Here is a 68,034-nt window from a genome sequence, read left to right as displayed (position 1 = left end):
ATTAGGTCCTGAAAGGCTGCCATTCACTCGCCCTTTTCTCCAGCCTTCTTTTCTCCAGCCTTCTTTTCTCCAGCCTTCTTTTCTCCAGCCTTCTTTTCTCCAGCCTTCTTTTCTCCAGCCTTCTTTTCTCCAGCCTTCTTTTCTCCAAGCTGAACAAGCCCAGCTCCCTTGGCCTGTCTGCTCAGGGGAGGTGCTGCAGCATTCTGATCATCTTTGTGGCACTCCTCTGCACCTTCTCAACATCTCTCTGCCTTCCTTGTATTGAGGGCCCTAGATCTGGATGCAGTACTCCACAGTACAATGCGCTGCCTCAGCTTCTACAGGTGGGTGTATGGGTAGGGAGGGGGACACCGAGATGGGGACTGGGGCTAAGGGAGCCAGGGGCCGCATGCTGCTCTGCTTTGGCCCCGTGGGGCTTCTTTGTCACTCAGGGCCTCAGCCTGCGGCAGGAGGTGCTCTGTGTCCCCTGCACTCAGCTCTGGTGAGTCCCCCCAGTGGTTGGCCTGCAACCCCCCAGTCCCTCTTTCTGACCTCCAGGGTCAAACTCTCCTCTGTGCTCCCCTTCGCACCTGAATACTGGAGCACCCTCCCAACTCCAGTTCCCCCATTCTGATTCCTGCAGTCCTCCTCCACCCCCCACCTCACTGCCCCCTTCTCAGTTCCCTCCCCATTCCCCATTCTGACCCCCAGGGTGCCTTTCCTCGTCCCCTTCCCCTGTCGCACCCCTCCTATTCCCCCATTCTGATGTTCCTCTTCCTTTCCCCCCCTCTCCGCCAGTGTACCCCCTGAATCCCCCATCCAGAATCACAGAATCACACCATCACCAGGGTTGAAATCACCAATAGCTCTCACTAATCCGCATCCCTCAACACAACGTCTCAGTGTTCCTTGACCACCTCCAGGGCTGGTGACTCCACCACTCCCAGTGCAGCCCATTCCAGCACCCGACCACTCTGTTGGAGCAGTAATATTTCCTAACGTCCAGCCTGAATCTCCCCTGGTGCAACTTGAGGCCATTCCCTCTCGTCCTATCGCTGTTACATGAGAGAAGAGACCAGCCCCCAGCTCACCCCGGCCTCCCTTCAGGAGTTACAGTGAGCAGTGAGGTCTTCCTGAGACCCTTCTTGCAGTGAGGGGCCCAGAACTGAACACAGCGCTCGAGCTGCAGCCTCACCAGAGCTGAGTGCAGCGGGACAATCACTTCCCTGCTCTGCTGCCATCACCATTTCTGATACAGGCCAGGATCACAGAATCGTAGGGGTTGGAAGGGACCTCCAGAGATCATCGAGTCCAACCCCCCTGCCAAAGCAGGATCCCTTCACCAGGTCACACAGGTAGGCGTCCAGGTGGGTCTTGAATATCTCCAGAGAAGGAGACTCCACAATCTCCCTGGGCAGCCTGTTCCAGTGCTCCGTCACCCTCACCGTAAAGAAGTTCTTGCGCACATTGGTGCGGAACTTCCTATGCTCCAGCTTCTGCCATTTCCCCTTGTCCTGTCTCCGCACACTGCTGAAAACAGTCTGGCCTCGCCACTTTGCCCCCACACCTCAGATATTTATAGACCTGGATCAGGTCCCCTCTCAGTCTTCTCTTCTCAACGCTAAACAGACCCAGATCACTTAGCATTTCTTCATAGGGGAGATGCTCCAGGCCCTTCACCATCTTTGTGGCTCTCCGCTGGACTCTTTCCAAGAGATCCCTGTCTTTATTGTACTGAGGAGCCCAGAACTGGACACAGTACTCCAGATGAGGCCTTACCAGGGCAGAGTAGAGGGGGAGGATCACCTCCCTCGACCTGCTGGCCACGCTCTTTTTAATGCACCCCAGAATGCACATTTGCCAGTTTGATGGGGGCTGATAGTTGTAGGTGTAGTCACAAATAACTGGTTCTGTAGTGAGAGCTGAGCTTGGCAGTTCATCTTGGTTGTGCCAAGACTTGTTTTGCAAGCAGGTTTTCCACTTTGGCTCTGTATGATACTTTGAGCGGGTATGGAGTGGAAGAAACCCTGCAGAGCCTGGTGAGAATCAAAGCAGGAGAGAGGAAAAGTGCCCTTTGCAGCAGGGACGCCGTGCTGGCTCTGCCCATCGCTTCCAGCGCCGCCGTGGTCCTTCTCTGTCCAAGCACGTGAGCCAAGCACGTGGCCTGGTGCGTGTCCCTCCCTCCTTCCTTGTTCTCCATCCCTCCCCTTATCCATCCTTTCACTTCTGCCCACCCCTCCTTCCACCTTCTCCATCCATCCTCTTCTCCGTCCATCTTTTCACCTCTGTTCTCCATCCCACTCTCCTCCCCCCATCCTCCCACCTCCAACCCCTATATCCCCCCCCTCCATCCCTTCCATCTCCCCATCGCCCATCTCCCCCATTCCCTCCCCACCATCTCCTCCTCCTCTGGCTTTAGCACAAACTGGGAAAAACAAGGCTGTACCCCCAGAAGTTACTGAGATCTTAAATCCTAAATTAGTTAGGAGTGTGGCTATCAGGGATGCCTGGCAGAGCCAAAATGCAGCCCCAAAGGAAGTGAAGTTAAAGGCAGGAGCCAGCCCAGTCAGCGTAAAGCAGTGCCCTTTGAGGATATGAGACTGGAGAAGGATGGAAATCATAAATAACTTCTGGAGTTTGGATTACTAATTGAATGTGAATCCAAATGCAGCACCCCAATCTTGATGAAAAACTGGATGGCAAGAGCTGTACTTTGGTATGTAAGACTTGAGGGCAAGTAATAGAATGGTTGAAGGTATGCTCCCAGCTGTGGCAAATCCATACACTTAATTAACCAACTTATGAATGAGTAGGTGGAGTTGACCTTCTGGATTTGAAAGGTGCCTTTTTTCAAATTGATTTTTGCCGGCTTTGACCAAATGAAACCTAAAATCATTTCTCTTTGAAGAGGAGAACCCAAATCCAGGGAGGAAAGACTCAGTTAACCTGGACAGTGTTAGCCAGGGCTGTGAGAACAGCCCAGTGAGCTGTGAGAGCTGGTCAACTCGTGAGCCTGAGACTTGGGAGCCTCCATCCAGGGTGGAACCTTACTGCATTTGTGGATGCCGCAGCAACAGAAGAGGACTGTGTGCAATGGACTGTGAGTTTGCTGAATGGCTTGGTTTAAACCATTATCAAGTTTCTCACCAGAAAGCCTGAGTGATCAGAAGGAAGGAAGCCATTTGCTGAATGCCCAGAACACTTTTCTCCCACGCATATGTGGAGGTGCATGAAAAAGGTAGCTTTTATGTCAGAGCTGACTGATTGAGTATGTGTGGTGACTGAGGACTTGATTCTTCTTTTTCTTTGCTCGGGGGTTGGGTAACTGGGCGGGCCTTCCAAAGACAAGGATTTGGACTCTTGTTGTTCAGACTGTTTTAGCTCCTGTGGTTCTGAAATGGTAGAAAGCACAACAAACATGCTAGCAGGACAGAAAAGCAGGAAACTGAATACAGAATCTGTTTCCTGTGTTTATGATTCAGTTTTGCTATCTCGTTTAGCATTTTCAAATGTAACTGCATATCTAGAGCTCATGAGAATTCTAGGAAAGTAAAAATGCATTAGTTACTAAATTGGAAAGCATTCTAAGCAGAAATCTGTTTTCACCATTCCTCCCTGTTCCACTGCAGTTATTAGCAATGTTCTGTAGATTCTGAAATGTTCTGCTGGAGAACAAATGCCTATTCAGCAATGCTGAAACCAGGCTGTAAATTGGCTGACAAAATCCATGAGCATTCCGTGGTTTCCAGGATTACAGCAGCACTTTGTCAGTGTACTGCTATTCCAATGAACCGATGGGCTGATCCCTAGAGGTGCTGACATGGTGATCAGTGAAATGTAGAAGGAGCATTTTCTGGCTGTGTGCAAAGATAGGATCTATTGCCCTTAAATAGAATCCTAATCAATGTCCTTCTGCAGCATTTAGGTTTATAATGTGTTTTCCAAATGCATTTTTGTTGAAAATCTCTAATGTGCTGTGAAGTACCTCACCTTCATTATAACTTGTATTTCTGAGTCAAAAGAATTGCACGCACAGAAAAATGCAATACAGAACTCAGTAAGAGGCAGAGGCAAATCTACTCTCAAAAGCCACATTCTGGGCTCTCCTGTTGCCTTCAACAATGAACTCAACAACAGGCAGTTTAGAAACTCCCTTTACACTCTGTTTTATGACTTCATTCATCGTGGATCAAAGCAGCTATATATAAGCAGAAATGCAACTTTCATTTCAGACTTTGCAAAAAATTGTTTAAATCAAGCTTCAGTTCTGAAATAAAATTGCACAGGAATCAAGGAAACTAACTATAGTGAAGTTTTCCAGCTGGGTCAGATTAAAACAGTAGACTGAAGGTCTTGGTGCCAGCGTCACAATGGGCAGCGGCCAGCACCGGCCACGCTGTCATCGCGTCGCCGTGGCGACGTTTGTGACACGGGCACCCGGGAGGGGTGTAAAGGCAGAGCACGCTGGTGGGTCCTGCATCCTGAAGGAGCATCTGGCAGAGAGCAGACGCATCTGAAGGATGAGCTCCGGCATGGCTGGCGCCAACAAGGAGCAAGCCGCCGGCACGAGGCGGAACGGGATGAGCGAGGTCGGCCCCGCAGCGAGGCGTGCCTCCAGACCGACATGCACCGACACCGAAGGTACACGGGTCCACAGCCAGCACGGGAGCGGTGCTGCAGCCAACCCTGGCACGAGATGACACTTTCCATCTGCCACCTCGCTCCCACCTGGCAGCGGTAGCGGTGCCGGGAAGCGGCAGATGCAGAGTGTGACCTGCTTTTCCTTTGCCCTCCAGAGCGAGTTGCCGTCTGGGATGCGGTGGCCGCCTATGTACGGGAGCAGCTGCTGCTGCAGAAGGTGTGTTGGCTGTCGGGTTCCTCCTCTCCCCATCCAGCTCAGCCTGGACTTCCTCTGAGTCTTCCCCTCCACAGAAAGCAGGAAACTGCCCCCACATTTCTCTCCTGGGCATCCCACGGGCTTCCTGCAACTCCTGCACGATCACTTGTGCTGGGCACTGTCTATCTCAGGGCTGATGCCGGTCTCTGGAAGCCTCTGGATCCCATGAGGCTGCTTCTGCCCTGCCTGCTGTGCTGCATTTGGGAGGGCGAGGGGAAGGAGAGGACTGTGCAGCCCCTTCCCAAAGCCATTCCCGATGCCCTGGCTTGTGCCTCTGAACAGCGGCAGAGGGCACCTGAGCTCTGTCCCTACCTTGGACCCCTCTGGCTCTTCCTCCAGCCGTCCCATAACCCTTCCGCCCTTCCTTTCTCTTCCACTTGCAGGGGGTCTGGATTCCCACCTTCGGCTCCTTTGACACCATCTCCAAAGACATCCGCACTGAGGATGGGACCCTGACTCTGCGGTGGCCCGTGTTTCACCTGGCTACAAATCTCATAGCCACGCACCACCTCAAGGCCCGCAGGGAGTCCCTGCCAGGTAGGAGGGGGGATCAACTTTTGCTGCTTTCATGGACAGGGCAAACGGCCAGCGCCTCCATTCTCAAAAGCAAACCTCCTCCTCTGAGGAGCCTGTCCAATCATGAGGCCGTTCTGGCTGATGTCCACCAGAAGCACCTCTAGGCAAGCACCTGTAGAAAACCACCCGTATCATCAACTCTGTCCCTTGCATTTTTCAGTCCATAGGAAGGTGGAGCCCCTGGAATACAGCAAGGCAGCCGCAGCTGCCTCTCTGAGCTGCGAGACACTCAGGACTTGCATCCAGAGCACCGTGTCCCTGCTCTCCGGCTGCCTGCAGAACGGGGAGAACGTTGCTGTTGTCCTAAAGGACATCGGCGTCCTCCACATCGATGGACTGACGTTCCAAATGAAATTCTTCTTTGACTTCCTCGAGAAGCTATCAGGGAAAGATACATTCAGAAGAGCTGTTTTCAAGGTGAGCTGTGTGGTTTCTCCGTGGCCCAGGCACTGCCGTGACCCTTGCTGTGCCCGCACACGGCCCACCAGGACCTGGCCAGCTGCTCGGGCCGTGCAAGTGCTGTGCTGCTGTCAGCTCTCCCCGCCTTGGGCTCCTCGTGTCCCCAATGCCTCAGCCTTCACGAGGACGTCCCACATCCTCCCCGTTTCTCCCCTGCAGGCCCCCTGGCTGCTGGACACGGTGGTGTCTCGGGTGGCACCGGTGGCCTCCATGGCGCTCTCTGGCTGCGCTGTCGTCTTTCCCATGTGAGTATGTTGGTGGCTGTAGCTGCTGCTTGATGCACCTGCTCAGCTCTCGTTCTGGAGCGCTTGTTCCTTGTGTCCATGAGTGTCCTGCCCATGAGCATATGTCACAGAATCATAGAATGGAAGGAACCCTGACAGGGCACCTAGTCCCACTCCCCTGCAGGGAACAGGGACACCTACAGCCAGATGAGGTAACTCTGAGCCTGGTCCAGCCCGACCTTGAATGCCCGTCCGGGCACCCACCACCTCTCTGGGCAAGATGTTCCGGTGCCTGCCACCCTTCTGTCAAAAGCTTATATCCAATCTAAATCTTCCCTCCTGCTGTTTGAAACTCTTTCCCCTTCACCTATCTCGACTGACCCTGCTAAAGACTTTAGAAAGTCGTGTGCTTCATGCAGCATGACAATGTGCCTGGGAGCAGGCAATCAGAGAGAGCAACAAGGATTGCTGGAGCGCTGCGTCACACCGGTCGCTGTCTTCTCCTCTCGTACAGGTTTCAAATGGAGTTTGTACCCAAACCACCACCCACAATAAGACGCAGGTCCTCAGGAAGCATCCCTGGTCAGGAGAAACCAAAGAAAGAAGGCACTTTGCCACCTCTTGTCCAGGGCAAGAAAGGTAAAGCAGCTGCCAGCTCCTTTCCGCGGCACGGGCAACATACTTGAGATGGGAAATCCCTTGCTGACCATCAGCCAAGGGCTCTGACTTGTGTCAAAGCTTCACGCCAGCTCAGCACGGCCTCTTCCCAAACTAAGGAATTGTTGGCCTCTCACAAACTAAGGTGCTGGTTGTGACGTGCCCTCATCCCTGGCTATGGCAGGAGGATGTGTGGATCTTAGGCCCCGCCCTTCCCTAGCAGAAGGATATGGTCCCCAAAAGCCACCCTGACACCTCATCGTCACCACCCAGCTCCTCTTTCCCAAAGCGAACGTCACTAATGCAGTCCCAAAACAGAGCTGAATTGCAGAGAGGAGGAGTGGGGCCAGGGATGGTGTCAGGAAGGGTCCGAGGGCGGTGCAGATGTCAGCAGTGGGGGGAGCAGAGCGTCCCTCTCAGATGTTCTGGGAACAGGCCTGAGAGCCCCTTGTGAGTGAGCCAAAGGGTTTACGGTGAATCTCCTCTGCCTTCTCCATTCCAGTGTCATTTGCTGACCGTCCAACCTTCATCAAACGCTTGAGCTCAGACAGCATGGATGGAGGACAGCTCAGAAGGATAAGGAGCTCACTGCTGAAGGAGAGCTCCAAGGCCAGGTGAGGCTGGAGGCTCTGGGCTGGGATGTGCATGGGGGTGACACAGCGAGAGCCCGTTCCCTAGCCCCAAAGGGTCACTGTTGGTGGCCGCCCAACAGTGCTGAACGCAGCAGCACCCACCGTGCTGGGATGGGGACGCCAGGAGCCCCCCGGCTCACAGGGCTGGCTCCTCTCCGCATCCCAGGAGAGTCACGGGGCAGCCGGCGAGCAGTCTGTGGGGAGGGCTGCGTTGCAGCCAAGGCTCCTGGCTCAGGCTTGCAGCATGCGGCCCCAAAGCCATCAGCCACTCACGCGGACCCCTCCCGCTCTGTCCTTTCAGTCCGCTGCCACCCATCCGGAGGGCGTCTGAAGCCCAAGAGCAGCCGGTGACCTGCGAGCTGCAGGGGGAGGCAGTACCATCAAGCAAACAAGACCAGCGCCGAAGACTGGGAACCAAACACGTGAGCTTCCTTGATGAAGTGCAGGAAGCAGGAAAAGCCCATCGTGAGGATGCGGTGCAAAAATTGCAGACAGCCAAGGCCGCACCCCCTCAGATCACCTTGAGGCCAGCAACACCTTTCAGAAGCGACTCAAGAAGATCTTCCACAAGGGCTGAGTCTACAGAGCCTCAAGGCCGACCATCCAGGCTCCCACTGACATGTGACTCAGTTAAACTTCTCAGGCAGAGGGCAAAGAAGATCAGGCCAGTGCAGGATGCACTGGGGCAGATGGCAGCATCACCACTTCGTGGGGAGTCCAGGCTGCCTGAGGAGTCTTCCATCACCCGACCTGGACTGCTGCCACCCATAAAAGAAGAAACAGGGTCTCCCGAGTGCCAGCCTCCAAAGACCAAACCCCCACTCCGCAGGAAGGCCACACCCTACCCACGCTGATGCGGGCATGGGGTGCCCACGACACACACAGCTCCACTGGAGGCTGCAAAACAGATGCGTCAATCCCATCTGCATCACATCTAATACTAACCAGGCTGCCCAGGACCCATCCGACCTGGCCTTGAACACCTCCAGGGACGGGGCATCCACAACCTCTCCGGGCAGCCTGTTCCAGTATCCCACCACTCTCTCTGGAAAGAACAATCCAATCTGGCATCCAATCTTCAACTCAAAACCACTTCCCCTTGGCCTGCCATTAGCTACACCATCAAAGAGTTGACTCCCCTCCTGCTTGTAGGCTCCCTTTATGTACTGGAAGGCTGCAAGGAGGTCACCCCGCTGCCTTCCCTTCTCCAGGCCAACAAGGAGATCTAGAGTGAAATGTAGAGGGGCAAAACCATCAATAAAGCCTTATCAGGGGCCTACCCTTTAAAAACCTCCAGAACGCCTGTGACAGTGTCATTGCGCCTTTTGACGCCAGCTCTTGTGCTGGTGGAGGGAGAAAGAATTGCGAGAGGGCATCAGAGCGTCTCACGGTGCTTTGATGCCCAGGGAAATCCAGCACAGTCTCTTCTGTCTTATCTGGATCACAACTTACGGGCTTTTGGCCTGGCAGGGCCCCTTTGGCCGGCTTGGAGAGGTCTGCAAATGCAGAGCTCCATGGGCCAGCCGGCCGGCCACCTCTCGCCTGGCAGTGCTCCCCTGAACGGCCAGCCGGCTTTCGGCCTGGCCCAACTGGCCGGCCAGGAGGCTTCAGGCCTCGGAAGGCTTCCCCAGCCAGTCAGCCAGCTTCACCAGAGATTCCGGATCTCCCTCAAGGCCTGAGTGCAGCCGCTCCACGCAGCCCCAAGGCAGACCATCCAGGCTGCCACAGCTGCCTCGTGGAGCACTCCAACTGCCCAGGCAGAGCACCAAGAAGAGCAGGCCTGGCAGGCTGCCCCCAGCCGACTGGCCTTTGATCTTCATTAGGCCTTGTTCTGCTGTGGAGGACAGGTGGAAGCAATTCACTTGTCTGGCAAAGGGTGGAGCCTGGTTCCAGCCCTCCCTACCCTCATGTAGGGGCTGGCTGCCAGCTGTGAGGGCTGTCAGCATGGAGGTGTGTTCTTTGTTGGTGTTCTGTGTGCCCTGATCTTCAGAGTGGGTTAAGCAGTTTTGTCTTTGTGTTCGGGTTGAGTTCTTTGCCTCTTGGGGGTAACTAGAAGCTGTGTCTGCTGTTGCCTGGGTATCCAGTTGTTGTTTTGGGTTCAGGTTGTTCTTTGGAGTTTGTGGGCTGGGTCTCAGGAGGCCCCTGAGGGTCTCTGGCTTTGAGCATTAGTCAGTGGCAGTTGTTAGTTGTAGAGTGATCTGAGTGTGTGTGTGAATGGTGGTGCTTAGAGCTGTGTGAATTCCTTGGCGAGGCCAAGCGGCGTGGAGGTCCTTCTGCTTCTAGTTGTGCAAGGCAGGAGTGAAGTATGTTTCTCCGTTTCTGCAGCTGAGAGCGTTTTGTTTGCTCGTGCAGCTTTGCTGTGAGCGATGTGGAGCTGTCAGGCAGACTTGGGTTCCTTTGCCACTCTCCCAGCAGCAGTGAGACTAGTACTGCCTTCTGAAAGCGCACTGCAGCTGAGAAGTTAGTCAGGCTTGGCAGTGGAAATGCTGTGTTGGAGGGACTGTTGGTGGCCGTGAGGTGACAGCCCAAGCCTTGTATTGGCAACTGGTTTCTGTGGCATGGATTAACTGTACCTCATTTTAGGGGAGGAGCCAGGGGTTTGATTGAATCGTACTGTGGAATGGCGGAAAGGGAAAGGCCCTTTGGGTAAGAACATGCTGTGAGTTGTAGTGCTGTAGCACTGTCTTTCTACCTAGGCATGGTAATAAATAAAAAAGTGTGCTGAGATAAGAATATTTGTAATCTGCATTTATGCAATTCATTTTAGCTAGGAACTCTAAACTGCACGTACAGAGATCCACTGGCTGTGTTTGACAGCGAGTCAATAAGAAAATAACCATCACAGAGGGACCGTTTAAGGCCACTGAAATCAAGTCGTTTCTGAGATGTGACTTGTCTGCCTCTTTACCTGATAATAACAATATGAAAATAAAACAAAAGATAATACAGTATTATTTGTTTCTCTGTATTTTAAAGGTGATTCAAAGCTTTTGCTCTACTAAAAGTAATCTTACTCAAGACAAGGCTCTGGGCAGGAAACTGGAAATAAGACGGTGGACCAGGTGACAGAACAGGCAGTTGGCAAAGGCTTTAATTCCAGATGGCAAACTTAACATCTCTGAACCGGAGGCGGAACCTGTAAAATATTCCAGAGAGGACAGGAATCTAATTAATGATTTAGGAGGGAAGAGAGCAAGCTGACAGAGGGGTGCGCGCCCAGATGGACACACTGTTATGCCCTTCAGTATCTTATGGGAGTGGGTTCCAAGGAAGATGATAAAACGTACTTGGGGAACAGACACTACAAAGGACAATCCTAGTACCAGGAACAGGGCACAGGTGGGGCTATTGGGAAAGGGAGCCTTCTGGGGCAACAATGGCAAATTGATTTCTCGGAACTCCCAAGAAAAGGGGGGTATTGCTGTGTGTTGGTACTGGTAGCTTCTTAGGGTGGCTGCAGGCATTCCCTTGTAGAACTAATAAGGCACAGGAGGTAACTGAAGTGTTGTTGCAGGAGGTTATTCCAGGATGCCAGGGAACTACTTGTGCTGTCAAGGAAAGTGCAGGGCTGAAAGTTAAACTCATAAAGAAAAGATGAGTTGGTTACTAATTTGCTTTATCTCAATGTACACGGGAGGTGTTTTAGCCTGGGAAGAGACCTCCTTTTACAGCGTAACTTCTCTTACAGGTTCCGGGTTCTTTAGCAGCCAAGGGAATGGCTCCAAACAATGGGACGTGGGTCCTGTACCCCCGGGGCCACCCCCACTGGTCCCCATGGAGGGAGTGGGGCCTGGGGGCACGCTGCTTGTTGAGGCAGAAATCATATTTTCCTGTTGATCCCTCCATCCACCTGTATTTGCATCCATCCTTTCATCCAACAATCGTTCCATCCATCCAGTGATCCTTCAATCTGTTTTTCCATCCCTCCCTCCCTCCCTCCAACAGTTCTCTCCTCCATTGGTCCCTCTGTCCATCTGTTCCTCTGTCCCAGCAGCCTTCCCCTGTTACCCACCAGAACCTCCTCTGGAGCTTTGGGGATCTCCCCAGAATGGTGCCTTCAGGCATTTTCTTGCTCTCCTGCAAGTGCTCATTTTCTGGTCCCTCTCCCTTGCATCACCCCATCCCTTTGCTCAGCAGCCCTCCCCATTCTTAGTTGAAAGCCTCCCTTGTGAAGCTGCCATCCTACTGACAAAAATATCCTCGCCTCCCTTAGGGAGGTGGGTCCCATCCCTTCCAAGCAGACACCAATCCGCAAATAGGTGCTGCAGACACAGAACCCAAGGCCCTGCCACCAGCACCAGTCCTGCAGCCAAGGACTGGCACGCACCACCTCCTTTCACCCCTGTCCCACAGCACCTCTGGGCCCCCACACCCTGGACTCCCAGCCCGAGAGCTCTGCAGTCCCTTTGGATGCAGTGTTACCCGTGCCCGCCTTTCTTCCTGCTGGCCTTGCACGGTGAACCACACGAGGTGGAAGGTTGGATGGACCGCATCCATCGCTTGGAGGCACCTCAGCCTCCTCTCCAGCACTGAGGGCGCTGGAGCTGCGCTGGAGCTGCCGGCCCTTCTGTGGGGCAGGAGCGTCCTCTGCTGCCAGGATTCTCCAGCTTCAGTCCGTCACCAGCTGTGAGGCTGTGCCGTGGGGCTGCAGTGCGGGGCCTGCAGCTCAGAAAAGCCCCTGAGCACTGCGGAGACAAGCAGGCGCTCTCTGATGCCTTCACAGTGTTATTCACTGTGGGAGAGACATGTTGTTTCTGCACTGGATATTGAGATGGACAGTTGAGTTAAAGAAGTGGAACATAACGCGTTTGTATTCTGTAGCTTGTCTTTAGGAGTAGCTGGTGTGAAAAGTAGAAATATCATGTACATATTAGTAACATCTTTTAGAAACATAATTACTGAGCTATGCCACAAATTCTTCCTTATAAAGTTGCAATAGATCTTAAATCTTTTAAACAATGTAGGTATAGTATTCTGAACTGGAAAACATTGTAAGACTGGTAAGCCAGCAAACGCGAAATACATTTAACAAGCTTTCCAGGAGCCAGGGCCTTTACACAAAGCAGAACTGTCCCACGCTGTGGCAATGTCAGGATGCCAGTACTCAGCCAGTGAGGAACCAGGGCAGAAAGAGATCAGCGTTGGGCAATAGGGGATAAGAGGTGGAGCACTGTTTTCTGTGCGCTCCTGCTTGCAGGAGGCCCAACATGGCAACTGCAACTAAAATCTGCTTTATCAGAGATACCGTCCTGGAAAATTATTTGGATACTTCCAACATCACCAACAGTTACAAACACCTGCAAAAGCAAACAGGAACCACGTCCTGTAGTGAAAAGAACACATAGCTTAGCAGACAGGAGCGTAGGGCTTGGGAGGAAGTTGTATCTCAGAGGTTGGTAGAGAATTTCACATCATGAAGGCAGCACCAGCAGAGTTTCTAACGGCAGCAGGAGGTGCTGGCACATTTGGTACGTGACCCCAGCACAAGGCAGCTCAGCATGAGGCATCAGGCAGAGCTGATGAGATGTGCGTTATGGACAAGTCATTCTTTCATAGGTACCATTCCATGACAGCAATTAACTGAGAGCAAAGGCTTGACACACACACCTGATGGTTTACACTCCCCCCAGTCAGGGCAAACAGACCAAGACTATGAGGCTGACCTGCAACCAGGCACAGTGCAGCTCAAGTTCCTTCTGCAGTCACTGGGGCAGCTTCCCCACCTCCAGCCCTACAGGCAACGTACACACAAAGCGCAGCACGGCTGGTCGTGCTCCACACTCAGACAGCAGGTTGACAAGTTGGAGCTTTACAAGGACGTGGAGATCACTTCATGATCTCTGCCTTCCATGCTGGAGCAACAGCCAGTTGTACTTAGGTTTCTGAAGCCCCTTTCAGTCGCAGGAGGGAATAACACAGCCCAAATGCAATGGATGCAATGGGGCTCTCTCTAGGACACCTGCTGCCTCAGAAGAGTTCCCATCTCCTGAACAGCTATGGAGCTCCTACAAAAGCATCTCACACAAACAAGGAAGGAAAGAAAAACCCAGGACACTGGGGAGGGGTCCTACCTCTCAGCAGGTGATCCCTGTTCCGTGTACAGAGGATGGACATAAACTGCACCTCATCTGTTCCCCATTTCTTCTCCCCCACTTCGTATAGGCACTTACAGATATGGATGACAAAGTAAGGCTCATGGAGAAGACTGGGTGTACAGGAGATCTTTAATTCCTTGGAGCTAGAGCACTGCTGGCCCGTACTTGTCTACATCATGGATATTTTCCAACAAGCACCAACCAGGCACGGCAACCCACAACCAAAATGTCATTGCCCTTGCCAAGTAACCAGCCTGTCTAGAGACCTCTCATTAGAGACTTGCAAACAAGACCAGAACCATTATTCCCATTTCACAGGTTGGCTTCTCTTCACCACGCATCACATGCACAAGAATAGATTGGGAAGCACATTACTTCATGTTACTTACACACCTGAGCATCCTGCTGAGCAAAGGCATCACTCCCTCATCTCTGTTTGCCTGCAAAAACACAAGGATAGAAGACTCAGTTCACCAGAGCATCTACTGGAAACAACTCCTGAGAACTCCCCATTCAGGAACAGCTGCTGGAGATGGATAATGGAGTGCACCAAAGGGAACACTAGCTTACAAACACAGTGAAACACAGCTCAGGTGTGCTTTGGTCTTCCTTCTGAAACAAGCAGCAACCCACTTTACTGGGATGTTTAAAAAAGGGCCCACAGCACTCATGCACACCCAGAGTCAGAGTCTCCTCCCTGCAGAAGCTGGGTTTGAGGACAGGCCATGGGACACACAGGGAGAGAAAAAGCCAGCCTGGAGCTCCTCACCACTGAGTGCAGAGCTGTGCCCACAGCTCTGAAGATTCACCCCCTCCTCCCCTCAGCGTGGCTCACCGCTGCGAGGGACACGAGGACCCTTCGAAACATGGAAGATGTGTCAGATACGATGTCATCCTCAAGGGAGCAGCCAGATTCTAGCAAGAACATACACACAGCACCCGTTAGGAGCAGGGCCACCACCTGGGTGCTGCCCACAACAAGATTTAAGGCAAGATTTAAGATACCAGCAAGTGCTCGTGACATGCAACCAGGTTTCTTTAATAATAATTTAGGTTAACGATAAATAAGAAGACATACATAACAAAGCAGTAAGTCCTTGGCCAGAACTTAAGCAATACGAAAGGAAGACTTCCAAACCTTCACAGCCCTCCTTAGTGTGTGCACGTCATACATGGTGGTGGCAGTCATCATCCCAGTGATCACTCTCTCAAAACTCCCACTCAGCTTCAAGTCACTTCAAGTCATCAATCAAATCCTAGAAGGCCAAGAGAGGAGAAAGGAGTTGGCAGAAGGTACGGCCTTCGAGGACAGAAGGAACTGAGCTGTTCACCACTCCTCTTCAGGCTCCAACCCTCCTTGCATCAACAACTGCTCTGAACTGAACAAGAACAAAACAACCTTGGTCAGGTAAAGTCTCTGCTGACCTTTCTCTTAGGGAGATTGGGTCGTTGTTCGCTTTTCACCCAAGTGACACAACCACGTTCACACATCTCTGCAGACCACCTACCCTGCCACTGGTGCTCTTAGAGGTGACCAGAACTCACTGACGTTGGGAAACATTTAGTTTGGTCAAGACGTCGATGATGGCATCTTCATCCGTGCCTGCAAGAAACAAATGGAAGCTAGTCAGGCTGCTTGCACAAGAATCACAAGTGCCCTCTGCTCTTGTGCCACCTCCAGTCCCCTACACAGCCAGCTCTCCACAGCCCCAGGACTACAGCTATGCACACAAAGCTGCCAGGACCCACACCTCCAGGGCAGCAGCATTTCGGGACATGAAGGGCAGTTCTGTTTCCACTTTCCAAACATCTTTAGGGCAGTTGTGCAGCAGAGCAATGCAAGCAGCTACGCTTCCCTCTAACAAACCACCAGAGCAGCCATTCCCAGTGCTGGGGAAAAAATAAAAGCTGACCCGAGGAGGGAGGGAGATCGACTTACCAAAGCCCTTCATGGCCTTCCTGAGAGCCTGCGCTTCTTGCTCAGCACTGAAACCTGAGACCCCCTTGATTGTTGCCTAAGGCCACAAGAAAAGGATTTAGCAAAGGAAGGCTTGCCCCGATGCACACATAGAGTTGAAATGAAAAAAAAACAAACATAAAAGATGAACACAGAGATGATAAAACTCCACCCACACAAGTGATATGTATCAGGCTTCTGTCTCACGCAGCAGCCTATTCTAGTGGGACTTTCCAAGCACATCAGAAAGAAGCCACAGGGACACAACTACATGGAGAACATTTCTCCACATTGCTGCCCATGGAGTTATCTGGTTTCCAGTGAAACAAAAGCTGGACCACCTGCCATCTGTGTTCAGGCCCACCAGGCCCTCTTCCTACCAGTTCTCCATGTCAGTCATAAAGCAGTGTGCTCCCATCATAGCCCTAGTCCTGACTTGTAGCAGGTAAGGACCGTTATTCTGCACCATTACTTTTGCTCTGCTCGACGCTGGTGAGGCTGCACCTGGAGAACAGCGTCCAGGTCTGGGCTCCCAGTACAAGAGACAGCTGGACATACTGGAAAGAGTCCAGCGGAGGGCTACCAAGATGGTGAAGGGACTGGAGCACCTCTTCTACCACAAGAGGCTGAGAGGGAGGGGCTGCTCAGCCTGGAGAAGGGCAGCTCAGGGGATCCCACCCACGGCCACCAATCCCTGCAGGGAGGGGCACAGAAGACGGAGCCAGGCTGCATCCAGCGAAGCCCAGCGCCAGGACCAGAGGTTGCCACCACACATCAGGAGCACTCCTGCACTGGAAGCGCTGCTGCACTGGCACAGGGACCAGAGAGGTTGCGGCGTCTCCTCCTGGAGATCTCCAAACCCAGCTGGATGTGTCCCGGGCACCAGTTCTGGTGGCCCTGTTGGAGCAGGGCTGGACCAGGTGGACCCAGAGGTCCCTTCCCACGTCAGCCATCCTGCGCTTCCACAGCGCACCGCGCCGCGCCGCGTTTGGCTCAAAACGGCCGCTCACAAACAGGTTTCTGCTGCCTCCTGCTCGGTGCATCTCTGTGGGATCGCACTGCCTCCTACGATCCATCTCTGCTCCAACGAAGATCAACGGCAAAACAGCGCTCAGCTCCACGGAGCCGGGGCTTTGGAAAACAGGCACGGGAACAACCACTGCACGGGCGGAACCCTGTGGGCTGAACCAGGAGGGAGCAGCGCGCCCAGAGAGTTGATCTGCAAAAATCCTTTTTCCAGAGAAGCCGCGCCGAGTTCCCGCAACACGACGACCGCAGGCATCGCCGCGGGCAGCCGGGCCGGGGCCGTCCGGGGCGCGCGCGCTGATGACGCAATGACGGCGCGACCGCGGGAGGAAACGACCCCGCGCCCAGCACCCGCCCCGCTCGGCACACCGACCAATGGCAGAGCGGAGGAGGCGGGGCCGAGCGCGGGCTCTCCGCCAATGGCGGCCGCGGCCGCGGGCACCGCCGCCGCCCCCGTCCGTCCCCCGTCGGAACGCAGCCGATCTCGGAGGGGGAACCGCGCCGTCCTCCGTCGTGGCGGCGAGGCGCTGCCGGGCTGCGAGAAGCGGCGGCTGACCGCGAGCGGCGGGACCCGCCCGGTGCCCGGGAGCGGCTCCCGGCTGAGCCGGGCGGCCCCGAAAGAGAGGGAGCGATCCCACGGATCGACTCGCGTTCGAGCCCGGCACGGAGTCCGGCGGGCGCCTTCGCTTCTCGCTCGGCTCCGATCGTCGGCGGCGCCGTGCTGAGCTGCTGCCCCGCAGCTGCCGTCTCCAAGCGCCGCTTTCCGTCTGTCCGTCTGTCCCCGCGCGGAGCTCCCGGAGCTGCGCGAAGCCGACGTGGAGCCGCTTCGTGTTGGCCCCGAGGAGGGAAGCTGTGAGGGGGGAACGATCGTTCGGACGGGAGCCGGCTGGGAATGCGGTCATTTCTCTGTGGGTTGCTCTGCGTGTTCAACGATTAAACGTTCAGCGTTCGTTTTGCTACGTCTCTGCCCGCGGTCGTTTCTGCAGCTCCACGAACCCACCGCGTCCAGTGCCCACCGCTGGGGAAGGACGGGGCGGCGCAAACGGCCGCGTCGTAGGACTGCGACCACCAGCCCCGTTCCTCCCCCCGCGTCCCCTGCCCTCCTCAGCACCGCGTGGGAAATGTTGGGGTGGGATTCTGGGAGAGCTGGGGCGGCTCAGCCTGCAGAAGAGGCTCGGGCAGATCCCGGGCACGGCCGTCGGTCCCTGCAGGGAGGTGCGGAGAGCAGGGAGCCAGGCTGCGCCCGGCGCTGCCCAGCAGCAGGACCGGAGGCTCGCGCTGCAGCACAGCAGGTTCCCGTGCAATGCTGCCACCGCCGCGCTGCTGCTCCCTGCTTGCACTAGGCATGCTGCAGAGCACGTGCAGACGGTGCACGCCACAATCCCCCAGTTTCCCTGTTCCACCCTTTCTCCAGCTCCAGACCCCGTTTCCACCTCACAGAAGCCCCGCTCACACCTTTCCCCCCTAGAAGCTTCACTAACCCCTTTCTCCCTCCCACGACCTCCCCTATCCACCCCTGGAGTCATGCAGAAGAATCTGGAGATGTGCTAGAGGGGTTTGGGGCGTGCGGGGGGGGGCCCAGGTAGGTCCAGGGAGTCCTTGGATTCATTCAGAAGGGTCTGCAGATGTCCAGGTAGGGTCTTGAGGGTGCCCAGGGGGTCTCCAGGATAGTCCCAGGGATCCCTTGAAGGACCTGGAAGCTCCGAGGATGGGCCCAGGAGTTCCCAGGAGCCACTGGGATGATCTGGAGATGTCCCACCAGTAGAGTCTGGTAGGGTCCAGAGAATCGTCATGTGAGGCTGAGTGGTCCTGGAGTCATCCAGAAGGGTCTGGGGATGTCCCAGAGAGAACTTGGAGGGTCCAGGGGATCCTCACGTTGATCCAGGGAGTCCTCGGATTCATCCAGAAGGGTCTGCAGATGTCCCGGAATGAGCCTGTGGGGTCCACGGAGTCCTCAAGTGGGTTCAGAGGGTCCTGTAGTCTTCTGCAAGGATCTGTAGTCTTCTGAAAGGCTCTGGAGATGTCCCAGAGATGTCTTGAGGTGTCTGGGGCTCCTGGACTCATCCAGAAGGGTCTGGAGATGTCCCAGAGGGGTGTCGGGGTGACCAGAGTGTCCCTAGTGGTTCCTGCTGTGCTCCAGTGTTCTCAAATGGGGATTTTCAGGACAACCTCACATAGTGACATGTTCTCAGTCTGCTCTGTCCCTGTGAGATCGCCCCAAAAAATGTCTGTTTCCATTAAAATAAATACGTCAATTTTTTTCTATTTTGTTGTATTCTGTTGTATTTTGATGTGGAACAGTGTCACGGCTGTTCCACATCGAGGTCACCCTGTGTCACGGTGTCACCTGAAGACAGTGACACTCAGTGACACTCAGTGCCATCCAGTGAAGGTGACACCACCAACCCCATGTCACAGCCCACGTGTCCCCCGACTGTCCCCAGCCCCCCTCCCTGAACCCCTCCTCGCCACCTCTTCAATGAGGATGTCACCGCACTGCAGTTGTGCCACCATGGCAGGGGAGACAGCTGGGGACAGTCTTGGACAGCCAGGGTGACAGCGTCACCCGGCTCCAGGAGCTGCAGGATGCTGATGGGGCTCTCGAGGTACGTTGGTACGGCCCCGGGTTCCACGGTCACAGTGAGAACTTTGGGGACAGGTGGTTGTCCCAGTGCTGGCACCGCCAGTGGTTGTCCTGGTGTCAGCTGGTGGCCTGGGGAGAGTTGTTTCCTTGGTGCCTAGCACAGGGGATTGGCGAGAACCATCCATTTCTGAAAGGAAGCGGGGAAAAAATACAACAAAATTGACACAGTATGACATTGACATAGAGTACCCCTCTGGGACATCTCTGGGATCTATGGGGGGAAAGGTGTGAGTGGGGCTTCTATGAGGTGGAAACAGGGTCTGGAGTTGGAGAACGGGTGGAACAGGGAAACTGGGGGATCTGGTGAGCCAGAAGCCCTGTGATGTGGAAAGGGGGCCTGAGGGTAGAGAGAGGGGATTTTGAGGGGGAAAAGGGGAGAAAGAGGCTTCTGTGAGTGGAAAGGGGATCTGGGGGTGGAGGGGTACATTGTGGTGGGGAATATTTTGGAGGGGAACTTGAGGGGTTGAAAGGGGAAAACGGGGCTTTTGTAGGGCAGAAAGGGGGGTCTGGGAGTGGACGGGGGATTGTGAGGGGGGAAAAAAAGGTGAGTGGGGTCTCTACTGGGAGGAAAGGGGGTATAGGAGTGGAGAGAGGGTGGCAGGGGAAATCTGGGGGGTTGTGGGGGGCTTCTACAGGTTGGAAGGGGAGTCTGGGGTAGACCTCAGGGGAGTACTGGGGGGAGAAGAGGAGAGTGGCTTGCCTATGGGGTTGAAAAAGCGTTGGAGGGGAATTTAGTGGGCTGTGGAAGGGAAAGGGGTGAACAGAGCCTCTACAAGGCAGAAAGTGCATCTGAGGCCGGAGGGAGGGGTGGAAGGAGAGAGCCAGGGGTTGCGGGGGGCTTCTACTGGGCAGAAAAGGAGTCCGGTTGGGGGGAATGGAGGTCCAAGTGGGGGAAACAGACTCCAGGGGTCAGGGAAGAGTACACGGGGGGGGTACAGGGGGCTCTAAGGTCAGAAAAAGGGGCCAGGAGGTGGGGGGAGAAGGGAGGACACAGGACCCTGGGGGTCAAAGAGAGGGGAATAGGGGAATAATTGGAGACTCTGTGGATCAGAATGGGGGAATTGGAGTGGGAGTACCTGGGGGAGGAGAGGGGATTCTGGGGGTCAGATAGAGGGGACTGGGAAAGTGGGGGAACTCTAGGGGACAGAATGGGGAGACTCGTGAGGGGGTGGGGGGACACGAGGGATTTAGAACGGGGGGCTGGGGAGGGATCGGGGGGGGAAGGTGCAGACAGGTGGACCCTGGGGGTCAGAATGGGGGAGGCACAGAGGGGAGGGGTGGAAGAGGACTACAGTGATCAGAACGGGGGAACTGGAAGGAGGGTAAACGGGGGGGCGGAGGAGCAACCCCGGGGGTCACACGGAGGGACGGGGGGGTTGTGGGCGACCAGCGGCAGGGGGAGGGGAGGAGGGCAGTGAAACACACGGGGTGGGGGAGGCGGGGAGACACAGGGCAGCCGCCCCCGCCGAGCGGAAGCCCCGAGCGGCACAGAGACCCCACGGGGCAACGCGGAGCGGCACGCGGCCCCCAACCCCCTTCACCCCGGCCCCCGCCCCGGTGCCCCCCCCGAACGCCCACCCGTCGAAGCCGAGGCGGCGCTCGGAGCCCCGCGGTGCCCCGCACCACTTCCGCACGGCCGCCTCCCGCTCGGGTCGCGGGGCTGATGACGTCACTCGGCGGGGAAGGCGCAGGCGCCGCGGCAACGGAGCGGCGCAGGCGCGCTGAGGCGCCGTCGCTCCGGCGACGCCGTCGCGCATGCGCCGTCGCCGCGGGGCCGGCTTCGCGCGCTGCGATGAGGGAGGGCGCGCCGTCGCCACGGCAACGCGGCCTGCACGCACGGCCTGAAGCCGGAGTGGGGCTGGAGGGACGGCGGGGGGCGAAGATGAGTGGGGGGGAACGGAGAGCCCTCAAGGGATCTCCTGCGGAGCTGGGGGAGGGGAAGGGGGAGGGCGGAGCTCCGGGGATGGCGGCCCGGAGGGAGTGGGGCTGTGGGGTGGGAGATCCGCAGGGAGACGCAGTGGAACGCTGGGATCCGGGCAGAACGTGGAGATATGGGAAAAGGAGCACCGGATCTGGACAACACGGTGAGAGCTAGGCTGAAAGGAAGCAGGGAAAGGAAGAAAGGAAACTGAAAAGGAGAAGAAAGAAGGGCAAAGAAAGGGAAGAAAGACAGGAAAGAAAGAGAGAGAGAGAGAGAGAAAGGAAGAAGGGAGGAAGGGGGGAAGGGAGGGAGGAAAAGGAAGGAAGGGAAGGGGAAGGGGAAGGGAAGAAGGGGAAGGGGAATCTCCATCCCCTGTTGGACACAGGGGGGAACGCAGCGAGCAAGGATCCGGATCAGGCTGAGGTACTCAGTGCCTTCTTTGCCTCAGTCTTTCCCAGTGAGGCGGGTTGTTCCCTGGGCACACAGCCCTTTGTGCTGGTAGATAGGGATGGGGAACAGAATAGGCATAACCCACGGCGAGATGGCTTTGGACCTGCTCCGAAAGCTGCACACCCACAAGTCCATGGGGCCGGATGGATTGCAGCCTGGGGTGCTGAGGGAGTTGGCAGATGTGGCTGCAAAGCCGCTCTCCATCATCCTTCAGCAGCCCTGGCTAAGCAGGGATGTGTCCCTGACCGTCCCTGAATGCGTCCAAAAGAGGTCTGGCTGTGGTGCTCAGGGACATGATTTAGTGGTGGGTTGTTAGAGTGAGGGGAGGATGGTCAGGTTGCGGTTGTACTCGGTGATCTTTAATGTCTTTTCCAACCTGAGCAATTCTATGGCTCTATGATTCTGTGCGATTTAACACCACCGCTCTTGTGGGAGCTGCGTTGAGACTTGCAGTGTCTCTGGCTTCCCCAGAATTACTTTCTCCAGGCTGATTCCTAGGTCCTGGCACTTCTTTAAAGCCAAGTACACGTCTGCGTCCAGTTTTCTCACCAGCTCCTGCAGTGACATCTCTGACAGCTTTCTCCTCCGAGGAAGAACCAAGCAGTAGCCCGGCTGGGCTTGGTGGATGGGATGATTTCAAACGAAAAGAAGGGAGATTTAGACTGGATATAAGGAAAACATTGTTTTCTGGTAAGAGTAGTGCAGTACTGGCACAAGTTGCCAAGAGAGGTGGTGGTTGTCCCATCCCTGCAGACACCCAAGGTCAGGCTGGATGAGTCTCTGAGCCCCTGATGGAGCTGTGGGGGTCCCTGCTCCCTGTAGGGGGGTTGGACCAGATGGCCTTTAAGGGTCCCTTCCCGCTCAATTGATTTTATGATCTATGATTTTTTATGAGAGAAGAGCGCAGCCTCAACCAGGTCTTGACTGACGAGCTCAGCTAAAGGCTGGCGCTTGTTCTGTAGTCCCCCAGGTCCTGCAGGGCGGCGCTGCATTCACTGAGCAGCAAGGCGTGGTGCAGGGGATGTACCGCCTGTCCGGCGTCCGGCAGTTACGCCTGCCAGCTCAATAAAAGCTGTCCCTAAGATGCTGTGCTGTGCAGCTGTGGAGCCACACTGCTCTGCAACAGGTATAATGTGTCCTGATTAAAAAAATAATAATAATAAAATAAAAATTTGGAAATTGGTACAAAACACAGCAGCGTCACTTTAAAATGCAATTTGTGTTTTCATTGCCAGGGGTGTTACAGCCCAAAGCTTATAAAGAAGTTAATATAAAGGAGGATAAAATACAGATGTTCCGTACAGAAAAGCAAAGAGGAAAGGTTGTGAGGGGTTTCCCAATGAGAGGTAAGATTCCAGAAAGGGACACGTACAGAGAACCCAGAGGGATACTGAGGCAAAGGTAACAGTGACTGCTACAAAACCAATGGTACAGAGAGAGAATTCCCTGCCAGGAGTAGCTCACAGTCCGGTGATAAAGATTCACAGCACTGGCTGCAAGCTGTGTTTTAATTAAAAACGCTAATTAAAAACAATCTGGATTTCTGAGTTAGCTGTACTTTTAGTAGGGGGGGATGGCTAAACGGTGCTGCAAAAGAGGGGTGCAAGAAGGGGCACAGGAATGGGGGGTTGTGCACAGAGGAAGCGATGCAAAGCCTCATGCAAACCGGAGGGCTAAGGGGGGTGGCAGGCTATTGGGGCCACAGCAACGAAGCGGGGGGGGCACAGGAAGGGAAGCAGGAATGGGAACTGGTGGGGGGAGGAGGAGGAAGGCAATATGGCCGAAGTGTGCAAGATGGGATGGTGTTTTTGCACAGCAGGTGGAAGGGTGGTGGGCTGTACACGTGTGTGTGGCACAGGGGGTGGAGCCGAGCGCAGTGGCCGAGTCCTCCCTGGGCAACGTCAGGTGTCAGCAACAGCAGGAGAACTTGGAGCACTGCCTCCAACGAGAGCAGTGCCAGGATGGCAGCTTGGTGGTCCAAAGCTGCACAGTTTCTACTCTGGACCAGTAGTAGTGCAGCAGCTCATGGAATGTTGCTGGACAAATCAGGCCGTGCGCTCTTTGTCAATCCCTAATTGTGACTGTTTTTTCTTGACTGCAACTAAACTTGGGTGGAGCGGCTGTGGGGGCGGGGCCTCGGGGTGCTCTGTATTGCCATAGGGGATGGGATTGGGATCGGAATTGGGATCGGGGATGTGGGATTGCGATTGGGGTGAGGGATTGAGATTGACAGGTGGGTGATGGGCTTGGGATGAGGGCCTGGGAATGAGATTTGGAAGTGGGATTGGGATGTGGGCTGTAGGATGTGGGGTTGGGATGTTGACTGTGGGCTTGGAATGTGAGATTTGGCACTGAGGGTGTCCTCAGTCCCCTCATCAAATCATTGATGAAGGCGTTCAACAGGAGCAGCCCCAGTACTGAGCCCTGGGGGGCAGCACTCGTGAGCGGCAGCCAGATGGCAAATCCTGCTGTGTGTGTACAGAGTTGGTTGGGTCCCTGTCTGAAGACAAAACTGGCAGGACCCAAACAACGTGGGGGCAGAAGAGCCGTGGCTTGGGAGCTATCTTCATGCCTTTCTGCACGTCAGGCCCTGCTGCTCCTGCTTCACCCCTGCATGGGAACTGCCCCTGTCGGAGTCTCTTCTGGCCAGGGCAATTCCCCTCCGTCTACCCGTGCCTGCTGCCCATCCCCACAGCAATTCATGGTACTGGGCAGCACAGGAAGCTGTGTGACACACCCTCTGCATCCCGCTGCACAAAGGACTGCAGGGAGAGAGGAAGGCTGGGGCTGGTGGTGGCAGCAGAGGGACACGGCCATCTGTGGTGCCCCATCCTGCCCCAGAGGCAGGTATGAGGAGCTGGGGGCTGTGACAGGGCCCAAATGACTGCAGGCAGAGGGACACAGCAAAGGGAACACAAAGCTTTTAATAACGTATCATAGAAAACAAGGAGTAACAGGAAGGACGATAATCCTAAAATTCCCATCCCACAAGAGTTCATTGCCAGATGACGTCCCATCCCACTGCCGCGATGACTCCGGAGGACAGCTTGGTTCTGGAAAGGAGGGATGGGGCCGCTGGCGGTGCCTCTGGAACGCTGCCGCTGCTGCCTGGTGCTGTGGGGCCGGCGAGGAGCGCAGGGTTAGGGGTAGCCATACTGGTCGGCTATGGCCATGTCTATCTCCCGCTGCACCAGGAACTGCACGGGGCCGATCTTCATCTGCTGGGCCGCCCGCTGCCGCTCCTCCTGGGCCAGCTTCTTCATGCGCTCCTGCTCGGGCCGCTGCTCGGCTGTGATGGGCAGCGACACCTCCATCACTATGGGTACCGCACCGCCGCCCGCCCGTGGCCCCACGCAGGACACAAAGTCCCCGGGGCGCTGCGGCCGAGGCTGCTGCTGGTGCAGCACTGGTGGTGGTGGTGGTGGTGGGTCCCTCCGCAGCGGTGAGCTCCTCTGCGGGGACGGGCGCAGGCAGCTCGGCGCCGTCTTCTCGGCAGTGCCCCCCTTTTGCCCCGTGCTGCCTGGAGATGCCGGCGCTGCCTTGTCTGTGCCGCTGTCTTGGGGCCGGAGGGCAGCAGGGCCGGTGCTGGCCGAGGGTTGGGGCTGCGCAGAGGGTGGCTGGCGCACCGGGCCCACCACAGTCACCCTCTGCCCCAGCGGGTGCACGACCTGGATGGATTTACACAAGTGCACGCGCAGCTCGCTGGCAGTGCCCGCTTGCCCGCTGCTGCTGGCTCCTGCGCTGGCCCCAGACAGCTTCGCTGGGCACAGGCGCTTGCGGCCTTTTCTCTCTGCTCTTTCCGTGCGCGGCGGCAGCTTCCTTTTCCTGGCTGGAGCGCTGGTGGTGGGCTGCTCCTGCTGGGAGCTCTCCCCTTTCTGGGGGGTGCCGGCAGGCGCAGGGCGCTTGGCCCGCTTGGTGCTGCCCCTCTTCTTCTTTTCTGCCACCCGGCTGGGGACAGAGCCCGGTGACGGGGGCGAGTGAGCCTGAACCTCCTGGGGCTCCATCTGCTGCACCTCCTCGGTGGGCTGTGCGCTTTGGGCTGAGGGAGGCGTGGTGACAGCCAAGGCGGTCGGCCGTGGACTGAGCCGGGCACTCGCAGGTGGCGTGATGGGGCGCAGCTGCGACAGCCCACACTGCAGCTCAGGCAGGAACCCGGGGGATGGTGGGAGCCCCCAGAAGGGGTCGGCGGGCGTCCCGGAGGCAGGCTGTGTGCTGAGCTCTCTGCTGTCCCTGGGGTTGTCAGGGAGCTCAGCGACGAAGCATCCTGGGGCAGGGCTGCCGGGGTTCTCATGGGGGACCTCTACAGCTCTTGCCACGTCTGAAAATGCAAGAACATCCCCCAGAATGGTGATGATAGCCTTCCCGCACCCACTCTGTGCAAACACGCACCTGCAGCTCTGCAGCCCCCAAACTCACCGTTGATCCAAGACAGCAAACCCTGGATGTCCGTGATGTCCTCCAGCACATCCGAGCTGGTCGCCACTGCAGGGAAAAGCAACAAAATCCCAAAGAGTCAATGCCAGCTCACCCGTACCATGTTCACAGTAAGGGATCTAGGCTAAACATTGGCTTCCCACTATCAATCAGGACAGGAAAGGTAACCGTAAATCCCCGCACCATTCCACAGATGCACTGCTTTTGTCCCTACAACAACAGATTGTATGTTGATTTCACAGACACCAGCAGGCAGAGAAGTAGTGTCCAGTAAGCCCATGTCCCCCCGGGAAGCAGAAAGGTGCTACTTTGATAGCCCAAACACAAACTGACACAAACACTTCTCACTGCCCCTTCCTGCACTCCAAACGGATGCTTACTTGACATCGCCTACAGCACTGCAACTGCAATCTTCAGCTGCCTTGACTCCTGAGTTCTCCTTCTGGACAGGAACCCTACAGAAAGTATCAACAAGTGAAAAATCAGGAGGAAGAAGCATTGTCCCAGCTTTCTTCTGCCATGCAATGTAGTCTCTGGAGGAGGGCAATGCTTGGACATCAGCTGGCTGCAACAGCTGCCCATCACTAGCTCCAGCTTGTGTCTGACTGCCATGGCTTCTGTCAGCAAGTGCCCCCCGGTCCCCTTTTCCCCCACAGCTGTGCTGATCGTCCATGTCCACAGCTGAGCAGCTGGCTCTCTGCCGTGACTGCAGCGCGGTGCGGTGAAACACCTGCTGGGTATGGCACACCAAGCAATCCATGGAGCAGTGAGCCACAAGTTGCACTCTGTGAAGTCTGCGCTCTGCTTCCTTGGAAAGGTCTGACATGAAGGGGGGGCTCGGCAGCAGTTTTCCAGGGGAGGAATGACATTTCATCATCCTCACCGAATCGTGGGATGGAATCTCAACAAGAACCCATTTCCTCTGGATACAGCCAGAAGGGCACTGCTGGAGCTGGGAACTCCTCCCCAGCCCAGCTTTTCTGCTGAGACACCTCCTGGCAACCAGCCAGCACCAAACCCAGCTCACCTGGTCACTGCTCAGCCCGAGCTGTGCCCAGCTCACACACACGCCGCAGCGCTGCTTCCAGTGGGCTCTCACAGGGTGATCTCTCTCAAGAAAAGCACAGAGCTCAGTCTCTGCGTGCAGCACGCTCACCAGAGCACCAGCTCTGCTCACCAGCTGTGGCACAAACGCTCCCACCCTGGCACCGACTGTGACCTCAGCGAGTGCCTGCATCGCTTCTGTGCTCTCATCACAGGCAAAGGGAGTGGTCACCTCCTAGACCCACGTTTTAGGAAACCAACGCCAGGGTCACCCAGTGGGGTGAATGGGGGTGATTGAATGGGGGTTAATTGAAGTAAAACAACAGAGAAGTGAAGATGACTCTTGTGCAGCCCAATGAAAACGCAGTATGGCCTCGTAGTGGTCAGAGGAGTCCCAGAGGAAGTAGTGGGAACTGGGAGGAGTGCACAGCAGTATGGACCAGAGAAGTCCAGTGTGGCAAAGTAAAACCCAGTGAGGACCAGTATGGGCTCAGAGTGGTCAGTGGAGTCCTATAGGAATGAGTAGAAACCAGTGGGAAGCACATCTGTGTGCCCCAGGGCCGGTGCTGGCCTCTGCCTCTGGCTTTGGGCCCCAGGGCTGGTGCTGGGCTCTCTGGCTGGAGCTTCAGACTTCAGGGCCGGCACCAGCCTCTCAGGCTGTGGCTTCAGGCCCGAAGCTGGTGCTGGCTTCTTGTGTTGTGGCTTCAGGTTTAGGCCCAGGACTCGTGCCAGCCTCTCTGGCTGGGCCTGGGCTTTAATCCCCAGGGTCGGTGCTGGCCACTCAGGCTGTGGCTTCAGGTCCCGTGGCCAGGGCCAGCCTCTCTGGCTCTGTTTGTAGGCCCCAGGGCCACTGCTGGCTTCTCTGGCAGCATCTTTATGTCCCAGGGCTGGTGCCAGCCTCTCTAACTGGGGCCGTGACTTTAAGCTCCTGGACTGGTTCCTGCCTTTTGGGCTCTGGCCCAGAGTCACCAGGGCTGGTACCAAATTTTAAGAAAACAACACGAGGGCCACCCAGTGGCGTTATCCCACCTGGTGGATGAGGGAAAGGCTGTTGATGTAGTCTACCTAGACTTCAGCAAGGCCTTTGACACTGTCTCCCACAGTATTCTCCTGCAGAAGCTGGCAGCCCGTGGCTTGGACAGGTACACTCTTGGCTGGGTAAGGAACTGGCTGGAGGGTCGAGCCCAGAGAGTGGTGGTCAATGGAGCTAAATCCAGCTGGTGACCGGTCACGAGTGGTGTTCCCCAGGGGTCGGTGCTGGGGCCTGTCCTTTTCAATATTTTTATTGATGACCTGGATGAGGGCATTGAGTGCACCCTCAGTAAGTTTGCAGATGACACCAAGTTGGCTGGAAGTGTCGATCTGCCTGGGGGTAGCGAGGCCCTACAGAGAGATCTGGACAGGCTGGAGGGCTGGGCTGAAGCCAATGGGATGAGGTTTAATAAGACCAAATGCCGGGTCCTACACTTTGGCCACAGCAACCCCAAGCAACGCTACAGGCTTGGGGTGGAATGGCTTGAAGACTGTGTAGAGGAAATGGACCTGGGGGTGTTGGTTGACGCTCGGCTAAACATGAGCCAGCAGTGTGCCCGGGTGGCCAAGAAGGCCAATGGCATTCTGGCTTGTATCAGAAGCAGTGTGACCAGCAGGAGTAGGGAAGTAATTGTTCCCCTGTACTCAGCTCTGGTGAGGCCGCACCTTGAGTATTGTGTCCAGTTCTGGGCCCCTCACTGCAAGAAAGACATTGAGGCCCTGGAGCGTGTTCAAAGAAGGGCAACAAAGCTGGTGAGGGGTCTGGAGCACAGGCCTTATGAGGAGCGGCTGAGGGAGCTGGGATTGTTCAGTCTGGAGAAGAGGAGGCTCAGGGGAGACCTTATTGCTCTCTATAACTACCTGAAGGGAGGTTGTAGCGAGCTGGGGGTCGGCCTCTTCTCTCGTGTAACTGGTGATAGGACTAGAGGGAATGGTTTCAAGCTTCGCCAGGGAAGATTCAGGCTGGATATTAGGAAATACTACTTCTCTGAAAGGGTGGTCAGGCACTGGAATGGGCTGCCCAGGGAGGTGGTGGAGTCACCGACCCTGGAGGTGTTCAAAGAACGTTTGGATGTTGTGTTGAGGGATATGGTTTAATGAGAACCATTGGTGACAGGTGGATGGTTGGACTGGATGATCCTATAGGTCTTTTCCAACCTTAGTGATTCTGTGATTCTGTGATTCTGTGAACAAAACAGAGAAATTAAGATGCCTCTTGTGTAAGCAGCCTGGCTCATCCTCTCGCTCAGGCACCGCATGATCACACGCAGGAGATGTTGCCCCCAGGCTGCCCCCAGCTTGGAGACTGAAGGATTTGGGCTTCCAAGCAACCAGCAAGCATTTGGATGAGTCAGCCCTCTGGTTTTTGTGAGAACAGACTAGTCCACCCTGAAAAGCCATCTCGGCAAAGGCAGAATAGCTTTGTTCTTGGGCTGCAGCACTCCGTGGCCAGCGCTGCTCAAACACCGGGCCTGCATTTCTTCCTGGGCATCCACACGTGCTGAGTCTCCTGCAGCTTGCTGCAGGGGTTGTGGCTTCCTGCTGAGGAGTTCCTCCCGTTCTTCTGCAACTGCCCCCCAGCATCACTACCGCCTCCTCTGCTACCGTACCGGGAGATGCTTCAGGTCCAGTAGCCTGCACTTCCTTCCTCCCATCAGCAGCTGCTCCTACTGACCTTCATTCACACTGGGATACCGTCCACTTCTAGCGCCAGCTGACCTGCAAGACAGAGGAAGGAAATGTGGCCTTAGCACAAATGCAGAAGCCCAAGGCTGTGCCACCACCATGTACTGCAGCCTTGGGAAGTCAGCTGCAACTGCAAGCTTTGTCAGAATTAAGGCAGGCACTGTAAATGAAGTGTGACTTGTGAACTGAATTGCCACAGTCAGAAATAAATAGTGAAATCGCTTACTTAACTGTAGGTGCTTACCTCTGACCTGGACTTGGAATTGAAGGGTACAAGACAAATGAGGAACACTTGGCAACTCAGGCAAGCTGAACAGTGCAGGGAAGATTGTCGCATTTCTTCTCCTCCCGGCCCAGAAATTAATTTTCCTACCTTAAAATGAAAAGGGAAAAGAGCCTGACTTAAAGTAGACACAATACAGCCTCACATCACAGGAAGAAGCTGGAGAGCTCTTGCGGCACAGAGCTCACGGCTGTGGAAATTAAAATGGCCTCTAAGCTTTTAAGCAAGATGAAAGACGAGGTGAAATGCAAAACGTCAGCACTTCCTGCAGAGCACATCACACAGCTGTAGGCACCAGCTGAGAGGTAACAGGTCAGAAAGGAAGACCTTACTATGTGAGCACAGGGACAAGCTACTCTTCTGCTGGGCCTGTGTTCACAGTGAGGCTTTCCCTCAAGAGCGCTGCTCAAGCTGCTGCTGTCTCCAGCTGTTGGTCACTTCCCCCTGCTGGACGCTGTGCCCACAGGTCATTCTGCTTTGGGCAAAGCCTGCTGGCTTAACTCCAAGCCAAGGTCACAGGCCACGCTCATCCAGCTGGTTTGCCTGAAGGGGCTCAGAGGCCACGCGTGGGATCCTTTCTGCTGGTGGTTCTCTCCGGGCAAGAACCTCCACTCTCAGAGCAACAGCCAAGAGCCGGAAGGCAGAAAAAGCTTCCAATCCCCGTGGATGTGGCTGTCTGCAAAGACAACGGCTGCTCTTCAGCAGGGCGATGCTCACCCAGCAAAGCACTCACCCAGCAGATGCCCTTCCTTACACTCAGAACTGTCCCACAGTTGTGCAGCCCTTGGCATTGCATTTCCAACCAAAGTTCACATCCTGTTCCACCTGGACTGCCACAAGTCCGCGGGGCCAGATGAGATTCATCCAAGCGTGCTGGGGAGCTGGGGGAGGTGAAAAGCCAAGCTGCTTTCCATCATCTGTCAGCCTTCCTGGTCAACTGGAGAGGCACTTTGGCCACCACAACCCCAGGCACCGCTATGGGCGTGGGGCAGAGCAGCTGGAAGTCAATGTAGAGGAAACAGACCTGGGGTAATGGGTTGGCACGCAGCTGAACATGAGCCAGCAATGTGCCCATGTGGCCAAGAAGACCAGTGGCATCCTGGCCTGTATCAGAAATGGTGATGGCAGCAGAGCAGGAAAGTGATTGTCCCGCTGCACTCAGCTCTGGTGAGGCTGCAGCTCGAGCGCTGTGTTCAGTTCTGGGCCCCTCATTGCAAGAAGGATCTCAGGGAGACCTCATTGCTCTCTGTAACTCCTGAAGGGAGGCCGTGGTGAGCTGGGGGCTGGTCTCTTCTCTCATGTAACAGCGATAGGACGAGAGGGAATGGCCTCAAGTTGCACCAGGGGAGATTCAGGCTGGACGTTAGGAAATATTACTGCTCCAACAGAGTGGTCGGGTGCTGGAATGGGCTGCACTGGGAGTGGTGGAGTCACCAGCCCTGGAGGTGGTCAAGGAACACTGAGACGTTGTGTTGAGGGACACGGATTAGTGAGAGCTATTGGTGATTTCAACCCTGGTGATGGTGTGATTCTGGATCGGGGATTCAGGGGGTACACTGGCGGAGAGGGGGGGAAAGGAAGAGGAACATCAGAATGGGGGAATAGGAGGGGTGCGACAGGGGAAGGGGACGAGGAAAGGCACCCTGGGGGTCAGAATGGGGAATGGGGAGGGAACTGAGAAGGGGGCAGTGAGGTGGGGGGTGGAGGAGGACTGCAGGAATCAGAATGGGGGAACTGGAGTTGGGAGGGTGCTCCAGTATTCAGGTGCGAAGGGGAGCACAGAGGAGGGTGTGACCCTGGAGGTCAGAAAGAGGGACTGGGGGGTTGCGGGCCAACCACTGGGGGGACTCACCAGAGCTGAGTGCAGGGGACACAGAGCACCTCCTGCCGCAGGCTGAGGCCCTGAGTGACAAAGAAGCCCCACGGGGCCAAAGCAGAGCAGCATGCGGCCCCTGGCTCCCTTAGCCCCAGTCCCCATCTCGGTGTCCCCCTCCCTACCCAAACACCCACCTGTAGAAGCTGAGGCAGCGCAGAGTACTGTGGAGTACTGCATCCAGATCTAGGGCCCGCAATACAAGGAAGGCAGAGAGATGTTGAGAAGGTGCAGAGGAGTGCCACAAAGATGATCAGAATGCTGCAGCACCTCCCCTGAGAAGACAGGCCAAGGGAGCTGGGCTTGTTCAGCTTGGAGAAAAGAAGGCTGGAGAAAAGAAGGCTGGAGAAAAGAAGGCTGGAGAAAAGGGCGAGCGAATGGCAGCCTTTCAGGACCTAATGGGAGCCTCTAAAGAGGAGGGAAGTCAACTCTCTGAAAGGGTAAAGAACAGAAGGACAAGGGGAAATGGTTTGAAGTTAAGGCAGGGAAGATTTAGGTTGGATGTCAGGGAGACATTCTTTACTCAGAGAGTGGTGAGGTGCTGGAACAGCTGCCCAGAGAGGCTGTGGATGCTCCATCCATCCCTGGAGGTGTTCAAGGCCAGGTTGGATGGGGCCCTGGGCAGCCTGGTCTGGTATGAAATGTGGAGGTTGGTGACCCTGCCTGTGGTGGGAAGGTGGTAGAGTCCATTCCAACCTGGGCCATTCTGTGTGATTCTGTGATTCTATCCTGCTTCTATCAGCGCTCCAGGCCATCCTGCAGGCTGTTGTGCAGAGCGCAGAGCTCTGCTTCCCGGCCCTGTGCTCTCCAGTACTCTCCTGTGAGTTCCACCTCCCCCAGGAATCTCCTGTTCCCAGGAACCTCAGCTGCTGCCCTGCACCCACATCTGTGTGCACATACGTGTGAAGAACCACAAACCCACGTGCAAGACTTCCCCGCACACAAACCTGTGCATTTACATGCACATGCAAGCACATCCTTGCACACCAACACGCACACTCCACCCATGTGCATGCAAATGTGTGAAAAATCACAAAACCGTGTGCAAATACCTTGATGCACACATCCCTGTTCATAGACACTCATGTGCAGACCCATCCCATTGCACACCCACATGCAGGAGTACAAGAGCGCAGCCCCAGCCTTGCACACAGCCATGTGCACACACACACGGAAAACTAAAAACCCAGGCCATTCTATGATTCTGTGATTCTATGATCTCTGCACACCCCTGTTTGCACACATACCTGCACTCACAGCTCTATGACCAAATGCCACTCCCACGGCTCAGCCAACACGCAGACGGTGGGAAATGTCAGGAGGAAAGATGCCCCGTTACGCTCCTTCATTCTCCTCTCTTTAATGAAGGCACTGGGGCACAGCTGTAGCCCCATCCTGAGATGAGGGTTGCTGCGGGATTCCTCGTTTGGACGCTGCAGGTTAACCTGGAGCGCAGTCTGAGGGACACTCCTCACGTGCTCTGCAGATGGAAGATGTGCCAGGAGCAAAGAAAAGACTTCCACAGGCAGCGCAGGGATGGCGTTCCTGGGCCGGGCGGAGACATACAGAGCAGTGCCCGCTGCCCTGGGATCTGCAGCACTGCAGAAGGGCTCAGGGTGCAGCACTGTGGCACAATACAGTGAGGACGCCAGGTTCAGCAGCCCCACGTGGGCTGTGGGGGTCCTGGGACGGAGATGGGGGTCCAGTCAGAAACTGTGGGGAGCTGTGAGATCCAAGGGGGTCCTGGAATGGGTAAGGGAGGTCCGAAGGAAGAAACAGGGAGGGGATAAGGAGGAAGCCCAGAGCAGGGATAAGGGTTGTTGATGGGAACTGTGGGTCGCTGTGAGGTCCTGGGCTGGATGTGAGGGAGGAGTACCAGGTCTGAGGAGGTCCTTAATGAGCTATGGAGATCTGTGGGGGGTTGTATGAATATACATGTGGGGGACATGGGATGGATGTAGAAACAGAGCCTGCAGGAGCAGAATGCTCTTCAGGAGAAGGCAAGACATGCGCTGCAGGTGGGACACAGACATATGGGGAGCTATGGGGACATAGAGGGAAGGGGGGGATGTGAGGAGTGGTTTGAGTCAAAAAGGTGGGGCAGTGTTGGAATGCCTTTATTTCTTCCTGAGATGGGACTGGGGGTCCCTGTAGCCCAAAGGTGGGGCCACGATCCATGACCCCACATGAGCCTAACCCCAAGATGACCACATAACCCTGTATGTGTGCGACCCCATGGCGGCACATGACCCACAGCCCTGCGTGAACCATACCCCCACACGACCCTGGCACTCCCTGACCCTGCCTGCCCCCATCACGCTGCAACCCACTGCCACGTGGCCCCAGAACTCTGGGATCCCTGCCCCCACCACATAACACACTGAGACCCGTAACTCCCTATCACCCAACCTGACCCTACAATCCCTTCTGACCCCATTACTGTGACCCAGAACCCCATCTGACCACATAACTCTGTGCAGTGCCATCTGACCCTACGTCACCCCATAACTCTGTGACCTGCAGGACCCCCATGTGACCCACGACCCCCTGTGCTAACCCCATGTGGCCATAGAACCATCTGTGTGTGGGGAAAAGGCATCTTCTCCTCAGGGTGGGACTGCCCCAGAGCTGCCCCAAAGGCGACATGGGGTGGGCTGCAGCCGTTTCTCTCAGTTTGGAGAGATGGGAACTGTCCAAAAGAGCCAGAAGAAGGACATGAATGCTTCTGCAGGGAAACACCTGTCACAAGGTTTGGTGGCAAAGCAATCCCACCGAGACTGAGGAAGGGGCTGGAGCTTGGGTGCTGCGGTGCTGCGTGGCAATGAAGGAGACTTGAACCAGGGATGGAGCTGGGACGGACTGCAGGAAATCAACTCCTTAATGGGGACAGTGGGAGAAGAAATCCAAGTCAGCTGCAGAAGGAACAGCAGACCTCCTTACAAAAAGGCGTCCCAGACTGGGGACGTTGGAGCAGTTGGGACAGCGGTAAAGAAATGGCTCCAACATCAGGTCTTGGAGCAGTTGCTGCAAAGACCCCGAGAAATGGACAAAGAGCTCTGATGGCAGCGCAGCACAAGGAGGAAGGAATGCATGGGGGTGCAGAAGGAGAAGGATGGAGAACAGCAGCGGTGGGATTCCCCTTTGGCACGGTCACCCACTGCTACGGGACTCTGCAACAAGAAGCTGCACCCTGCTGTGGTCAGCACGGCTGTGTGTGTCAGCTGGGTGCTGCTGGCAATCATCTGAGCTGTTACGGTCAGGAAACATTCTAACATCTGCACGGATAGCAGGATAAGTAGGATCAGAGTGAGAGCTGTGCTGTTGTTCAGCAGATAGATGCTGAGCAGAGCACAGCAGGGCCAGGATGTTCGGACCAAAGGAAGGTGGAGACTGCACACGAGGGAAGGCACAGGTGCAGGACAGAGCATGAGACACAGCAATGGCAACAGCTGTCAGAAATCCTGCCTGCCTGTCTGCATAGGAAAGCACACAATAACACCAAAAGGACCAGGTTGGCCACAGACCTCACCTAGAGAAACAGCAGAGCGGATGTGTGGCCTAGACTGCGAGCCTGCAGTCCCCAGCCAAGAGGGAACAGGAGAGCAGGGACTGCCAAGGGAGGAGAGCTACAGGAGCAGAAGGAGCTCAGTGAGCAGCTGCGCCTTTTGTCCCTCACCACAGGGAGGGAGAGTGCAGAGAAGCCATAGCAATAACAGATGAGCTTTGCTGCTGCAGGGAGAGCTGTGCCTGATGGAAGAGCAGTGATGAGAGCGTTTCTCACACAGCCCACGGGCACTTGGGGGGATCTGCTGGGATGGGGGAAGCCCTACAAAGCTGTGGGACAGACAAAGGACACGGATGGGAGGACCCCAAAGGGGCACTTTGGGGCAGCTATGGGGCACAGCCACACCTAGGAGCTGCCTTTACCCAACACACTGCTGGTGGTGGAACTGCTGCTGGCCACGGGCCGTGGGCAGTGATGGGGCTGTTCTGGGCTGCTCTAGGATGGCTCTGGGGCTGCTATGAAATGGGGCAGCTATGGGACACAGCCACAGCTCAGTGGGGTCGATGTTCCCACACACAGAGCTGGTGGTGAATCTGCTCTGATCATGGAACCTCTCCCATAGCCCCCTGCTGCCCCTGGACTCCCAGCTTGCCCAGCAAGATGGGGGCAAGCCAGGGGTCAGCAGATGTTATAGGCAGCTGATGTACAGCGACCCCAGAGCCACCCTGTAGCGTCCCCTGAACGACCCCAGAACAGACCCATTACTGTCCACAGCCTCATCCGGGGTTATGGTGCTCACAGGGATATGGGTCATGTGGAGCCTTGGGGTCACGCTGAGTTCTATGGGGTTTTGGGGTCATGAGAGGTTATGGATCAGGGCCCCACCTTTGGGCCACAGGGAACCCCAATCCCCTCTCAGGAAGAAATAAAAAAATGCATTCCAGCACCACCCCACATCCCCCATTCTCACCCCAAACCCCTCCCCACATGACCCCAGACCCTCTACATCCCCATGCCACCCCACGTTCCCACACCCACAAGTCCCACCTTTACCTCACACGTTGCCTTCTCCTGCGCAGCACTCTGCTCCTGCAGCCTGTGGCCCATATCCCCAGTGCTCCCACATCACTTTCACCCACATCTGTGTTGTGCAGGAAGTGCTGCAGCTCCACATTCCACTCCAGCAGCAGCTGCCCCTGCCCCAGTATTATTTGGTTGTATGGGTTCTGGAGGGAGAAGGGGGTGAGGAGGGGCCCAGGTTGGCTATTGGGGACCTGGAATAGTGGCAGGGGTCCTGTCAAGGACTGTGGAGGTCTCTGACGTTGCTAAGGAGCCCTGGAGGCGATAAGGGAGATCTGAAGGAGGAAATAATGGGGGTCTGCTGGAGTCTAGTGGGGAATATGGGGTGCTGCTAGGGGCTATGGAGGTATGTGAGGTTTTTGGCCAGCTGTAGTGGAGAAGTTCCTAGTCTGAGGAGGTCATTAAGAGGAAATGGGGTCTGTGCGGGGCTACTGGGATCTTGCAGGGAAAGTATTGAGGGAGGAGGGAGGTGTCGGGGCTCTGAGGGAATTATGGGTGGGCTGTAAAGGAAAGGTAATGGGTTATCTTGGGGAAAGCAAGGGGCAGCCATGGGGGATGGAAGGAACACCTACAGGAATGCAAGGGGAATCTGGGCTGGGGCAAGGGGACAGCTAGGGGAAGAACAGGGGAACGTCCCAGGAACTGAGTTCTTCTTTCAAATCCACATCTGCTACTTCCTGACGTAGCTGCAAGACTGCCAGAGAAGCTGCAGTACCGCTGCCCATTCTGCTGCCTGTGTCAGAAAGAGCTGCATGTTAGTGGGTGCAACTGCCACTACAAGGCCAACTCCATAATTGCAGACACAAAACCATCACCTTCAGTATCTGTTACAGGCTGACGACCGTGCCCTTGCACAGGAACCATTCCCACACAGCAAGGGAACTCCTTCACTGCCTTAGGATGCGGAAGAGGAAGAGCCCCAAAGCCTTCAAAACATGCTATCTTGCCACCAACTTTGGAAGCTAAACACACCTTCTCCTTTGAGAATTAGCAAGATGAATCAACGCACGTTGCTGCTGGAGAGGGCTGTGCTGCATCTCCTGCTGCCATCCTTGGGTTGTCATCGTGATGCCAATCCACAGAGCACTTTGAAGGGCAGTAACCTTGCAAGAAAGAACAGAGAGCAGAGAGCTCTGCCGTGCATTTCCTGTTAGAACACAGAGATGAGCTGTACAGCCCTTGCTCTCAGAACATACACCGTTTCTCTTACCAGCTTTCCATTCCTGCACAACGCTGTTCAAACCCCTCCTCCATCTCTCCCTTCATACACAATGCACAGCCTCTTCCCAGCGACGAGCTCTGTGCTGTTTAATGCCTGTGCCATCATCGGGACCTACAGAAGAAACCTTGCGGTTAAGAGGGTTGATTAGACAAGCGCTTGTCTGGCAGAATTCACCATCTTAAGCACTTTAAAGAAGCGTCTTCTTGAACGCCCTGAATCTCTGTGACACATCAGGAGATGCTGAACTAAACCGGCAGCCTTCTCAAAAATGGAAGGGCTCTTCAGAGCCAGCTGGAGGGGGAACAAGATCCTAGGGGGGCTGTGGAGCTGGTAAGGGAGGTCTGAGGGAGGAAATACAGATGCCTGGATGCCTGGTGCTCAGGCACAAGCAGAAGTGCTGATGGAAAATCACCACACAGCACAGACTGAGTCGCTGGTACCTTGCAGTGAGCAAAGGCTGAGATGCACAACGTCCTCACCTGCATGCTTCTTGGAAGTGGAGGTTCAGCAGCAGCTCCACTCATGATTAAGTCCTCCAAAAACCTTCTTCTTTCTTCCTGATCAGGAGACTGGATAGTGAAACCTTCTCCAAAGCCATTATGAAACTATATCTGTACCTGAAGCCCAAGGAGAAAACACGTGTGAGATTTAAGACCACAAAACAGTGCTATTCTATTCCAATCAAACTTCAGTTCTCATTTAAGTTTCACGACTGGCATTTCAGCCACCCTGCTATGGATAGGTTAAACCTATGGATAGGTTATAGGGTGGGAGAGGGGGGTGAGCCTTCTAGCCCAACGTCCCCTTATAGCCTACCATCACCCTATGGCCCCACACAGCCACTTATGGAACCACATCTGCCATACACCTCCTATAGGCCCATATCTCCCTATATTCCCCCACTGCCCCCCTCAGCCCCTCTACGTCCCCCCAAAACTTCCTATAGCATAACAACCCTCTCTGTAGACCCTCCCCAGCCCCCTATCATCCTATAGACGCTCCCACAGCCCACCACAAACCCCTATAGTCCCATTAACCCTTTAAAGGTCTATAACTTCCTGAGGGGAGGTTGTAGTGAGCTGGGGGTCGGCCTCTTCTCTCGTGTCATTAGTGATAGGACCAGAGGGAATGGTTTCAAGCTACGGCAGGGGAGATTCAAGCTGGACATTAGGAAGTATTACTTTTCAGAAGGGGTGATCAGGCACTGGAATGGACAGCCCATGGAGGTGTCACCGACCCTGGGGTGTTCAAGCAAAGACTGGATGTTGTGTTGAGGGACATGGTTTAGTAGGAGCTATTGGTAGTGGGTGAATGGTTGGACTGGATGATCTTTTAGGTCTTTTCCAACCTTGGTGATTCTATGAAAGGAAGGGGGGAGCCTTCTAGCCCCACAGCCCTTAGAGCCCACCCTAGAGCCCCCTATCACCCTATGGCCCCACACAGCCCCTTAGAGAACCATATCCCCCATACACCCCCTTGTAGTCCCATATCCCATAAGAACTCTCCTATAGCCATCCCACTACCCCTTATAGATTCCCCCAAGAGCCCCCCAGTCTTTTATACCCCTCCCATATCCCCTTATAACCCGCCTATAGTCCCCCCACATTTTCCTATAGCCCCATATCACCCCATAGCCACAATAAAGCCCCCTATACTCCCATATCCCCCGTAACACTTTGATAGCCCATGCATATCCCCTTATGATCTTCCCTTACAACTGTATAGCTCCCCAAATAGCCACCGACAGTCCCACGCCCCCCCAGCTCCCATAGCACCCTATATCCCTCTATAGCCCTAAACCACCCCCTAAAGCCCCCCCAGTGCCTTATAGCCCCATATCCCCCTCTATCCCCCTCATAGCCCCATTTTCTCCCATATCCCCCATACCACTTCTAGAGTCCCCACAGCTTGCTATTGCCCCAAATCTCCCTGTAGCCACAATAAAGCACCCTATAGCCCCACGAACCCCTATATCCACCCCTAAGGCCCCCGAAGCCCTAGAGCCCCATACCCTCCTATCACCCACGCAGCCCTATATCCCTCTACAGCCCCCCAAAGCGCCTCATAGCCCCACATCCCTCCTGATAGCCCCCCAACCCCATATTCCCCACACAATACCTATACCTTCACATCCCCCGACTCTCCCCCACATCCCCTGATATTCCCCCACATTACCCCATACCCCCCCAAACCCCATATTACCCCACAGCCCCCCTGTAGCCCCCACAGCCCCTAAACTCCCACATCCCCCCGGATCTCCCCCACCGCCCCCCGGACCCACAGCTCACCTCAGCCCCGGGGGGCACCGGGAGCAGCGCCGGAGGGCTCGGGGGGGCACGGCCCGGATGCGGGCAGCAGCGCTGCGGCGGTTGGGCCCCGAGTCCTTCAGCCGTCCCAAAGCCCCGCATCCCGCGCACGGTTCCTCTCCCCGGCCCCGGCCCAAGCCGTTCTCCCGCACACCTCCGGCTTGTGCCGCTTTCCTCAGCACCGCTCCCGTCGTGCCGCGGCTCCGTCTCGGTGCTGCCCGCACAGCTCCGGCGCGCAGCGCCTGCGCCTGCGGGACCGGCGGCGTCGGAGAGGAAAGACGGCGGGCTCCGAGCCGGAGGCAACGGCCGCTCCCGCGCTCGGCGCCTCAGCCAATCGGAGCCGGCGGCGCTGCCGCCGACCAATCGGAGACCGGAGGCGGGCCGGAACTGCCGCCGACCAATGAGAGGCGCGAACGGACCGGAATTGCCCCCAACCAATGAGAGGCCGGAGGCGGGGCGGAGCGGCTGTGGGGGCGGGGCCTCGGGGTGCTCTGTATTGCCATAGGTGATGGGATTGGGATCGGAATTGGGATCGGGGATGTGGGATTGCGATTGGGATGAGGGCTTGAGATTGACAGGTGGGTGATGGGCTTGGGATGAGGGCCTGGGAATGAGATTTGGAAGTGGGATTGGGATGTGGGCTGTAGGATGTGGGGTTGGGATGTTGACTGTGGGCTTGGAATGTGAGATTTGGGACTGGGCTGTGGGAATATGGATGTGGGATCTGAGGGCAGGGCTGTGATGCCTGAGGTCACCCGGAGTCACTCTGTGATCAGCCCACAGCTGTGTGTTCCAAAGAACAGCCACTGAGGTCAGGGGCAGCAGTCCAGGCAGGGAGATGCTGTGATGGGAAGCAGGCTTGGTGCCGACGTCCTGCAGGGAAACGGGTGCAGACTGCATGGGACAGTGTAGGACAGCACGTGGTGGAGATGGCTGAGGGGCTGGCAACGCTGGAAGGCCCTGACGGAGCCACGGTCTTTGTGCAGCAGGCTGTGGATGGTATCTGTGCTACAGAGAACCGTGAGGGGACACGCTGTCCTCGTGGCACTGGGCTCTCGTGGCCTCCTTGTGCCCCATGCAAAGGCTCCCACTGCCCCAGGAATAGTCTCAATCCTGCACAGGGGACAGGATCTCCCTTCCAAAGGCCCGGGCATCAGGGTTTGGCCTTTCTGCTCCATAAGGCAAAGGTTGCTGTTCTCAGCATCAGAGCCACCAGCACAGCGCCTTTGTCTCCCTGTAATCATGGCTTCCAATTATCTGCTCTAACAAGTCCCTGGGGGCCGTGTTGGCAATGGCTCTCAGCGGGGCCCATTCATACTCCCAGAAACTTCCTCCTGACTTTATCTTCCTGAGCACTTTTGTGCAATCTTCTCTCAGCACTGGAGGATGATGGACTCAGCACCAAACACCCCAAGGAGACCAGTACAACCCCGAGAGCCCTCAAGTGCTTTGTGCCTTCCTGACATCTTCCTCAAGTCTTCAGAACCTGTACAGCTAACTGGAGAGCTATCAGGAGAGCATGTAAAGTGGAAGAGCCCAAAGTACATTTAATGAGTCTATTTATTAATTTATATTTCCCCCGGCATTAATAGCACATTAAGGCAGCACTCTGCAGTCCATCTTCATCCAAGGCGTCTCCTAATGAGGTTTGCTCTTTCACTGTGTGGACAGACTTTCTCCTCAGCCTCCCAAGCCCATTACTGCTCACATTGGCCCCGTGGGATTTTCATCCCTTTTCCTCACATCAGTCTTCTCTGAAATTTGCAGCTCAGTGTTGCTTTTCCTTTGCATCAACTCCCACTTGCCTTCCTCAGAGACCAGCTGCACATGGGCACAGAGGGATTCCTCCTTGTTGCCAACAAAGGGGAATCAACACGATGCAATTGAATGAACAGTAAAACACTCTCCTCAGCTGGATGCCATGTTCAAGCTGTCTGCCTTCCAGGGGGAATTTCGGTGCCAGAAGAACTTTTGACAGAGAAAGTACATACAAACACAAATAAGAAGTTGAGTAAAGAATTCATTAGACTTCTGAGATGGCCCAAGTTTCCAACTTATGGGAGCTCCTAGAGTAACCAGATAGCTGGGAGGTATCTGAAAGAACAAAGAGCAAAGGGAGGGGGAAATCTGGAGAGCAGTGGGAAGGGCACATGCCCACACTGCCTGCAGAAAACACGACCTTAGCCATGGTCATTTATTCAGGAGAGCTGGAAACACCTGCAGGGTGAGGGAGATCAAATACAGAGGTGAGACCAAGCAGGAATAGCAGCTGCCTGTGTCCCAGCACCTGAATGCTTTTGTGTCCTCCAAACACAGTTCTGGAAAACAGTGACACAATAAATCTCCTCAAAGACTGGTATTTCCAATAAGGAGAGAAACCAGGCCCCAAAGCAGTTTAGAAACTGAGAGGTGTGTTGGCACATTTTCTGTGATTTGGATCTTTCTCTTCAGTTCTTTGTTCCAGTTTTACATTACATAACATCTTTCACACCTACAGCCTCAAAACAAACACACAAACAAACAAAACAACAGAAAAAAAACATCTTTGACAGTGATAGGCCCAAGGAAAATGGTTACACACTAAAAGAGAAAATAAGATTAGATGTTAGGAGGGAATTCCTAATGTCCTTAACATCAGGTTGTGAGGCAATGGAACAGATTGCCCAGAGAAGTTGTGGATGCCCCATGCTCAAGGCAAGGACAATGACACGGGGGTTGGAACTTGATGGGCTTTAAGGTCCCTGCCAATCCAAGCTATTCAATGATGTATGTTGGAAATATCCAAATACTTTATCAGGACGGTATCTCTGATAAAGCAGATTTTATTTGCAATTGCAATGGAGGGGCCTCCTGCAAGCAGGACAGCACTCAGAAAACAGCGTTACATCTTTTATTCCCTATTGCCCGATGCTTCTCTCTTTCTCCCCCAGTTCCTCATTGGCTGAATACTTTAGGTTCCCAATCTTCTCAACGCTTCACTAAACATACAAACACTGGACAAACATAGATCTCTGCTGGCTAAGTGTAAACTTCTAATTAATTAATTAACGTCTGACCCTCACTCCACACTTGGTTATTGTTTCTGGATATCTGCTTGACCTCCCTTGCATAGAGATAAGCTCGGAAGGAGGAAAGTTCTTCTTCAAACCAGTTGCCCTTTTTAGTATCTAATGCAGAAACAACATTCCATTCCCACAGACACCACAGAGTGACATCCGCTCAGAAATTGTACAAAGACAAGTGATAGCTGGCAACCTACTGCTGGGAACCTGTTTTGGCAGGGGTGGTGAACGTGGTGAACCCCCGCTGGTCCCTTCCAACCCCTACAATCCCGGGTTCTACTTTCTGTTCACAAATCTGATGTCATCCAATCCAACGTCCCGCTTTCTTAACTCAGCCGATATCCCCTCTTCGTTCCTCTTCCTTCCTTCAGGTGATCCTGCCCACAATGTGAAATGTCTCATCCCGCTTGGAAGGCTGTGAGGAAAGCAAATCTCTGGGATCCCCCAAACAAAGCACTCCCTGCCCGGCAGGGTCGCGGGAGCCATGGAGTCATGACTGTGACACAGAGGATCAATGCCGGCTAATTTATGGAGCGTTCTAACAAGGAATCAACGACTTCCAGGCAAAACTAAGCAACTTTCTGACCACAGGTCATCAGCGTTACGGGTAGAGTACTTTGGAACAGTACTTGTTTCCGTATCTCCTACTTGAACATCACTTCAGGCAACGGCCACTAAAGGAAAACGACTAATACCGCATGGAGAGCAAAGAAAAGAGAGAGAAAACAGAGAGGGGTGAGCGCTCCCACCCAGGGCGGGCAGCAGGCTGCTGGTGCCAGCGTCACAATGGGCAGCGGCCAGCACCGGCCATGCTGTCATCGCATCGCCGTGGCGACGTTTGTGACACGGGCACCCGGGAGGGGTGTAAAGGCAGAGCACGCTGGTGGGTCCTGCATCCTGAAGGAGCATCTGGCAGAGAGCAGACGCATCTGAAGGATGAGCTCCGGCATGGCTGGCGCCAACAAGGAGCAAGCCGCCGGCACGAGGCGGAACGGGATGAGCGAGGTCGGCCCCGCAGCGAGGCGTGCCTCCAGACCGACACGCGCCGACACCGAAGGTACACGGGTCCACAGCCAGCACAGGAGCGGTGCTGCAGCCAACCTTGGCACGAGATGACACTTTCCATCTGCCACCTCGCTCCTGCCTGGCAGCGGTAGCGGTGCTGGGAAGCGGCAGATGCAGAGTGTGACCTGCTTTTCCTTTGCCCTCCAGAGCGAGTTGCCGTCTGGGATGCGGTGGCCGCCTACGTACGGGAGCAGCTGCTGCTGCAGAAGGTGTGTTGGCTGTCGGGTTCCTCCTCTCCCCGTCCAGCTCAGCCTGGACTTCCTCTGAGTCTTCCCCTCCACAGAAAGCAGGAAACTGCCCCCACATTTCTCTCCTGGGCATCCCACGGGCTTTCTGCAAATCCTGCACAATCACTTGTGTCGGGCACTGTCTATCTCAGGGCTGATCCCGGTCTCTGGAAGCCTCTGGATCCCACGAGGCTGCTTCTGCCCTGCCTGCTGTGCTGCATTTGGGACGGCAAGGGGAAGGAGAAGACTGTGCAGCCCCTTCCCAAAGCCATTCCCGATGCCCTGGCTTGTGCCTCTGAACAGCGGCAGAGGGCTGTCCCTACCTTGGACCCCCTCCGGCTCTTCCTCCAGCCGTCCCATAACCCTTCCGCCCTTCCTTACTCTCCCACTTGCAGGGGGTCTGGATTCCCACCTTTGGCTTCTTTGACACCATCTCCAAAGACATCCGGACTGAGGATGGGACAGTGACTCTGCAGTGGCCCGTGTTTCACCTGGCTACAAACCTCATAGCCACGCACCACCTCAAGGCCCACAGGGAGTCCCTGCCAGGTAGGAGGGGGGATTAAACTTTTGCTGGCTTCATGGACAGGGCAAACGGCCAGCGCCTCCATTCTCAAAAGTAAACCTCTCCCTCTGATCAGCCCGTCCAAATATGGGGCTGTTCTGCCTGATGTCCACCTAAAGCACCTGTGGAAAACCAACCGTATCATCAACTCCGTCCCTCGCATTTTTCAGTCCATAGGAAGGTGGAGCCGCTGAAATACAGCAAGGTGGCCGCAGCTGCTTCTCTGAGCTGGCAGACACTCCGGACTTGCATTCAAAGCACCGTGTCCCTGCTCTCCGGCTGCCTGCAGAATGGGGAGAACGTTGCCGTTGTCCTCAAGGACATCGGCGTGCTCCTCATTGACGGACTGACCTTCCAAATGAAATTCTACTACAACTTCCTCGAGAAGCTGTCAGGGAAAGAGAAATTCAGAAGAGCTGCTTTCAAGGTGAGCTGTAGTTTCTCCATGACCCAGGCAGAGCTGTGACACCTGCTGTGCCCGCACACAGCCCACCAGGATCTGGCCAGCTGCTCAGGCCGTACAAGTGCTGTGCTGCTGTCAGCTCTCGCAGCCTTGGGCTCCTCGTGTCCCCAATGCCTCAGCCTTCACGAGGACGTCCCACATCCTCCCCCTTTCTCCCCTGCAGGCCCCCTGGCTGCTGGACACGGTGGTGTCCCGGATGGCACCGGTGGCCTCCCTGGCGCTCTCTGGCTGCGCTGTCGTCTTTCCCAAGTGAGTATGTTGGTGGCCGTAGCTGCTGCTTGATGCAGCTGCTCAGCTCTCATTCCATCACACTTGCTCCTTGTGTCCACGACTGTCCTGCCATGAGCATATGTCCTACAGTCATGGAAGGATTTCAGCTGGAAGGAACCCCGAAAGGGCACCTAGTCCCACTCCCCTGCAGGGAACAGGGACACCTACCGCCAGATGAGGTTGCTCCGAGCCCGGTCCAGCCCGACCTTGAATGCCCATCCGGGCACCCACCACCTCTCTGGGCAAGATGTTCCGGTGCCTGCCACCCTTCTGTCAAAACCTTCTTCCTTATATCCAATCTAAATCTTCCCTCCTGCCTTTTGAAACTATTTCCCCCTCACTTAACCCGACTGATGCTGCTGAAGACTTTAGAAAGTCGTGTGCTTCATGCAGCATGAAAATGTGCCTGGGAGCAGACAACCAGAGAGCAACAAGGATTGCTGGAGCGCTGCGTCACACCGGTTGCTGTCTTCTCGTCACGTACAGGTTTCAAATGGAGTTTGTTCCCAAGCCACCGCCCGGAACAAACCACAAGTCCTCACGAAGCCTCCCTGGTCCGGAGAAACCAAAGAAAGAAGAGACTTTGCCACCTCTCGTCCAGGGCAAGAAAGGTAAAGCAACTGCCAGCTCCTTTCCGCAGCACGGGCAGCATACTTGAGATGGGAAATCCCTTGCTGACCATCAGCCAAGGGCTCTGACTTGTGTCAAAGCTTCACGCCAGCTCAGCACGGCCTCTTCCCAAACTAAGGAATTGTTGGCCTCTCACAAACTAAGGCGCTGAGCGTGACGTGCCCCCATCCCTGGCTATGGCAGGAGGATGTGCGGATCTTAGGCCCTGCCCTCCCCCAGTGGAAGGATACGGTCCCCAAAAGTTACTCTGCCACCTCATCATCACCACCCAGCTCCTCTTTCCCAAAGCCAACGTCACTACTGCAGTCCCAAAACAGAGCTGAATTGCAGAGAGGAGGAGTGGGGCCAGGGATGGTGTCAGGGAGGGTCCGAGGGCGGTGCAGATGTCAGCAGTGGGGGGAGCAGAGCAGCCCTCTCGGCTGCTCTGGGAACAGGCCTGAGAGCCCCTTGTGAGTGAGCCAAAGGGTTTACGGTGAATCTCCTCTGCCTTCTCCATTCCAGTGAGATTTGCTAGCCGTCCAACCTTCATCAAACGCTTGAGCTCAGACAGCGTTGATGGAGAGCACTTCAGAAGGATAAGGAGCGTACTGCTGAAGGAGAGCTCCAAGGCCAGGTGAGGCTGGAGGCTCTGAGCTGGGATGCGCATGGGGGTGACCGAACGAGAGCCCATTCCCTGCCCCAGAGGGTCACTGTTGGTGGCCGCCCAACAGTGCTGAACGCAGCACCCACGTGCTGGGATGGGGACCCCCCAGCTCACAGGGCTGGCCCCTCTCCGCATCTCAGGAGAGCCACGGGGCAGCCGCTGAGCTGTCTGTGGGGAGGGCTGCGTTGCAGCCAAGGCTCCTGGCTTAGGCTTGCAGCATGCGGCCCCAAAGCCATCAGCCACTCACGCGGACCCCTCCCGCTCTGCCCTTTCAGTCTGCTGCCAGCGATCCGGAGAGTGCCTGAAGCCCAAGAGCAGCCGTTGACCTGCCAGCTGCAGGGGGAGGCAGGCACACCAAGCCAGGAAGAGCTGCGCCGAGCACCAGGAGCCAAACATGTTAGATTCCCTGATGAACTAGAGGGAGCAGAAAAAGTCCATCATGAGGGTGCGGTGCTGAAACTGCAGAAAGCCAAGGCCTCAGCCCATCAGATCGCCTTGAGGCCAATAATAGCTTTCACAAAAGATCCAAGATCATTTTCCTCAAGGGCTGAGTCTACAGTGTCTCAAGGCAGACCATCCAGGCTCCCACTGACATGTGACTCAGTTAAACTTCTCAGGCAGAGGGCAAGGAAGATCAGGCCAGTGCAGGATGCACTGGGGCAGATGGCAGCATCACCACTTCGTGGTGAGTCCAGCCTGCCTGAGAAGTCTCCCATCACCCGACCTGGACTGCTGCCACCCATAAAAGAAGAAACGGGGTCTCCCGAGTGCCAGCCTCCAAAGACCAAACCCCCACTCCGCAGGAAGGCCACACCCTACCCACGCTGATGCGGGCATGGGGTGCCCAGGACAGACAGCTCCACTGGAGGCAGCAAAACAGATGCGTGAATCCCATCTGCATCACATCTAATACTAACCAGGCTGCCCAGGGCCCCATCCGACCTGGCCTTGAACACCTCCAGGGACGGGGCATCCACAACCTCTCTGGGCAGCCTGTTCCAGTATCCCACCACTCTCTCTGGAAAGAACAATCCAATCTGGCATCCAATCTTCAACTCAAAACCACTTCCCCTTGGCCTGCCATTAGCTACACCATCAAAGAGTTGACTCCCCTCCTGCTTGTAGGCTCCCTTTATGTACTGGAAGGCTGCAAGGAGGTCACCCCGCTGCCTTCCCTTCTCCAGGCCAACAAGGAGATCTAGAGTGAAATGTAGAGGGGCAAAACCATCAATAAAGCCTTATCAGGGGCCTACCCTTTAAAAACCTCCAGAACGCCTGTGACAGTGTCATTGCGCCTTTTGACGCCAGCTCTTGTGCTGGTGGAGGGAGAAAGAATTGCAAGAGGGCATCAGAGCGTCTCACGGTGCTTTGATGCCCAGGGAAATCCAGCACAGTCTCTTCTGTCTTATCTGGATCACAACTTATGGGCTTTTGGCCTGGCAGGGCCCCCCACGCCGTCCGGGAGTCTTCTGGCCCAGCAAGGCTGCCCGGGTCAGTCGGCCAGCCAGCTCTTGGCCTGGCAGGGCCCCTTTGGCTGGCTTGGAGGTGTCTGGAAATGCAGAGCTCCATGGGCCAGCCGGCCGGCCACCTCTCGCCTGGCAGTGCTCCCCTGAACAGCCAACCAGCTTTCGGCCTGGGCCAACTGGCCGGCCAGGAGGCTTCAGGCCTCGGAAGGCTTCCCCAGCTCCTTCCAAGGCAGGAGTGAAGTATGTTTCTCCGTTTCTGCAGCTGAGAGCGTTTTGTTTGCTCGTGCAGCTTTGCTGTGAGCGATGTGGAGCTGTCAGGCAGACTTGGGTTCCTTTGCCACTCTCCCAGCAGCAGTGAGACTAGTAATGCCTTCTGAAAGTGCACTGCAGCTGAGAAGTTAGTTAGGCTTGGCAGTGGAAATGCTGTATTGGAGGTATTGTCGGAGGGCCCCCCAGCTGGCTGGCTCTTTGCTTGGTTGGGTCCCCCCGGCCAGCGAGCTTTTGGCTTGGCAGAACTCCCCAGGCCGCTTGGCTTTTGGCCTGGTTGGTTCCCTGGAGAAGACGGATTTTGGCCTGGCAGGGCACCCCCGTTCATCAGGAGGCTTCTGGCCTTGGCATGGCTATCTGGGGAAGCTGGCTGTAAGGCTTCTGATCTGGCAGGTGCCCCCCAACTGGCCAGCCAGCTTTTAACCGGGCAGGGCCATCTGGGCCAGCCAGCCCAGCTGGCGTTTGGTCTGGTAGGGCCCTTCCAACCACCTAGCCAGTTTATAACAAGGATTCCGGATCTTCCCCAGGGCCGAGTCCACCCTGTACACGGAATCCCAGGGCAGACCATGCAGGCTGAAACTTCTGGCTTCCGAATCACCGAAACTTTTCAGGCAGAGGGCTAAGATTTGGCCTGGCAGGGCCCACCCAGCCAGCTGGCTTTAGGCCTGGCAGGGCCCCACAGGCCAGCCTGGTGGGTTCTGGCATGGTAGGGCCAACCCGACCGGCCATGCGGCTTTTGGCCGAGGAGGGACCTTCTGACCGGCCAACCAGATCTTGGCCTGGCAGGGCACCCTGGCATAGCTGGGCTACCCGGGTCAGTTGGGTGGACGGCTTTTGGCCAGGAAGGGCTTCCTCCATTTAGCTAGTCATCTAGCTATTAGCCTGGCAGGGCCCCCCGGGCAGCCCGGATGCTTCTAACAGGCAAGATTACCCAGGCCAGCTGGCAACCCAGCTTTTAACCTGGCAGGGCCTCCCAGGCCGGCTGGGAGTCTTCTGGCCTGGCAGGGCTACCCGCGTCAGTTGGCTTGCCAGCCTTTGTCCTGGCAGGGCTTCGTGGGCAGGCTGGCCAGCCAGCTATTGGCCTGGCAGGGTCTCTGGCTGGCCAGTCAGCTTTTTTCCAGGTCGTGTCCTCACAGTAGGCTGGCTATTGTCCTGGCTGGGCCTCCCAGGCCAGCTGGGAGGCTTCTGGCTTGGCAGGGCTACCTGGGTCAGTCGGCCGGCCAGCTTTTCGCCTACAAGGGCCCCCCTAGCTGACCGCGAGTCTTCTGGTACGTCTCTTTTGTCTACTTTGGATCACAAGCTGGTTGACTTTTGACCTGCCATGGTCCCCATGTTCATGCCAGCCAGCTTTTGGCCTGGCAGAGCCCCCCCGGCTGGCCGGGAAACTTTTGGCCTGGCAGGGCCTCAAGGGCCAGCCTGTTTTAAACCTCACAGGGCCCCCCCGGCCAGCCGGTTGGCCGGCTTTGGGCCTGGCAGCATCTGCTGGGCTGGCTGGCCAGCCTTTGGCCCGGCACAGCCCTCCCGAGCTTCAGGCCAGCTTTTGGCCTGGCAGGGACCCTGGCTGCCTGGCTGGCTTATGGCCTAGTACTTTCCCCCAGCCGGCCAGGACAGCGTGGCAGGACTACCTGGGTCAGTCAGCCTGACATCTTTTGGCCAGGCGGGGCCAGAATTTTGCAAGCATGGCCCCACAGGCCGGCCTTCCAGCTGCCTTTTGGCTTGGCAGAGCCCCCTTGGTCAGCTGGAAGTCTTCTGGCCTGGCAGGGCTACCTGGGTCAGTTGGCTTGCCAGCTTTTGGCCTGGAACGGCTTCCTTGGCTGGCTGACCAGCTATTGGCCTGGCTGGGGCTCCCAGGCTGACTGCAAAACATGTGAGCTTCCCTGGTGAAGACCAGGGAGCAGAAAAATCCCACTGTGAGGGTGCAGTGCCCGAATTGCAGAAAGCCAAGGCCTCACGCCCTCAGGTCACCTTGAGGCCAGCAACACCTTTCAGAAGCGACTCAAGAAGATCTTCCTCAAGGGCTGAGTCTACAGAGCCTCAAGGCCGACCATCCAGGCTCCCACTGACATGTGACTCAGTTAAACTTCTCAGGCAGAGGGCAAAGAAGATCAGGCCAGTGCAGGATGCACTGGGGCAGATGGCAGCATCACCACTTCGTGGGGAGTCCAGGCTGCCTGAGGAGTCTTCCATCACCCGACCTGGACTGCTGCCACCCATAAAAGAAGAAACGGGGTCTCCCGAGTGCCAGCCTCCAAAGACCAAACCCCCAGTCCGCAGGAAGGCCACACCCTACCCACGCTGATGCGGGCATGGGGTGCCCACGACACACACAGCTCCACTGGAGGCTGCAAAACAGATGCGTGAATCCCATCTGCATCACATCTAATACTAACCAGGCTGCCCAGGGCCCCATCCGACCTGGCCTTGAACACCTCCAGGGACGGGGCATCCACAACCTCTCCGGGCAGCCTGTTCCAGTATCCCACCACTCTCTCTGGAAAGAACAATCCAATCTGGCATCCAATCTTCAACTCAAAACCACTTCCCCTTGGCCTGCCATTAGCTACACCATCAAAGAGTTGACTCCCCTCCTGTTTGTAGGCTCCCTTTATGTACTGGAAGGCTGCAAGGAGGTCACCCCGCTGCCTTCCCTTCTCCAGGCCAACAAGGAGATCTAGAGTGAAATGTAGAGGGGCAAAACCATCAATAAAGCCTTATCAGGGGCCTACCCTTTAAAAACCTCCAGAACGCCTGTGACAGTGTCATTGCGCCTTTTGACACCAGCTCTTGTGCTGGTGGAGGGAGAAAGAATTGCGAGAGGGCATCAGAGCGTCTCACGGTGCTTTGATGCCCAGGGAAATCCAGCACAGTCTCTTCTGTCTTATCTGGATCACAACTTACGGGCTTTTGGCCTGGCAGGGCCCCTTTGGCCGGCTTGGAGAGGTCTGCAAATGCAGAGCTCCATGGGCCAGCCGGCCAGCCACCTCTCACCTGGCAGTGCTCCCCTGAACGGCCAGCCGGCTTTCGGCCTGGCCCAACTGGCCGGCCAGGAGGCTTCAGGCCTCGGAAGGCTTCCCCAGCCAGTCAGCCAGCTTCACCAGAGATTCCGGATCTCCCTCAAGGCCTGAGTGCAGCCGCTCCACGCAGCCCCAAGGCAGACCATCCAGGCTGCCACAGCTGCCTCGTGGAGCACTCCAACTGCCCAGGCAGAGCACCAAGAAGAGCAGGCCTGGCAGGCTGCCCCCAGCCGACTGGCCTTTGATCTTCATTAGGCCTTGTTCTGCTGTGGAGGACAGGTGGAAGCAATTCACTTGTCTGGCAAAGGGTGGAGCCTGGTTCCAGCCCTCCCTACCCTCACGTAGGGGCTGGCTGCCAGCTGTGAGGGCTGTCAGCATGGAGGTGTGTTCTTTGTTGGTGTTCTGTGTGCCCTGATCTTCAGAGTGGGTTAAGCAGTTTTGTCTTTGTGTTCGGGTTGAGTTCTTTGCCTCTTGGGGGTAACGAGAAGCTGTGTCTGCTGTTGCCTGGGTATCCAGTTGTTGTTTTGGGTGAAGGTTCTTCTTTGGAGTTTGTGGGCTGGGTCTCAGGGGGACCCTGAGGGTCTCTGGCGTTGAGCATTAGTCAGTGGCAGTTGTTAGTTGTAGAGTGATCTGAGTGTGTGTGTGAATGGTGGTGCTTAGAGCTGTGTGAATTCCTTGGCGAGGCCAAACGGCGTGGAGGTCCTTCTGCTTCTAGTTGTGCAAGGCAGGAGTGAAGTATGTTTCTCCGTTTCTGCAGCTGAGAGCGTTTTGTTTGCTCGTGCAGCTTTGCTGTGAGCGATGTGGAGCTGTCAGGCAGACTTGGGTTCCTTTGCCACTCTCCCAGCAGCAGTGAGACTAGTACTGCCTTCTGAAAGCGCACTGCAGCTGAGAAGTTAGTCAGGCTTGGCAGTGGAAATGCTGTGTTGGAGGGACTGTTGGTGGCCATGAGGTGACAGCCCAAGCCTTGTATTGGCAACTGTTTTCTGTGGCATGGATTAACTGTAGCTCATTTTAGGGGAGGAGCCTGGGGTTTGATTGAATCGTACTGTGGAATGGGGGAAAGGGAAAGCCCCTTTGGGTAAGAACATGCTGTGAGTTGTAGTGCTGTAGCACTGTCTTTCTACCCAGGCTTTCTGTTTGTTCTTTCGTGGGACTTTTGTCTCTTGCCTTCTTCTACTCTTACCTGAAGATCATTATGCTGATGACTGCCTGTGTTGTTGTGTGGGCTAAGATTTGTTAAAGCAAACTGGGGCTGAAAGTGCAGCAGGCAGCTCAGTGCTGTGTAATGACTGTGTGAGTAAGTAAATGTATTTCTGATTCTGCCTAAAAATGCCATCAATAAAGAGTGTTCTTATTTATTATTGTTCTTGATTTTATGCTGTTGGAGTTGGTAATAACCTGAAAAGTCTGGGAACCTCTGGGTGGAATAGTTTGTTGTCTTGTTTTGCTTGGTGGCTGTTGTTGGAGAGTGAATTCACACAAGGAGCCAAGTGGAAAGGACTGTGTACTGTTGGACCCTGCACTGTCACGATCTCTCTTGCCTTGAGCTGTTGGGAACAAATGAGGGAGTCTGACTTCCCCCCTACTGTTCTCTGTAAAAGTTTCCGTGGTAATGGATGCTGAAAATGGAGTAAATGACAGTGTGGAATCAATTCCGATTTCAAACCGCTCAGTTTCTGCAGTCTGATAACTGTTCCTTGTTGCAAGAGCAGCAGGTAACAGAGGAGTTACGTTCCCCGTCGTCCAGCTCATGTTCAGCTGCTAAATAATAGCTAAACAGTCTCATTTTGCTAAGAGCACCCCCAGGCATGGGGACCTGACAAATGGGTAGTGGGTTTAAAATGCTGATGAAGGAAATGAAATCATGTATCTCTAAGAAAGTCTAGGAGGGGAATGTTTAAGAAGAAAAGGGTACTTAAGAGGATTTCAGTGATGCAAGTCTTGCTGGAGGCCAGGAATGATAGGAGTTCCTGAGAGGTCGGTAGTGGGTCCTGTTCTAATATCTTCACTAAGGATCTGGATAGCGGGGCAGAGCGAACCCTCAGGAGATTGCCAGCTGGCACAAAACTGGGGGCAGTGACTGAGTGACCAGAGGGCCATGCAGCCATCCAGAGTGCACTCACCAGGCTGTGAGGTGGCTGACACAGGATCATGGAATCGTAGAACTGTAGGGGCTGGAAAGAACCTCTGGAGATCGCCTAGTCCAACGCCCCTGCTAAAACAGGATCCCTCCCGGAGTAACTTCATTATAGAGAGTCTCATGGAGTTCCTTGAGAAGTGCAGAGTCCTGCATCTGGGGAGAAACGAGCCCGGGCACCAGTGTATGCTGGTGGCACTCGGCTGGAGAGCAGCTCTGCAGGAAAGAGCCTGGGGCTCCTGGTGGACACCAAGGGGAACATGAGCTAGCACTGTGTCCTTGCCGCTAAGAAGGCTGATGGCTTCCTGGCTGCATTAGGCAGAATATTGCCAGCGTGTGATGGGAGGTGATTCTTCCCCTATGCTCAGTGTTGGTGAGTCTGCACCTGAGTGCTTGGTCCAGTTCTGACTCCTCTGACACTCGAACGTACAAGAAAGGCTCCAAAAGGGCTACCATGGTGATGAAAGTCCTGGAGCATCCCTTGTAGGAGGTAAGGCTGAGAGAGCTGGGATGCCTAAGTGTGCAATGTCTATAGAGGCCTGAAGAGAGCACTCAGAGAGGTCAGAGACAGGCTCATTTGAGTGGTGCCCAGCGCCAGGGCAAGAGGCAGTAGGCACAGCCTGGAACACCGGTTCTGTCTGACCATCAGGAAGCACTTCCGTGCTGTGCAGATGTCAGAGCAGTGGCAAAGGTTGCCTGGAGAGGTTGTGGGGTGGATCTGTGAGGATCTCCAAAAGCAGTCTGGACGTGGTCCCAGCAACCCTGCCCTGAGTCTGCTGAGCACATGGATCCAGAGGTGTCTCCAACCTCAACCATTCTGTGATTTACTTATTTTTATTGAGTACTCAAAAATCCATATATTTGTTGGCAGAGTTGGTTTTCACAGCCGTGTTTAAAGCTTTGTGTCTCTGTGTGGTCAGCTCTTTAGAAACCAGTTGTACAATTTCAAATTCACTTATCCTCGAGCTACCAAAGATAAGCACCTGAAGCCCTTTTCTTTCTGGATTGCTGATATATCAGGAGGGGAGTCTGCAGGGAGAGGAAGGGAAGGAAGAAAAATACAACAGAGAAACAAAAAACCGTCCAAAGAAAAACACCTATGGAAGACATAGGTAAAGGAATCTGTCAAGTTACCTAGCTCCAATTTTCATGGAAAAGGAAATAAATACTGGGAATAATTTCAGTTTCTATTCTTAGCTTCCCTTTTTGCAAAAAGGGAATCCAAGCGTGCATTTGGTTTGCCTGTGCACTGGAAGCTCTGTTGCTGCTTTTTTGCTTCCAACATAACCTCTGTTCACGTTTCTGGTTGCCTTTCAGAACCTGCTCTGCATAAGTAAAACAGAGCCAGCACGTTGGATTCAGTCTCTAAACAAAGAGGCCTTAAGCTGGCCAGAAGCAGCAGTGGAGGCATTTCATGGTGAGTAGGCACAAAAGTACAGTTCTGTGCCCAGGTGTTAAGGGCACGTAACAACTTTTTAGAAGCTAACTGTGAATGAAGAGCTTTTCACTGCTTCTGAATTTTGCTGCGTGATTCAGGAACTTGTGTCTGATGGCAAACTCCTGCATGTTAGATTCCATGGTCATAGGGCACAGGTTGATTTGCCAGGTACTGTACTCTCATTTTAAAAACCCTCTCTAAAACCCACGTCTGACAGAAAGCTTTAGAAGTAATCTAATTTAAGTGTTACAGTGAAATAATTCTGTGCTCAAAACTGCTCCTGCTTAAACAGAGGCAGGAAATTCTTGTATCAGTACGATACTGCAGCATTTTCAGTCCAGCTGTCCATCATCTCAGCTTCGCTGAGTTCTTGAAGAGAGTTCAGAAATAGAGTGCACAAATCTTAGGTGCCTTTCAGGATACCTAGGGCAGTTGTGGTCCAGACGTGATCTCTAGTACCAACGAATGGAAATGTAGTTGAGTATTTCAGAAGTGAATGTCTCTTTATTAATACCAGTCAATATAATTTGTGGAACATTTAGCTTCATCATTTTTGTACTTATTTGATGTATAGAAGATGAATGCTTCTATTTAATTTCTCACAGTCTCTCAGACAGCTCTCAACCTGCTATTGTAAGTTATAATCCTTTGGGTTGTGGGCTTGAAGCAAAGCTGAGAAGCCATGCCCGGCAGGAGGTGTGGGTAGCTCCAGGCCACCTTGCTGTCTCCCCAAGAGATGAGGGCTGTGGGCTAGGCGGCGGGCAGGAGTGCTGGCCAAGCAAGCATCTCTGTGGAGGAAGGCAAAGGGCAGAGGAGGTCGAAGGGGAGCTACCGGGCATGGCCTTGCTCAGCAAGGGGAGGAAAAGCCTGAAGGGCACGAGAAGGGAATAGAGAAGGGAGGCAGTAGGCGTGAAGCTGTGAGCAGAGCTGAGAGCCACTTGGCAGAGCAGCGAGCAGAGCAGGCAAGTGTTGAGATTGGGCATCAAGGTAGCAGCAAAAGCCAAGAGCATCAAGGAGGAGGAAGTGAGGAGAAGGTAAGTGAAGGGCAGGCATGGTAATGGTAGGCTAAGGCAGGGGGAAGGGGAGGGTAGGGGATGGGAGAAGAGGAAAAGGGGAGGTTTGAAGAAAAAGCTATGATTTAAAAAAAGAAAAAAAAAGGGGGGGGGAAATGAGAAAAAAGGGGAAAAAAAAAGAAAAAAAGAAAAATAACATATGAAAAAAGACAAAAAGGAAAACTGAATAAAGAAAAGAGACAAAAGGTAAAGAGGAAAAAAGAAAGTCAAGTAAAAAGTAAAGAAGAACACCTAAGAAAAGAATGGGTGGCAACAAATAGAGAGAGAGCAGTGCATGGCACTGCAAAGGAAAGCAAGGCAAGAGTAGCAGCAAAAGCCAAGAGAATCAAGAAGACAGTGAATAGCAGGAAAGTTAAGTTGGGGCTTGGAAGGGTATTGGGTGGGAGGAGTTGTTAAAAAAATTATGAAAAAAGCATGCAGTGAAGAAAGGAATGAGCTTGGCAGTTCATCTTGGTTGTGCCGAGACTTGTTTTGCAAGCAGGTTTTCCACTTTGGCTCTGTATGATACTTTGAGCGGGTATGGAGTGGAAGAAACCCTGCAGAGCCTGGTGAGAATCAAAGCAGGAGAGAGGAAAAGTGCCCTTTGCAGCAGGGACGCCGTGCTGGCTCTGCCCATCGCTTCCAGCGCCGCCGTGGTCCTTCTCTGTCCAAGCACGTGAGCCAAGCACGTGGCCTGGTGCGTGTCCCTCCCTCCTTCCTTGTTCTCCATCCCTCCCCTTATCCATCCTTTCACTTCTGCCCACCCCTCCTTCCACCTTCTCCATCCATCCTCTTCTCCGTCCATCCTTTCACCTCTGTTCTCCATCCCACTCTCCTCCCCCCCATCCTCCCACCTCCAACCCCTATATCCCCCCCCTCCATCCCTTCCATCTCCCCATCGCCCATCTCCCCCATTCCCTCCCCACCATCTCCTCCTCCTCTGGCTTTAGCACAAACTGGGAAAAACAAGGCTGTACCCCCAGAAGTTACTGCGATCTTAAATCCTAAATTAGTTAGGAGTGTGGCTATCAGGGATGCCTGGCAGAGCCAAAATGCAGCCCCAAAGGAAGTGAAGTTAAAGGCAGGAGCCAGCCCAGTCAGCGTAAAGCAGTGCCCTTTGAGGATATGAGACTGGAGAAGGATGGAAATCATAAATAACTTCTGGAGTTTGGATTACTAATTGAATGTGAATCCAAATACAGCACCCCAATCTTGATGATGAAAAACTGGATGGCAAGAGCTGTACTTTGGTATGTAAGACTTGAGGGCAAGTAATAGAACGGTTGAAGGTATGCTCCCAGCTGTGGCAAATCCATACATTTAATTAACCAACTTATGAATGAGTAGGTGGAGTTGACCTTCTGGATTTGAAAGGTGCCTTTTTTCAAATTGATTTTTGCCGGCTTTGACCAAATGAAACCTAAAATCATTTCTCTTTGAAGAGGAGAACCCCAATCCGGGGAGGAAAGACTCAGTTAACCTGGACAGTGTTAGCCAGGGCTGTGAGAACAGCCCAGTGAGCTGTGAGAGCTGGTCAACTCGTGAGCCTGAGACTTGGGCGCCTCCCTCCAGGGTGGAACCATACTGCATTTGTGGATGCCACAGCAACAGAAGAGGACTGTGTGCAATGGACTGTGAGTTTGCTGAATGGCTTGGTTTAAACCATTATCAAGTTTCTCACCAGAAAGCCTGAGTGATCAGAAGGAAGGAAGCCATTTGCTGAATGCCCAGAACACTTTTCTCCCACGCATATGTGGAGGTGCATGAAAAAGGTAGCTTTTATGTCAGAGCTGACTGATTGAGTATGTGTGGTGACTGAGGACTTGATTCTTCTTTTTCTTTGCTCGGGGGTTGGGTAACTGGGCGGGCCTTCCAAAGACAAGGATTTGGACTCTTGTTGTTCAGACTGTTTTAGCTCCTGTGGTTCTGAAATGGTAGAAAGCACAACAAACATGCTAGCAGGACAGAAAAGCAGGAAACTGAATACAGAATCTGTTTCCTGTGTTTATGATTCAGTTTTGCTATCTCGTTTAGCATTTTCAAATGTAACTGCATATCTAGAGCTCATGAGAATTCTAGGAAAGTAAAAATGCATTAGTTACTAAATTGGAAAGCATTCTAAGCAGAAATCTGTTTTCACCATTCCTCCCTGTTCCACTGCAGTTATTAGCAATGTTCTGTACATTCTGAAATGTTCTGCTGGAGAACAAATGCCTATTCAGCAATGCTGAAACCAGGCTGTAAATTGGCTGACAAAATCCATGAGCATTCCGTGGTTTCCAGGATTACAGCAGCACTTTGTCAGTGTACTGCTATTCCAATGAACCGATGGGCTGATCCCTAGAGGTGCTGACATGGTGATCAGTGAAATGTAGAAGGAGCATTTTCTGGCTGTGCGCAAAGATAGGATCTATTGCCCTTAAATAGAATCCTAATCAATGTCCTTCTGCAGCATTTAGGTTTATAATGTGTTTTCCAAATGCATTTTTGTTGAAAATCTCTAATGTGCTGTGAAGTACCTCACCTTCATTATAACTTGTATTTCTGAGTCAAAAGAATTGCACGCACAGAAAAATGCAATACAGAACTCAGTAAGAGGCAGAGGCAAATCTACTCTCAAAAGCCACATTCTGGGCTCTCCTGTTGCCTTCAACAATGAACTCACCAACAGGCAGTTTAGAAACTCCCCTTATACTCTGTTTTATGACTTCATTCATCGTGGATCAAAGCAGCTATATCTAAGCAGAAATGCAACTTTCATTTCAGACTTTGCAAAAAATTGTTTAAATCAAGCTTCAGTTCTGAAGTAAAATTGCACAGGAATCAAGGAAACTAACTATAGTGAAGTTTTCCAGCTGGGTCAGATTAAAACAGTAGACTGAAGGTCTTGGTGCCAGCGTCACAATGGGCAGCGGCCAGCACCGGCCACGCTGTCATCGCGTCGCCGTGGCGACGTTTGTGACACGGGCACCCGGGAGGGGTGTAAAGGCAGAGCACGCTGGTGGGTCCTGCATCCTGAAGGAGCATCTGGCAGAGAGCAGACGCATCTGAAGGATGAGCTCCGGCATGGCTGGCGCCAACAAGGAGCAAGCCGCCGGCACGAGGCGGAACGGGATGAGCGAGGTCGGCCCCGCAGCGAGGCGTGCCTCCAGACCGACACGCGCCGACACCGAAGGTACACGGGTCCACAGCCAGCACGGGAGCGGTGCTGCAGCCAACCTTGGCACGAGATGACACTTTCCATCTGCCACCTCGCTCCCGCCTGGCAGCGGTAGCGGTGCCGGGAAGCGGCAGATGCAGAGTGTGACCTGCTTTTCCTTTGCCCTCCAGAGCGAGTTGCCGTCTGGGATGCGGTGGCCGCCTACGTACGGGAGCAGCTGCTGCTGCAGAAGGTGTGTTGGCTGTCGGGTTCCTCCTCTCCCCATCCAGCTCAGCCTGGACTTCCTCTGAGTCTTCCCCTCCACAGAAAGCAGGAAACTGCCCCCACATTTCTCTCCTGGGCATCCCACGGGCTTCCTGCAACTCCTGCACGATCACTTGTGCTGGGCACTGTCTATCTCAGGGCTGATGCCGGTCTCTGGAAGCCTCTGGATCCCATGAGGCTGCTTCTGCCCTGCCTGCTGTGCTGCATTTGGGAGGGCGAGGGGAAGGAGAGGACTGTGCAGCCCCTTCCCAAAGCCATTCCCGATGCCCTGGCTTGTGCCTCTGAACAGCGGCAGAGGGCACCTGAGCTCTGTCCCTACCTTGGACCCCTCTGGCTCTTCCTCCAGCCGTCCCATAACCCTTCCGCCCTTCCTTTCTCTTCCACTTGCAGGGGGTCTGGATTCCCACCTTCGGCTCCTTTGACACCATCTCCAAAGACATCCGCACTGAGGATGGGACCCTGACTCTGCGGTGGCCCGTGTTTCACCTGGCTACAAATCTCATAGCCACGCACCACCTCAAGGCCCGCAGGGAGTCCCTGCCAGGTAGGAGGGGGGATCAACTTTTGCTGCTTTCATGGACAGGGCAAACGGCCAGCGCCTCCATTCTCAAAAGCAAACCTCCTCCTCTGAGGAGCCTGTCCAATCATGAGGCCGTTCTGGCTGATGTCCACCAGAAGCACTTCTAGGCAAGCACCTGTAGAAAACCACCCGTATCATCAACTCTGTCCCTTGCATTTTTCAGTCCATAGGAAGGTGGAGCCCCTGGAATACAGCAAGGCAGCCGCAGCTGCCTCTCTGAGCTGCGAGACACTCAGGACTTGCATCCAGAGCACCGTGTCCCTGCTCTCCGGCTGCCTGCAGAACGGGGAGAACGTTGCTGTTGTCCTAAAGGACATCGGCGTCCTCCACATCGATGGACTGACGTTCCAAATGAAATTCTTCTTTGACTTCCTCGAGAAGCTATCAGGGAAAGATACATTCAGAAGAGCTGTTTTCAAGGTGAGCTGTGTGGTTTCTCCGTGGCCCAGGCACTGCCGTGACCCTTGCTGTGCCCGCACACGGCCCACCAGGACCTGGCCAGCTGCTCGGGCCGTGCAAGTGCTGTGCTGCTGTCAGCTCTCCCCGCCTTGGGCTCCTCGTGTCCCCAATGCCTCAGCCTTCACGAGGACGTCCCACATCCTCCCCGTTTCTCCCCTGCAGGCCCCCTGGCTGCTGGACACGGTGGTGTCTCGGGTGGCACCGGTGGCCTCCATGGCGCTCTCTGGCTGCGCTGTCGTCTTTCCCATGTGAGTATGTTGGTGGCTGTAGCTGCTGCTTGATGCACCTGCTCAGCTCTCGTTCTGGAGTGCTTGTTCCTTGTGTCCATGAGTGTCCTGCCCATGAGCATATGTCACAGAATCATAGAATGGAAGGAACCCTGACAGGGCACCTAGTCCCACTCCCCTGCAGGGAACAGGGACACCTACAGCCAGATGAGGTAACTCTGAGCCTGGTCCAGCCCGACCTTGAATGCCCGTCCGGGCACCCACCACCTCTCTGGGCAAGATGTTCCGGTGCCTGCCACCCTTCTGTCAAAAGCTTATATCCAATCTAAATCTTCCCTCCTGCTGTTTGAAACTCTTTCCCCTTCACCTATCTCGACTGACCCTGCTAAAGACTTTAGAAAGTCGTGTGCTTCATGCAGCATGACAATGTGCCTGGGAGCAGGCAATCAGAGAGAGCAACAAGGATTGCTGGAGCGCTGCGTCACACCGGTCGCTGTCTTCTCCTCTCGTACAGGTTTCAAATGGAGTTTGTACCCAAACCACCGCCCACAATAAGACGCAGGTCCTCAGGAAGCATCCCTGGTCAGGAGAAACCAAAGAAAGAAGGCACTTTGCCACCTCTTGTCCAGGGCAAGAAAGGTAAAGCAGCGGCCAGCTCCTTTCCGCGGCACGGGCAACATACTTGAGATGGGAAATCCCTTGCTGACCATCAGCCAAGGGCTCTGACTTGTGTCAAAGCTTCACGCCAGCTCAGCACGGCCTCTTCCCAAACTAAGGAATTGTTGGCCTCTCACAAACTAAGGTGCTGGGTGTGACGTGCCCTCATCCCTGGCTATGGCAGGAGGATGTGTGGATCTTAGGCCCCGCCCTTCCCTAGCAGAAGGATATGGTCCCCAAAAGCCACCCTGCCACCTCATCGTCACCACCCAGCTCCTCTTTCCCAAAGCCAACGTCACTAATGCAGTCCCAAAACAGAGCTGAATTGCAGAGAGGAGGAGTGGGGCCAGGGATGGTGTCAGGAAGGGTCCGAGGGCGGTGCAGATGTCAGCAGTGGGGGGAGCAGAGCGTCCCTCTCAGATGTTCTGGGAACAGGCCTGAGAGCCCCTTGTGAGTGAGCCAAAGGGTTTACGGTGAATCTCCTCTGCCTTCTCCATTCCAGTGTCATTTGCTGACCGTCCAACCTTCATCAAACGCTTGAGCTCAGACAGCATGGATGGAGGACAGCTCAGAAGGATAAGGAGCTCACTGCTGAAGGAGAGCTCCAAGGCCAGGTGAGGCTGGAGGCTCTGGGCTGGGATGTGCATGGGGGTGACACAGCGAGAGCCCGTTCCCTAGCCCCAAAGGGTCACTGTTGGTGGCTGCCCAACAGTGCTGAACGCAGCAGCACCCACCGTGCTGGGATGGGGACGCCAGGAGCCCCCCGGCTCACAGGGCTGGCTCCTCTCCGCATCCCAGGAGAGCCACGGGGCAGCCGGCGAGCAGTCTGTGGGGAGGGCTGCGTTGCAGCCAAGGCTCCTGGCTCAGGCTTGCAGCATGTGGCCCCAAAGCCATCAGCCACTCACGCGGACCCCTCCCGCTCTGTCCTTTCAGTCCGCTGCCACCCATCCGGAGGGCGTCTGAAGCCCAAGAGCAGCCGGTGACCTGCGAGCTGCAGGGGGAGGCAGTACCATCAAGCAAACAAGACCAGCGCCGAACACTGGGAACCAAACACGTGAGCTTCCTTGATGAAGTGCAGGAAGCAGGAAAAGCCCATCGTGAGGATGCGGTGCAAAAATTGCAGACAGCCAAGGCCGCACCCCCTCAGATCAGCTTGAGGCCAGCAACACCTTTCAGAAGCGACTCAAGAAGATCTTCCTCAAGGGCTGAGTCTACAGAGCCTCAAGGCCGACCATCCAGGCTCCCACTGACATGTGACTCGGTGAAACTTCTCAGGCAGAGGGCAAGGAAGATCAGGCCAGTGCAGGATGCACTGGGGCAGATGGCAGCATCACCACTTCGTGGGGAGTCCAGGCTGCCTGAGGAGTCTTCCATCACCCGACCTGGACTGCTGCCACCCATAAAAGAAGAAACGGGGTCTCCCGAGTGCCAGCCTCCAAACACCAAACCCCCAGTCCGCAGGAAGGCCACACCCTACCCACGCTGATGCGGGCATGGGGTGCCCACGACACACACAGCTCCACTGGAGGCTGCAAAACAGATGCGTGAATCCCATCTACATCACATCTCATACTAACCAGGCTGCCCAGGGCCCCATCCGACCTGGCCTTGAACACCTCCAGGGACGGGGCATCCACAACCTCTCTGGGCAGCCTGTTCCAGTATCCCACCACTCTCTCTGGAAAGAACAATCCAATCTGGCATCCAATCTTCAACTCAAAACCACTTCCCCTTGGCCTGCCATTAGCTACACCATCAAAGAGTTGACTCCCCTCCTGTTTGTAGGCTCCCTTTATGTACTGGAAGGCTGCAAGGAGGTCACCCCGCTGCCTTCCCTTCTCCAGGCCAACAAGGAGATCTAGAGTGAAATGTAGAGGGGCAAAACCATCAATAAAGCCTTATCAGGGGCCTACCCTTTAAAAACCTCCAGAACGCCTGTGACAGTGTCATTGCGCCTTTTGACGCCAGCTCTTGTGCTGGTGGAGGGAGAAAGAATTGCGAGAGGGCATCAGAGCGTCTCACGGTGCTTTGATGCCCAGGGAAATCCAGCACAGTCTCTTCTGTCTTATCTGGATCACAACTTACGGGCTTTTGGCCTGGCAGGGCCCCTTTGGCCGGCTTGGAGAGGTCTGCAAATGCAGAGCTCCATGGGCCAGCCGGCCGGCCACCTCTCGCCTGGCAGTGCTCCCCTGAACGGCCAGCCGGCTTTCGGCCTGGCCCAACTGGCCGGCCAGGAGGCTTCAGGCCTCGGAAGGCTTCCCCAGCCAGTCAGCCAGCTTCACCAGAGATTCCGGATCTCCCTCAAGGCCTGAGTGCAGCCGCTCCACGCAGCCCCAAGGCAGACCATCCAGGCTGCCACAGCTGCCTCGTGGAGCACTCCAACTGCCCAGGCAGAGCACCAAGAAGAGCAGGCCTGGCAGGCTGCCCCCAGCCGACTGGCCTTTGATCTTCATTAGGCCTTGTTCTGCTGTGGAGGACAGGTGGAAGCAATTCACTTGTCTGGCAAAGGGTGGAGCCTGGTTCCAGCCCTCCCTACCCTCACGTAGGGGCTGGCTGCCAGCTGTGAGGGCTGTCAGCATGGAGGTGTGTTCTTTGTTGGTGTTCTGTGTGCCCTGATCTTCAGAGTGGGTTAAGCAGTTTTGTCTTTGTGTTCGGGTTGAGTTCTTTGCCTCTTGGGGGTAACGAGAAGCTGTGTCTGCTGTTGCCTGGGTATCCAGTTGTTGTTTTGGGTGAAGGTTCTTCTTTGGAGTTTGTGGGCTGGGTCTCAGGAGGCCCCTGAGGGTCTCTGGCTTTGAGCATTAGTCAGTGGCAGTTGTTAGTTGTAGAGTGATCTGAGTGTGTGTGTGAATGGTGGTGCTTAGAGCTGTGTGAATTCCTTGGCGAGGCCAAACGGCGTGGAGGTCCTTCTGCTTCTAGTTGTGCAAGGCAGGAGTGAAGTATGTTTCTCCGTTTCTGCAGCTGAGAGCGTTTTGTTTGCTCGTGCAGCTTTGCTGTGAGCGATGTGGAGCTGTCAGGCAGACTTGGGTTCCTTTGCCACTCTCCCAGCAGCAGTGAGACTAGTACTGCCTTCTGAAAGCGCACTGCAGCTGAGAAGTTAGTCAGGCTTGGCAGTGGAAATGCTGTGTTGGAGGGACTGTTGGTGGCCGTGAGGTGACAGCCCAAGCCTTGTATTGGCAACTGGTTTCTGTGGCATGGATTAACTGTAGCTCATTTTAGGGGAGGAGCCTGGGGTTTGATTGAATCGTACTGTGGAATGGCGGAAAGGGAAAGCCCCTTTGGGTAAGAACATGCTGTGAGTTGTAGTGCTGTAGCACTGTCTTTCTACCTAGGCTTTCTGTTTGTTCTTTCGTGGGACTTTTGTCTCTTTCCTTCTTCTACTCTTACCTGAAGATCATTGTGCTGATGACCGCCTGTGTTGTTGTGTGGGCTAAGATTTGTTAAAGCAAACTGGGGCTGAAAGTGCAGCAGGCAGCTCAGTGCTGTGTAATGACTGTGTGAGTAAGTAAATGTATTTCTGATTCTGCCTAAAAATGCCATAATTAAAGAGTGTTCTTATTTATTATTGTTCTTGATTTTATGCTGTTGGAGTTGGTAATAACCTGAAGAGTCTGGGAACCTCTGGGTGGAATAGTTTGTTGTTTTGTTTTGCTTGGTTGCTGTTGTTGGAGAGTGAATTCACACAAGGAGCCAAGTGGAAAGGACTGTGTACTGTTGGACCTGCACTGTCACGATCTCTCTTGCCCTGAGCTGTTGGGAACAAATGAGGGAGTCTGACTTCCCCCCTACTGTTCTCTGTAAAAGTTTCCGTGGTAACGGATGCTGAAAATGGAGTAAATGACAGTGTGGAATCAATTCCGATTTCAAACCACTCAGTTTCTGCAGTCTGGTAACTGTTCCTTGTTGCAAGAGCAGCAGGTAACAGAGGAGTTACGTTCCCCGCCATCCAGCTCATGTTCAGCTGATAAATAATAGCTAAACAATCTCATTTTGCTAAGAGCACCCCCAGGCATGGGGACCTGACAAATGGGTAGTGGGTTTAAAATGTTGATGAAGGAAATGAAATCATGTATCTCTAAGAAAGTCTAGGAGGGGAATGTTTAAGAAGAAAAGGGTACTTAAGAGGATTTCAGTGATGCAAGTCTTGCTGGAGGCCAGGAATGATAGGAGTTCCTGAGAGGTCGGTAGTGGGTCCTGTTCTAATATCTTCACTAAGGATCTGGATAGCGGGGCAGAGCGAACCCTCAGGAGATTGCCAGCTGGCACAAAACTGGGGGCAGTGACTGAGTGACCAGAGGGCCATGCAGCCATCCAGAGTGCACTCACCAGGCTGTGAGGTGGCTGACACAGGATCATGGAATCGTAGAACTGTAGGGGCTGGAAAGAACCTCTGGAGATCGCCTAGTCCAACGCCCCTGCTAAAACAGGATCCCTCCCGGAGTAACTTCATTATAGAGAGTCTCATGGAGTTCCTTGAGAAGTGCAGAGTCCTGCATCTGGGGAGAAACGAGCCCGGGCACCAGTGTATGCTGGTGGCACTCGGCTGGAGAGCAGCTCTGCAGGAAAGAGCCTGGGGCTCCTGGTGGACACCAAGGGGAACATGAGCTAGCACTGTGTCCTTGCCGCTAAGAAGGCTGATGGCTTCCTGGCTGCATTAGGCAGAATATTGCCAGCGTGTGATGGGAGGTGATTCTTCCCCTATGCTCAGTGTTGGTGAGTCTGCACCTGAGTGCTTGGTCCAGTTCTGACTCCTCTGACACTCGAACGTACAAGAAAGGCTCCAAAAGGGCTACCATGGTGATGAAAGTCCTGGAGCATCCCTTGTAGGAGGTAAGGCTGAGAGAGCTGGGATGCCTAAGTGTGCAATGTCTATAGAGGCCTGAAGAGAGCACTCAGAGAGGTCAGAGACAGGCTCATTTGAGTGGTGCCCAGCGCCAGGGCAAGAGGCAGTAGGCACAGCCTGGAACACCGGTTCTGTCTGACCATCAGGAAGCACTTCCGTGCTGTGCAGATGTCAGAGCAGTGGCAAAGGTTGCCTGGAGAGGTTGTGGGGTGGATCTGTGAGGATCTCCAAAAGCAGTCTGGACGTGGTCCCAGCAACCCTGCCCTGAGTCTGCTGAGCACACGGATCCAGAGGTGTCTCCAACCTCAACCATTCTGTGATTTACTTATTTTTATTGAGTACTCAAAAATCCATATATTTGTTGGCAGAGTTGGTTTTCACAGCCGTGTTTAAAGCTTTGTGTCTCTGTGTGGTCAGCTCTTTAGAAACCAGTTGTACAATTTCAAATTCACTTATCCTCGAGCTACCAAAGATAAGCACCTGAAGCCCTTTTCTTTCTGGATTGCTGATATATCAGGAGGGGAGTCTGCAGGGAGAGGAAGGGAAGGAAGAAAAATACAACAGAGAAACAAAAAACCGTCCAAAGAAAAACACCTATGGAAGACATAGGTAAAGGAATCTGTCAAGTTACCTAGCTCCAATTTTCATGGAAAAGGAAATAAATACTGGGAATAATTTCAGTTTCTATTCTTAGCTTCCCTTTTTGCAAAAAGGGAATCCAAGCGTGCATTTGGTTTGCCTGTGCACTGGAAGCTCTGTTGCTGCTTTTTTGCTTCCAACATAACCTCTGTTCACGTTTCTGGTTGCCTTTCAGAACCTGCTCTGCATAAGTAAAACAGAGCCAGCACGTTGGATTCAGTCTCTAAACAAAGAGGCCTTAAGCTGGCCAGAAGCAGCAGTGGAGGCATTTCATGGTGAGTAGGCACAAAAGTACAGTTCTGTGCCCAGGTGTTAAGGGCACGTAACAACTTTTTAGAAGCTAACTGTGAATGAAGAGCTTTTCACTGCTTCTGAATTTTGCTGCGTGATTCAGGAACTTGTGTCTGATGGCAAACTCCTGCATGTTAGATTCCATGGTCATAGGGCACAGGTTGATTTGCCAGGTACTGTACTCTCATTTTAAAAACCCTCTCTAAAACCCACGTCTGACAGAAAGCTTTAGAAGTAATCTAATGTAAGTGTTACAGTGAAATAATTCTGTGCTCAAAACTGCTCCTGCTTAAACAGAGGCAGGAAATTCTTGTATCAGTACGATACTGCAGCATTTTCAGTCCAGCTGTCCATCATCTCAGCTTCGCTGAGTTCTTGAAGAGAGTTCAGAAATAGAGTGCACAAATCTTAGGTGCCTTTCAGGATACCTAGGGCAGTTGTGGTCCAGACGCGATCTCTAGTACCAACGAATGGAAATGTAGTTGAGTATTTCAGAAGTGAATGTCTCTTTATTAATACCAGTCAATATAATTTGTGGAACATTTAGCTTCATCATTTTTGTACTTATTTGATGTATAGAAGATGAATGCTTCTATTTAATTTCTCACAGTCTCTCAGACAGCTCTCAACCTGCTA

General features: G+C 54.6%; 4 protein-coding genes and 2 long non-coding RNA genes across 7 annotated transcripts; 3 read left to right on the top strand and 3 right to left on the bottom strand.

The window, feature by feature from the left end:
• The first annotated feature begins 4,511 nt into the window (after positions 1–4,511).
• LOC149913667 (uncharacterized) lies at positions 4,512–8,278 on the top strand. Its single transcript, XM_090129268.1, has 8 exons — positions 4,512–4,568; positions 4,721–4,837; positions 5,260–5,413; positions 5,613–5,869; positions 6,071–6,156; positions 6,650–6,774; positions 7,295–7,406; positions 7,726–8,278. Exons 1-8 carry the CDS (start codon positions 4,512–4,514, stop codon positions 8,276–8,278), a joined length of 1,461 nt encoding a protein of 486 aa, XP_089985394.1.
• A 4,598-nt stretch (positions 8,279–12,876) lies between these two features.
• On the bottom strand, positions 12,877–16,183 carry LOC149913666 (uncharacterized). 2 transcript variants are annotated; one of them, XR_016460977.1, is made up of 4 exons: positions 15,028–16,183; positions 14,658–14,898; positions 14,355–14,434; positions 12,877–13,959 (listed from the first exon to the last, which is right to left on the bottom strand). It is a non-coding gene; the product is annotated as an uncharacterized LOC149913666 (long non-coding RNA). The 2 variants fall into 2 exon arrangements; XR_016460976.1 differs by having other exon boundaries at positions 14,658–14,775.
• Positions 16,184–24,657: 8,474 nt separating this feature from the next.
• LOC149913665 (uncharacterized) lies at positions 24,658–26,930 on the bottom strand. The gene is made up of 3 exons (XM_090128982.1): positions 26,332–26,930; positions 25,934–25,999; positions 24,658–25,835 (listed from the first exon to the last, which is right to left on the bottom strand). Exons 1-3 carry the CDS (start codon positions 26,336–26,338, stop codon positions 24,658–24,660), a joined length of 1,251 nt encoding a protein of 416 aa, XP_089985108.1. The 5' UTR covers positions 26,339–26,930.
• A 1,834-nt stretch (positions 26,931–28,764) lies between these two features.
• Positions 28,765–33,921, bottom strand: LOC149913664 (uncharacterized). Its single transcript, XR_016460978.1, has 3 exons — positions 33,117–33,921; positions 29,958–30,086; positions 28,765–29,746 (listed from the first exon to the last, which is right to left on the bottom strand). It is a non-coding gene; the product is annotated as an uncharacterized LOC149913664 (long non-coding RNA).
• Positions 33,922–43,980: 10,059 nt separating this feature from the next.
• LOC149913663 (uncharacterized) lies at positions 43,981–48,169 on the top strand. The gene is made up of 8 exons (XM_090128968.1): positions 43,981–44,101; positions 44,257–44,318; positions 44,732–44,885; positions 45,072–45,328; positions 45,528–45,613; positions 46,121–46,245; positions 46,766–46,877; positions 47,183–48,169. Exons 1-8 carry the CDS (start codon positions 43,981–43,983, stop codon positions 47,733–47,735), a joined length of 1,470 nt encoding a protein of 489 aa, XP_089985094.1. The 3' UTR covers positions 47,736–48,169.
• An 11,626-nt stretch (positions 48,170–59,795) lies between these two features.
• On the top strand, positions 59,796–63,114 carry LOC149913662 (uncharacterized). Its single transcript, XM_090129284.1, has 5 exons — positions 59,796–60,705; positions 60,907–60,992; positions 61,486–61,610; positions 62,131–62,242; positions 62,562–63,114. The coding sequence occupies exons 1-5, from the start codon at positions 60,352–60,354 to the stop codon at positions 63,112–63,114; spliced, it is 1,230 nt and encodes a 409-aa protein (XP_089985410.1). The 5' UTR covers positions 59,796–60,351.
• Positions 63,115–68,034: the final 4,920 nt, after the last annotated feature.

Source organism: Phasianus colchicus, chromosome 35, assembly GCF_987193195.1.
Source record: "Phasianus colchicus chromosome 35, bPhaCol1.hap1.1, whole genome shotgun sequence".
NCBI classification, from domain to species: domain Eukaryota; kingdom Metazoa; phylum Chordata; class Aves; order Galliformes; family Phasianidae; genus Phasianus; species Phasianus colchicus.
This window is presented reverse-complemented; position numbering and strand designations above follow the sequence as displayed.

Bases quoted from the DNA above. Each gene is read 5' to 3' on its own strand.
- LOC149913663 (XM_090128968.1), top strand. From the start codon at position 43,981: ATGAGCTCCGGCATGGCTGGCGCCAACAAGGAGCAAGCCGCCGGCACG. The intron at 45,329-45,527 runs GTGAGCTGTAGT...TCTCCCCTGCAG, and splicing joins TCAGAAGAGCTGCTTTCAAG to GCCCCCTGGCTGCTGGACAC. The intron at 45,614-46,120 runs GTGAGTATGTTG...CGTCACGTACAG, and splicing joins TGCGCTGTCGTCTTTCCCAA to GTTTCAAATGGAGTTTGTTC.
- LOC149913662 (XM_090129284.1), top strand. From the start codon at position 60,352: ATGAGGCCGTTCTGGCTGATGTCCACCAGAAGCACTTCTAGGCAAGCA. The intron at 60,706-60,906 runs GTGAGCTGTGTG...TCTCCCCTGCAG, and splicing joins TCAGAAGAGCTGTTTTCAAG to GCCCCCTGGCTGCTGGACAC. The intron at 62,243-62,561 runs GTGAGGCTGGAG...CTGTCCTTTCAG, and splicing joins AAGGAGAGCTCCAAGGCCAG to TCCGCTGCCACCCATCCGGA.
- LOC149913665 (XM_090128982.1), bottom strand. The intron at 25,836-25,933 runs GTGAGTTTGGGG...TTGCATTTTCAG, and splicing joins TTTGCTGTCTTGGATCAACG to ACGTGGCAAGAGCTGTAGAG.
- LOC149913667 (XM_090129268.1), top strand. From the start codon at position 4,512: ATGGCTGGCGCCAACAAGGAGCAAGCCGCCGGCACGAGGCGGAACGGG. The intron at 4,569-4,720 runs GTCGGCCCCGCA...TGGCAGCGGTAG, and splicing joins GGCGGAACGGGATGAGCGAG to CGGTGCCGGGAAGCGGCAGA. The intron at 4,838-5,259 runs GTGTGTTGGCTG...TTCCACTTGCAG, and splicing joins AGCAGCTGCTGCTGCAGAAG to GGGGTCTGGATTCCCACCTT.